The sequence below is a fragment of the Danio rerio genome, chromosome 1 (genome assembly GCF_049306965.1).
Source record: "Danio rerio strain Tuebingen ecotype United States chromosome 1, GRCz12tu, whole genome shotgun sequence".
NCBI classification, from domain to species: domain Eukaryota; kingdom Metazoa; phylum Chordata; class Actinopteri; order Cypriniformes; family Danionidae; genus Danio; species Danio rerio.
The window spans coordinates 34,131,766-34,185,551 of record NC_133176.1 but is presented as its reverse complement, the minus strand read 5'-3'; the positions used below and the strand labels follow the sequence as shown (position 1 = coordinate 34,185,551).

The following is a 53,786-nucleotide window of genomic DNA, read 5'->3' as shown; positions in this document are numbered from 1 at the left end:
GCAATTTAGGTTAATAGGTTAACTTGGCAAGTTTAGATAATTAGGCAAGTTTTTTGATTGATCTGTAGTCAGTCAATACCTTACTTTTTATGCTTTTTGCAGACACCAATTCTTTTAGTAGGCTACTTCCACAAATAAATTATTAGGGTAGGCTAAATATATTTTAAATGTTTTAATAGGTATTTAAAAAAATAGAATGGCCCAAGGTTAGTCAAAACAACCTAGTATTTTTTATCATTGTTAGCATAGTCAACATTGTGCTTCCCTTCTTTGTGATCACTTTTGTCTATTTTCTATCAATCTCACGTTTCTCAACGAGCCTTTATGAACCGAAATGATTCTAACAAGAGCCTGTTGAGTGACTCGTCACAGTCTGTAATACATCCAGACACAACGAACAGAGTATGGCAAATGTAATCTAATCAGCGAGCGCCTATTAGACATTAACCCAGACAGTAGAAGAGGAGCAGGACAAGTTCTCCACAAATGAGTGTTTAGAGCAGGTCGTGGACGCGGAATGAAAGGGCAAGAGAGAAACGTTCAGCTTTTCAAACCTTTCAGTGTCATTACTAATTCATGTCGCTTCTTCTCGCTCCTAATGAGAGAGAGAGAGAGTCGGGAAAAGAGAGAATGGCGCAGGAATAATGTGCCGTGAAATTGACTCATTCGCGAGAGGAGGAAAGGCAGAGGAGATCAACTTTTGATTTTAAACTGCCCTCCGAGGAAATGATGGCGAATTTAGCCATCTTGACAAAAAGCGGACTGTTTGTTTAGCTGCTTTATCGTGACTGGAGAAACGGGGGGCTTAGTTAACAAACATGCAGCAGCCCCAACGCATTTGGATATTTTTTGAATATTTAAGAATGCTTGCATGACACTATCAAAATATCAAACCAGATTTATAAAAAATATAAACAGAAAACGCCTCAGAAAAGTAGCTACAGTAGGGTAAATAATAAAAAGGGTTTTGTTAAACATTAAAACATTAAATATAAAGTGTAATGTGCCCTAAATTGAAATATTTTAAATTAATATATTTTTTTTTCTGAGGAAAAAATACATATAACTAAATAAAATAAATACACAAGACACACTAAAAACATGACAAAAATGTTTACTGTATTAAAAAAAATGAATAAGTTAAAATCCATTTTCAATTTCATTTTTAATTTATCTCTGTTTTATTTACCAGTTCATTAATTACTCCGGATACAATATGTGAACATAATGCAGCAAAAGAGTAAAATTGGACAATGTGAATTTGGGATTTTTTTTTTATATGCTATTTGTATAATTTCAGTTAAGAACAACAATATTACAAATTAATAACAATAAAACATATTGTAGGCACAACTTTTTTTTTTATACTACTTATTAAAAATGAGCTGAAACGATACAATTCTTGAGATTTTATTGAGACAACTTAATTTTTATGTTCGTACCATGTAAATTTGTTAAAAGTGTTAACATATATTATTAATTTGTTATTTATTATACCAGTAATTTTATTTATTATACTGAAAATTTGTTATTGTTGTTCATGTTGTTAGTGTCACTGTTACTTTATTTCTGTCGGTCTACTGCTGCCCTCCAGTTGTTTGGAGAAAATTACTATGATGATGAATCTTAAATTAAGGACACCATGCATGAAAAAGTTAATATAGTTATCTATTTAAGGATCACATATAGTGTTTCCAAAAAGTATTAATTGTCATTTGTTGTCTTTTTTACTTATCCACAATCATCAAAATATCACCTGTAGTAAGTCCGTCTTTCTCTGGGAATGCTGCAACCTTTAGAATTAAAAAAAGGCATTTATGTGAATTTTTGTAAACATTTTTTCTTAAATATTACTCTACTGTAAACTTACAAAAAAAAGATATGTTTAATAAAATCTCACCTGTTGGAATTTAATCTTGCCTCTGAAGAGGAGCTGCAAACTTTAGAATGAGAAAATCACATTTAGGTAAGTTAATGTAAATATTTGTTCTTAATTATTTCACTACTGTACATTTATGAATGAAAATACTGGTAAAATCTCACATTTAATAAGTCAGTCTGCTCTCTGGAAACAAACATAATATTTTCCAATAATATGTTCTACTGTATATAAATGGGAGATCTATTAAAATATAAATAAAATACCTGCAGTAGATTAGTCAGGGAAGTAGAAAAGTACTCTTTTTTATACACATATTGAGAAATTGCTAATTCAAACCTAAAACAAACTTTACTGAGCTTTATAAATGTGGCCAAACTTAACGTGTATTAGCAAATATCTAATCTGCTCTAGAAACATTTATACTGGAAACAATACATGATTGGTTCATATATGTCATTTTACAAGTTATAACACAAATTTGGGTGACGCGATGGCGCAGTAGTTAGCGTTGTCGCCTCACAGGTTGCTGGTTCGAGCCTCGGCTGGGTCAGTTGCCGTTTCTGTGTGGAGTTTGCATGTTCTCCCTGCGTTCGTGTGGGTTTCCTCCGGGTGCTCCGGTAGACATGTTGTATAGGTGAATTGAGTAAGCTAAGTTGTCCGTAGTATATGAGTTTGAATAAGATATGAATCTGGGTTGGATGAATCTGGTGAAAAATATCCTATTCATTGTTGTTCTTCTAGTGTTTAACTGGAAGTTGGTAAAGTGACTTACTGTAATGGTGCATATTTTTCCACCTGCTGCATTGGAAGTATGGGGCACAACTTAAAGGATACTGGTTCAGCATATGTTTTTAAGTTGAGTTGACAAACACTCTATTACAGAGTTAAGACAGTGAAAACTTACGGGTTAAATTGTTTCAACTTTCAACATCATGTTGAAAAAACTAAAATGCAGAATCATTTTTACAGTGTATATATAGTTATGCCAAGTTCACAAATATTTCATCAAATACAAGAGTTAAATATATTCTTAAAATCAATATTCGTATTGTATGTCCTGTAAATCATAAACAACATAACTTATCAAAAAGTGCCTTTAAATGTTGTTGAGAATAATGTTTTTTTTAAAGGCCGACAACAAAACATAAAAAAAAAAAAAAAAAAAAAAAAAAAAAAATATATATATATATATATATATATATATATATATATATATATATATATATATATACATTTTAACCAGTGGTCTAAATCAGAGGTTTAAGTCAGAGGCATTTGAGGTTTGATCTTAAAGCCCCCTATTCACCTGACTCACAAAAACAATGTACTGCCAAAGTCAAATTGATATTGAGCAGAGTTTGAATGTGTGCCAGTGGCTTTTGGCACAATGTGAAAAATAATAATTGAGAAAATGCTTCTCATCCGAGCCCAGGCACCTCCCCAGCACTAACAGTAGCTTAAGAAATCATTATTATTACAGCTTTCATGTTGTTCATTAAATCATCAACTGTTGAAATGTGTTAAACACACACTTTCTTTCTTACTTTTCTAATTCTGTCATGTTTATATGACAATAATGATAATATGTTTTGAACAGCTCATCCATGCTGAGCATATTTTCTGCAGGAGTAGGAAGTTAGCAGGTTTTGCATGTTTTCCTGTATAGGATGTAATGAAGACAACAACTATTTCACTCAGTCCTCAAAAATGCCGTTGTTTTTTGTAAATACATCCCATCTAGCTGCAAAAATTACATAGTGCCTTTAAATAAAATCAGTCAACACGTTTTTACTTAACTGTTTCTGTTAAGTAACTGAAGTAACTCTGTGTTTTATGCAGAAAACATATACATATTGACATATTGAAGAATGCTGTAAACCAAACAATAAAGTCACACAAATTGGAATAATGTGCAAATAAGGAATATAATCTGAACTTAAAAATAATTTTATAATATGTCTTAAAAGGGAAAGTTCACCTAAAATGAAATCTTTCTCTGAATTATTGTCAGACTTTTCCTTCTTCAGTAGAACATTCAAGAACATTTTTGTTGTTGCTGAAATTGTGGTCCATGAAGATTATTATAATACAAGAACAGTAAACATCATTATGTGCTATAAACTGTTATTATCAATATTCATTATAAATTCATTAGCATATCAGGGAGGGCTAAAATATATTAGAAACTAAAGTAATACATTATTACTTTTTAGACACAGTCTCAGGCAAATGCTATGAGATTTGGTTTGTGAATGAATCACTCTTTTAAATCAATTTTCAAGGGAAATTAATGAATCCATTAAATCAGTCAAATTTGACTCGAACTGTCTAGTTTGTGGCTCTAGCCTGCGCAGATTAGCCAGCCAACAAAGTTTAATCAAACAAAATTGACCTTTAGACATGCTGTACAGTCACTTCTATTGAAAACACACACACCAAAGTATTTTTACTGCACTACTTAACTTCTCTGCGAGCTTTTGGTTGGTCATTTAAAACTTTCTTTTGTAGGCTAGCTTTTATGTGAGGGGGTTTTCACATTTTTATTGTGACAGGATGGTGGAGGACAGACAGGAAAGCTCTGGGAGCAGAGAGGGAAAGGATCAGTATAGGACCTCGAGCTGGAAATTAAACTTAAGTTGAGCACCATGGTGCTTCAGGTCAGCAGACTTAATTTACATTTTTCATATGTATGTGAAACTTTGAGATATTTTATTTATTTATTTATTTATTTATTTATTTATTTTTACTTATTTATTATTATTATTATTATTATTATTATTAAGTACATTATTTGCACATTATCAAGAGGAAACTTCTGCTTGACTTGATTCCAAAAACAAAATTGTATACATTTAACTGTAAATTTTATACTTTAAAATATAATTCTGAACTGAACTGTCAACTAACTGATTCAAATAATCCCTTCAGAACAAGTCTCCATTTAACGATTCACAGATTCAAATTACACATAGAGAGAGTATTTTCCAAGCAGGACATTGTTGCTGTCTGAATGCTATAATATTTGCATGAGATAAAAATAAAATAATTATAAAATAAATTAAAATTATAAGCACTATTATAAACAAACAAACAAACAAATTCAGTCTTATGCAAAAGTTTGACCACCCCTGACAATTATCATAATTGTAAGCCATAGCCTGCTGGCTGAGGCCATGCGGTGGTAGGTAGTGCTGTCGCCTCACACCAAGAAGGTCGCTGGTTTGAGCCTCGGCTGGGTCAGTTGGCATTTCTATGTGGAGTTTGTATGTTCTCCTCTTGACGTGGGTTTTCTCCGGGTGCTCCGGTTTCCCCCACAAGTCCAAAAACATGTGGAATAGGTGACTTGGGTAAGCTAAAATTGTCTGTAGTGTATGAATGTGAATGAGAGTATATGGGTGATTCCCAGCGATGGGTTGTAGCTGGAAGGGCATCCGCTGTGTAAAACATATGCTGGATAAGTTGTCGGTTCATTCCACTGTGGCGACCCCTGATTAATAAAGGGACTAAGCCGAAAAGAAAATGAATGAATGAATAAATGAATGAAGGATTGAATGAATGAGCCTGCTGGCTGTTCAAATCAGCAAATTCATTCATTCATTAATTTTCTTGTCGGCTTAGTCCCTTTATTTATCCAGGGTCGCCACAGCGGAATGAACCGCCAACTTATCCAGCAAGTTTTTTTACGCAGCGGATGCCCTTCCAGCCGCAACCCATCTCTGGGAAACATCCACACACACACATTCACACACTTATAGACTATGGACAATTTAGCCTACCCAATCCACCTGTACCGCATGTCTTTGGACTGTGGGGGACACCAGAGCACCCGGAGGAAGCCCACGCGAAGGCAGGGAGAACATGCAAACTCCACACAGAAACGCCAACTGAGCCGAGGTTCGAACCAGCAACCCAACAACCTTCTTGCTGTGAGGCGACAGCACTACCTACTGCGCCACTGCCTCGCCCCATCAGCAGATTAATTTGAATATATTTTATACCCTGAGGAAAAAGCAACATTTCAGTTCTGACATAACATTTTTATAATCAACAGAGGCAATGCAATTAAAGTCATAACAAAAACAGACAGGTGCAAAAATTTGGCCACCCCAACAGAATAATGACATCTATTTTTGTATGGCCACCTTTTGCTGAAATAACAGCCTGCAGACGCTTCTTATAGTCAATGATAAGTCACTGAATTCTTGCTGAAGGCATTTTGGACCATTCTTTCTTGCAAAATTCCTCCAGTTCAATCAGGTTTGATGGATGCCGAGCATGAATGGCCCTTTTCAAATAAATCCGTAGATTTTCAATGATGTTCATGTCTGGGGACTGGGATGGCCATTAGAGAACATTGTATCGTGTCTTTAGCATCAATTCCTTGGTAGATCTGGAACTGTGCTTTGGGTCATTGACCTGCTGAATCATTCAACCCTGCTGTAAATGCAGCCTCTTGACTGATTCCTGAACATTGTTTTTCAGAATCTGCTGATACTGAGTGGCATCCATGCAACCTTCAACTCTGATCAGGTTTCCAATACCTGCAATATGCAAAGTGCCTATGGTTGTGGCTTCTGTCCACAGTATATTTTCCAAAAGGATTTAGGCTTGTCCAGATGAGCCTTTGCATACCTTACACGACTCTTCTTGATGGCGGAATGCAGAAAAGTCTTCTTCTGCATCACCTTCCATTGAGCTGTTCTTTGTAAAGAGCGTGCTGGACTGTGATACGATGTACAATGACATTATTAGCAGCAAGATGTTCCTGGAGCTCTTCGCAGCAGGTGGTCTGTGGTTTGTCTGTGACCATTCTAACCATTCTTTGCCTACCTCATCTTTCCTTACCAAGAACTATTCCTGTGGTCTTTCATTTTCTTAATATAATTCTGACTGTGGAGATAGAGTCTTTAAAAATTTACTCTTTATTTTTGTTGGTTAATTGTACTAGTTTTTAGGTCATTAGGAAGTTATTTTGGGGTTCCCATGTTGTTATTTTCTGGTTCACAATAAGTAGAAACGCAGCTAACAATCAGCTATCTTACATATCCTTTTTCGGGATTATCACTCAAATCAATTTTGTGGTGTAATCATTCATTATTAAGTGACTACAGGCTTTGAAATCCACACTAAAGAGAGGGTGCCCACACTTTCGCATAGCCTATTTTTCAGTTTCAATTTAATTTCACAAATCTCAATACTGCTATGCATTTCTGTCTGAAAAAACATGACATTATCTATCTTTCTCTAGAAACCAAATGGGATTTTGCTGTTGTCTTCTCATAAAGAAAGAGCACATTATTATGCAGAGGGGTGCCCAAACTTTGGCATAGAACTGTAAATAAATAAACAAATAACAAAGTGCAATCTGCACATTGATCATATTAAGTGTGTTTTTGAATGCATTGAGGGTACAACTACTTGTTTGTCTCAGAAGTACATTCCAAAAAATAGCTTTTTGACCCCTACACCCTTCATCCCTTTGAACCTGTCACTCTCTTCAAAGGGATTAGGGCATACAGATGAGCCTTTGCAAATGGAGCGCAGCAAGAGTATACATTTAATGATTCACTGATTAAGCCCAAGTGAGTCTTTAGTAAGCGATTAAATGACTGATCCTTTTAAGCATCAACAGTCAGTGTATGATCAAGAGCCACAGGTTTTAATTTAGCTTTGACAGATTTTTAATTTTGTTGATGTTTTTTTTTTTTTTTGTGACTCATAGTGTTGATAGCCATAGTGTGGACCACCAAAGACCAAGGTTTCAGTGAAAAGAAATCTTCAATGGCCTGAAAGTGAGCAGTGTGAAAGAAAAATGTACTGTGGGTGTGTGAAATTATCACTCCATGGTGAAAAGTACTGCAACTAGAAGGTGCATCGTGTGAAAATACCATAATAATCAGTTCTTGGTCAAGATGAAAACACAATTTTGTAATTTATCACATTCTGCTATGAGGATTTGTGTATAATGAGAATGTATTGTTTCAGTTGTTTGTTTTGTCTGGGTTTTGCCATTGCCTTGTCACTAGACGTGTCTGTGAGTGTGTGCGAGTTCTCACTCAAGCTGCTTGACAGGGGCATTGGGTGCTCGAGAGGACTTATGTCCCGTCGCTGGACTTCTGACAGCTGGATTGGCTTGTTTTCCCTCCCTCTCCCTGGGGGCTTCACTGTCAGCTCTATACTCAGGCAGATTGTGAAGAGAGAGATTAATGGACAATGAGGATTGCAGAAAGGGAGAGACATCGAGAGAGCGAGAAGAGAAAAAAGGACGAGAGGAGGCCAACTGCCATCTGCTCGTTTCCTTTTAATGGACAAAGCAAACAGCAGGAGACAGTGCCGCCGACAAATCTGGATTTTCTTTCTTACAAGAACACACACTCTAATTTGTTGAGCTTGACAAAGACAGAAACATAGCTACTTTTTTCCTCCATTCAGGTCTTTTACCCTCCATTATTCAGTTCTTTTTTCATGTAAACAAGTGCATGGTATTTGGTCATTATCTGTCAGGCTTTCAGACACAATGTTAGTCAGGTTCTATTTTGACAGTGGACTGTTTATTCAATACATGTGTATTTAAAGAAAATGCTAAAACTTAAAGAAGTAAAAATAACAAAGTAGTTCTGCTAAATTTGACGTGAATATGAATATGGCAAGGTGTCTTAAGTTAAGATCAATGCTGCATGTCTCTTTTTGACTAACACAATCGCATATTAATCATCTGTTGGCACATTTTTTTTCAAAGTCTTGCTGTTTATCATATTGTTAATGCTATAAACACAGTGGTGTATCATTAAAAACAAATATGAGATATATCTCATTTTTTTAACAAATAACAAAATGAGATATGAGTGAAGAGAATAAAACAGGGAGAAGAAGGCTAATGAACTCATGACTGATCTGGTATGAATCCATTTTTAACCCTTACAAAAAAAATATATGCAGTAAAATGAAGTAAAACTGCAGTACAACAGCAATACAACCACATATAGAAATATGAATACAGTAAAAATAAGTACAATTGCAAAATTGCAATACAATGAAGTAAACACAGTTCAATTACAGTACAATAACATTCAACAGCAGTATAAGTTGCAGTAACCTGTAATAAAAACAAGTAAACTCAGTCTTTACTGTACTTGTGCTGCTGTAGTCTGATATGCCAATGGTGTGGTAAAGGGTTTTTTCTTCAACATCTTCCAAGAATATTTTGTACTTTTTTCAGGGATGTTTTTTGGATTCAACTATTTTTCTAATTAGAATTTTAAGAGTTTGTTTGCAAAAAACAAATAATACAAAATAACTGCAATGGACTTAATAGTAGCAGCAGGAGCCTACAGTATATACTGTAGAAAGATAACTGTGGCAAAATTCAATGTAACTGTAAAAGTGCACTTTTAGCTTTATTCTGTATTGCAGTATTGTAGATGTATTTCTGTAGTTATTCTTCTGAAAATGCAATTCAATATATTGTGGTAGTACTGAAACCTCATTTGGAAACCATTGTCCACCGAGCAGGAAAAGTAATAATTGTACTGCAGTGCACTGTAGTAGTACTTCAGTTGTATTGCAATAGCAGTACTGCATTATAGTAGTTGTAGTACTTCAGTACCGTTGCAGTAGTTGTACTTCATTTTAGTAGTAGTATCACCTACTATTGCAGCAGTTTTACTGCAGTTGTACTGTAGCAGTACTTTAGATGTATTGCAGTATAGATGTTCTGCAGTTGGTTGTATTGTTGTACTTCAGTTGTAGTAATACTGAAATATACTTAAATAATGCATTTTTAAAACTGCAATTTTCAGAAGTTAACTAAACCGCATATGCCTTTAAAAAACAAAATGCAGTATTTTTTTTTAATAGAAAAAAAACTGCTGTAATTTTTGTAAGGCAAGTTGTTCCACTAATGTTGGAGATTGATTGCTCTGAGATCATGGTCAAGAAGAAATTTACTTTTACTAGAAGGTTCTTGCATTATAAACCTGCTTAATTTAGAATAGTTATAAAAACAAATTGGGCTGTACTTTATTTTTCAACCAGTTTCCTATTGTATCAGTATGGATGAAAATAATTGTTGTCTTTTTACTGGGAAAACTGCATGTCTTTCCAAAATTATAATCTAGCCTAGACAGAAAGAGTGTCCTATGTTAATCTGTACCGTTGTTTAAAATCAAGAGTTCAGATGCAAAAACCTCTTAAGTGCCATCTGAAATTTTATTTTAAAATTATTAATTTTCTCAGGCTTTTGGTAATCTCACTTGTATGGCAAAGTAGGTTATTGGTTCTTCCTTTGAAGTGAGCAAACAGAACATAAACATAGTAGACAAAAAAAAAAAAATGCAAATTTTAAGAAAAAAAAATTCAGATGATGCTTAGAATTTTTTGCATCTGAACCCAAATAGCACACAAAAACTTTATCATTGTTATGGTGGACACGTATTTTGCTTTGCTAAAGCATAAGGACCCACATCATTTATAGTGGTATTTTTAATTATATATATATATATATATATATATATATATATATATATATATATATATATATATATATATATATATATATATATATATATATATATTTTAAAAGTGTTAACTATTTCTCACACTTTCAGACTGCAGCACCACAGGAGCCTCCATCATTCGGCGGTAGCTGCATGGGCCACAGAAACCGATGTCTTCCTTCATCTCTATTAGTCATGTGTCCCATTTCATGATTATCTTATGAAAAGCAGCAACTCCCCATAAGCATCGCCGCCGCCAGCCTGCGCAACACGTCTAAAACACCCAACAGATGGTCATTACACAAACAGGCTAATTTATCTCAAAGCCAGCAGTGGGGAACAAACAAAAGTATTTTACTTAATGTAGCAGCTTGACGTTGACTTGCAGCTGAGCTTTCAAACCGGCTCAAATGAAAGATGTCTTGTTTCCATTAATTCTCCAGCAGAGAAAACTCTTGTTTGTGAAATTGAAGTCAGATGATAGCACTGATCATTTATCAAAAGCCAAATGGCCTGTTTCATCGCCGGAAACTAGTTAAAGCTATACTGCCTTTTATTTCTTGCATTATTATTATAAGTTTTTGCAATACAAGTAAATAAAAAATATCACCATGCTGTCCACATGCTTGAAAACTTAATCTTTATTAAACCTGTATTTGATTAATCGTATAGCCCAATAATAATAATAATAATAATAATAATAATAATAATAATAATAATAATAATAATAATAATAAGCTTAAGCTGTTTACTAACAATACTTCCAGCTGTCAATCCAAACCAGTTGTATGTGCTGCCACCGCGTGGTTATAAAACCAAAGTGCAGATTAAAGCCTTTGATGCGAGATGAAAAATAGCATAGTATAAAATATCTACAATCATTAAATAAAAAAGCAATAATAAGATAAAATAAAACTAATTAAACATTAGAAATATTATTAAAAGGTTATTTAGGAAGGGAAGAAAGGTATTTTAATCTATGATTATTCATGTTCTATAAATTCTAGACACAACCTTAGTCAGTACAAAGTATTTCACAGACTGCACATTCTATTCTAAAACAAAGCTTAGTAAATTCTATCCGTCAATTTCCCCCACATGTGACAAGTGTAAAGCTGCTCAGGGTACCTTAGCACATCTTTTTTGGTCTTGTGTTTAAGTTCAGATTTTAATTTTTTTTTTTTTTTTTTGTAAGAAACATTTCAGTTCTTCGCGGTTTACGATTTTGTTTTACTCTTTGACTCAATGATAGCTATTTTTGGCTGGTCAGTTTTTTTGGTGACTCTCCACCAAAATGTACGGTTACCTGTTCAGTATGGCATGATCATATAGCAAAAAAAAAAAAAAAAGAAAAAAAAATTGTTTCTGGAAGAAAAATGTTAGACTTCTTTATTTCTATTTGGCTTCTTGGACTCACCTCCACTTTACATTTGGAAATAATTAGATATTCTGAACTCTGCAAAATTTGATAAGATGTGGGATCTTGTCTTTTTTTCTCCCTAAAACACCATAAAAACTTAGAATGTTGTTTAATTTTTGAAGATTTGTAAGGTTTTGACATTGCAGTGTATTTTTGTAGGTCATACAGTTGAAGTCAGAATTATTCACCCCCCTGAATTATAAGCCCCCTGTTTAATTTCCCCCCCATTTTCTGTTTAATGGAGAGAGGTTTTTTTAAGACATTTCTAAACATAGTTTTAATAACTCATTTCTAATAACTGATTTATGTTTGTCTTTTTCATCATGACAGTAAATAATATCAAGACACTTCTAAGCACTTCTAAAGTGACATTAAAAAGCTTAACTAAAGTAGGTTAATTAGGTTAACTAGGCAGGTTAGGGTAATTAGGCAAGTTATTGTTTAATGATGGTTTGTTCTGCAGACTATTGAAAAAAATATGTATCTTAAAGGGGCTAATAATTTTAACCTTAAAATGGTGTTTTAAACATAAAAAAACATATTTTTTTCTAGCCAAGACAAAACAAATCAGACTTTCTCCTGAAGAAAAAATATTATCAGGCAAACTGTAAAAATTATCTTGCTCTGTTAAACATCATTTGAGAAATATTTTAAAAAGTTAAAAACAATTGGAAAGTTTAATGTTCTGACTTTAACTGTATGTCTTGCATGTCGCCATTTTCCCTTGTTTCTAATTGTTTCCCTTGTTATGCTTTATTTCAAATTTTGCAAAAATTATTGTTGTCATGATGGGTTTGTCTGTCTGTTCTTTGTTTTATATGTCTGCAAAAACTACAAAAAACTACTATACACACACACACACACACACACACACACACACACATACACACACACACACACACACACATATATATATATATATATGTATATATATATACACACACACACACACACACACAGACACACACACACACACACACACACATATATATACACACACACACACACACACACACACACACACACACACACACACACACACACACACACACACACACACACACACATATATATATATATATATATATATATATATATATATATATATATATATATATATATATATATATATATATATATATATATATATATAGTTTATATGTTTTGAGGCACTAAACGTGTAAAAGAAGCTGTCAAAAGAATTATGGCAGAATTATTGTCAGAATTATTAGATACCTAATCACTTAAGACATAACAATAATGTCAAATTCAAACTAAGTAATACAAAAACAATCTAATTTTGACCTATTTTTGTCAAGATAATGATTTAATATACATTATTAATCATATAAGTTAGATGATTGTTCAATTTGCATTTATAGACTAATATAAATTATAAACACATTAAACTTTATTATAATCATCAATAATAATAATAATAATAATAATAATAATAATAATAATAATAATAATAATAATAATAATAATAATAATTTCATTTCATTGCTGCTGTTTTTTTTTTTATAGTGGAAATTGATTTCTATTGAAAAACACCCCAACAACATTATTTTAAATCTACAGTAAGATTCATTTTTACTATATATTATTTGCTCATGAATCAATCTTTGCAATAATGCTAATTTGAGTTCAGGTTGTATACTTTATTACTATATGATTATAAGTAATGCATTATTACTTTTGCCTAAATATTGTTCAGTGTCATTTTGTTACAGGGATTTTGATTTTAGAATTTATAAAAAAAATAAACAACTCAACCTAGGATCTTTATAGAAGTTTGCTAAATTAATAGAATATGTTTTAATGCAAAGGACGCAAAGGAATCACTGCTTGCTTAAAAATAATTTAATTCTTCATTTTAAGCTGGTAGCTGACAATAATAGTGTTGTTTTAAAATGTCTAAAAAATAATTCAAACAGATTTAAGAAATCAGTTTTTACTTTTCTGTTTCATTGATTGTATTTAATAAGCAATAAAATTATTGTGGGCCAGTTTGCAATAGCAATACTTCACTATTTTGAGCAAGGTAGGGCCTCAAAAGGATTCTCTTATAGGGTCCCCAAATGTACAGGGCCGGTGTTCTGACGATCTGTGCTACCTCATCAGAATGTGCAATATGTCATATTTCATCTAAAAAAAACAGGGTTAGCACGTCAGCTTCAAATGTCTATCAGAATGAACTTAAAGAAGGGTGAAAAACAGGGATAACACATTTTGTCAGCTTCAAAAGTCAATCGGAATGAACTATACCACTCTAATAAACAAATAAAATATAAAACTAATGAAAAAAAATAAGACAGTTTATTCTAATAGACATTTGAAGCTGCTACACCTTTTTCTACATTGTTCAATAAAGTTAATTTCGAAAGATATTTGAAGCTGATAATATGTGCTACCCCTGTTTTACATCCTTATTTAATGTGGTAGATAGATCCTTCTGATAGACATTTGAAGCTATTTTGGTATATAAGACATGACAGATTAAGCTACCGGTAACATATTCTAAGCAGGTAGCACAGATCGTCAACACCCGGCCTGCTTGAGGCTTATACACGTATATGCAAGCTGTAACCCCTTTGCATTCACTGTAACGGCCTCTAGTGGCTAATTGCTGTAAAAGAAAACGCTAATTTCGTAGAAGTGACGCGGGTGAAGTTTGTCTCTTGCGAGGCACCATCCTCGATACCCTTTCCTCTTTCCCTCTCTCGTTGCAAGATTTCCTTATAACTCGTAATGTTTTTACATTTTAAATTCAGTGCCTTTAAGTCGCTTTTTCCATAGTTTTCTTAGTTACGTTATATTCCGCGTGTAAGTGGCATGATGTTCACGTCCACCGGTTCGTGGGGATTATGTAAGTACAGTTCAAAACCCATCATGTCAAGAAGATCAGATCAGATCAGATCCGTCTGTCTGTCAGTCATTCAGTTTTAAGCTCAGTCATCATGAACCTTCGTCCGATTATTATTGCACTTCACAAATGATCCTGGCTATCACGTCAGTTTGATTTGGCTTATGAATTTAGACAGGAAGTGTTAGGAGAGAAATCAGCTTCTTCTGGGAAATTGCGACGCCACAATCATGTATCTCATTATAACCTATTTAATTTTAAGAGATTGACAAAAAGACAGAACTCTGCTTAAAACCACTGTGATGACCACATTTCAAATAAACACCATTAAAAAAACTGGTACTGCATATTGCTTATTTATGTAACTTTTGAAACACCATTTACTTTTCCTTATGCTGTTTAAATCCGTTATGTTACTATATATATATATATATATATATATATATATATATATATATATATATATATATATAATTTTAAGTGATGCTCTGGGACTCTTTGAAAGTTAACCGTTCATTTACAAGTTCCTTCTTTAGTAAAACATTGCTGTTTGAAAGTTAATAAACGTATTGAAGTCACATAGATTTTTATATTATGCTATGTTGTTTCAAAAATAAAATTGTTATGGTTTTATAGTTTTACCAGTTTATAACTAAATTTGTAGGTTTCAAAGTTACATTCACTGCAACAGATCTGGGGATCTCATAGGGCCATGTGAGAATTTTAGGAGTCCTTGGGAGTTTTTGGAGAAAACTGTTGAAAACAATCTATGTTTTATTTAACAAAATGAAAATGTGATTGAAATAATTAATTAAATCTTTTATTTAAGATAAATAATTAAACATGTTTACGGTGGCTGAGAGTTTGACATGCTGCAGTTTAAGAAAACGCATGCAATTTAGGGCTGCACGATTAATTGAACTAAGATCACAATCTTGATTCGACCCTACACATGATCTTATTTCAGCTTTTCTATGATTCCATCAATTATATTTTCAAGGTCAGAAGAGAAGCAAGGCAGTCGCACAAGTCTTCACAGCAACTTTGACACCTTCAAATGGCGTTAAAAGTGTAACATACTGTATTTATAAGGTATAATTCACCCAAAAATGTCATTTCTGTTTTCATGAATATGACGTATTCGTGGCCGCAAAATCACATGTGAGCTGACCGCGAGCTGTTTGTTTACTACCGAGAACGCGCACGTGCATGCATGACGGCTACTTTAGTGAACACAACCTGCATAGGCTGTGAATAACAGGTAATGAAGTTGTAAATAACGTTCAGTTGCACAGAGTGATCGTTTGAGAGCCGTGCGGGAGGCTTGATTTGCATGTATGTATTTTTTTCTCACAGTGATAGCCCCAAAAAAGTGAAACCTGTGCGCACATCATTTAAATGAGCATATGGCATTTTACAGTTATGATTATGACTAACATTTAATGTTTTTTCTTACATAGCGAACACATAGTGTTGTGCAGGAATATGATAATGACAAAATTCAAATTTTACCAGTGAAAACAAATGGTCTAATAATGTTGTCAGTAACAGATGACAAGCACATCTTAAACATAATAAATCAACTTAATAATTATGAATAGTTATATTCTGATGTTATCATTTTACTGTGAATTAACAAACAGGACATATTGAAAGTCGGTTCAAGCCCACCATAATAACTTTACAAAATTAATTTTAAGCAACAGTAGACCTACATATAGGCCTAAATGCTGATTTATACTTCTGCGTCAAATGCCGGCGTATGCTACGGCACTGACGCATAGCCCTTCGCCGTGGCCGTCGGTGTCACTGACGTGCACCTGTCAAAAAATGTAACTACACGTCGTAACAACGCGTAGCGCAAGCTCTGTGATTGGCCACCTTGGTAGCGCTGATGAGTCTGGGTGGGACCGAGAGCCGCGCGAATGGTGCGAGCGATTGTTTACAAGTGTGGAGTCCCGTGAAGGAGCTCCGGATGGAAAGTTTTGTTTTGTGTTTACCTCATAGTTAAAGTTGTTGCACATCTGCCAGTTCCTGCCTCAAAATGAGCGAGTTTGAGCCACTTGTCCATCCCGGAAGTGTTCAGGAAAAGCAAAAAAACAGCGAAGAAACTCGACACAGAGGAACATTTACACCTCACTGCCAACTAGCGTTTCGGAAGTGTTAATGCATTGCAGACCAACAGAGACAGCGCGCAGAAGTGTAAATGCACAGCCACGTGCGTTGCATGCGCCCTGGGTTACGCCGGTCACTTGACGCAGAAGTATAAATCAGGCTTAATATTATTGTTGTTGTTTTACCATATGTTTGAGAATTAACAACAATAATAGTCTTATCATATTAACCTTTATTTTACATTTACAGAATCGTGAAAAATCATGATCTTAATTTTAAGCAAAAAAAATCATGATTCACATTTTTGCTAGAATTGTGCAGCCCTAATGCAATTGCAAAAATGCCACCAAATTGAGAAAACATCTTCATCTATTTGACAGCAAACGTGCTGCAAATTGTCACAACACAAACACATTTTTAAAAAAGGAGCTGCATTTTTACACAATGCAAACAATTTTCAAAAAAACACGCTGCATTTTCACACAACGCAAACAATTTACAAAAAAGTATGGCATTTTTAAACAACGCAAAAAATGTACAAAAAAAGAAACACTGCATTTTCACACAACGCAAACAATTTACAAAAACCCACTGCATTTTCACACAACACAAACAATCTACGAAAACACGCTGCTTTTTCACACAACACAAACAATTTACTAAAATGCACTGCATTTTCACACAACACAAACAATTAACAAAAACGCACTGCATTTTAACACAACACAAACAATTAACGAAAACACGCTGCATTTTCACACAGCGCAAACAATTTACAAAAACATGCTGCATTTACACATAATGCATACAATTTACGAAAACATGCTGCATTTTCACTCAACGCAAACAATTTACAAAAACACGGTGCATTTTCACACAACGCAAACAATTAACAAAAACACGATGCATTTTCACACAACGCAAACAATTTACAAAACTGCACTGCATTTTTTCACAAAACAAACAATTTATGAAAACACGCTGCATTTTCACATAATGCAAACAATTTACAAAAAAGCACTGCATTTCACACAACGCAAACAATTTACGAAAACGCACTGCATTTTCACACATACCCAAACAATTTATGAAAACACGCTGCATTTTCAAACAACACAAACAATTTACGAAAACACGCTGCATTTTCACACAACGCAAACAATTTACGAAAACACGCTGCATTTTCACACAACACAAACAATTTACGAAAACGCACTGCATTTTCACACAGCACAAACAATTTATTAAAAATGCGGCATTTTCACACGGCGCAAACAATTTACAAAAATGTGCTGCATTTACACACAATGCAAACAATTTACGAAAACATGCTGCATTTTCACACAATGCAAGCAATTTACAAAAACAAGCTGTATTTTCACACAATGCAAACAATTTACAAATACATGCTGCATTTTTACACAACGCGAACAATTTACAAAATAGCACTGCATTTTTACACAACGCAAACAATTTTACGAAAACACGCTGCATTTTCACACAACGCAAACAATTTACGAAAATTACAATTTACGATTTTTTTTACACATTTTTGGGTCCACTCGAAATATTTCTGTTATGTTTTGATGTTTTTGCAAATATTGTGAAAAAATGCAGGCGTTTTTGTAAATAATTTATTACAAGGTATTTGTAGTGTAATATACAACACCAACTCAGACAATATATCACTTCAATATCATATATCGCTAAAAATATTAATACAAGTCACTTTTTGCAACCTTTCAAGGTTAAAAGTTGTTGGAAGGAATTCAGTATTGCAATATAAAAGCATAAATAATTGTTGAAAAATAAAAACGTGTCACAAAATATGGAAAACTGCAAATTTACGGATATTATTTTACAATGTATATAATAATCTAGTTATATATAATGATCTAATACTCAAAATCATTAAATATAAGATAGGATAATTTGATAATTAAAATAAATGAATCAATTGATTAAATACATTTTTAAAAAATCATACATTTAGTGCAAATGGTAATTTACAGAATACTTAGTTTGATCGAGATTTATTAATTTTCCTTCGACTAAGTGCTTTTTTTTGTCAGGGGTCATCACAGCAGTATGATCCGCCAACTATTCCGACATATGTTTTATGTTGTGGATGCCCTTTCAGCCACAACCCATTACTGGGAAACACCCATACATTCTCACATTTACGCACGCACGTAAAAACTACAGCCAGATTAGTTCATCCAATTCACTAATACTGCATGTCTGCGGTTTGGACTGTTGGGGAAGCCGGAGCACCTCAAGGAAACCCACACAACACAAGGGGGAACATGCAAACTCCACACACAGCTGGGACTCAAACCAGTGACCTTCTTGCTGTGAAGTGACAGTGCTAATCAATGCTAACCAACAGATTTTGCTTTGCTCTCATTTATAATCTACAGGTTTCACTGTATAAATTGGGTCTTTTTACATTATTCTAAAGATTCCCTGCATTTAATATGATCATAGCTGATTGCATGAGGATGATCATATAGCCATTCAAAAGACTGAAAACCCCTAACATTAACTAGTGTGTCTGAAAGATTCACCTAAATATCCAATATGTCCTCCAGTTAGAATATGTACTTTAATTTTTTATGTCAACAAAAGATCTAATGATGCAATTTTATTTCTGTGTTGTACAGATAAAGCACCCCTGTCGAAGAGCTTACTTCTGCTTCCTACAGTCCTCACTGTGCTGCTGACTGTGCTTCTGCCTCAGTACCAGGATCTGTTCATATACAACCTCCAGGCCATCAGGCAGGGCAAGCAGGTGAGATATATAGTCAAAAACAAAACTTATTCATACACCTTCAACATTTCCCACATTATCAGAGTTAATTTATTAAAATTGGTAATGGTAGTAGAGTAGAAAATGATTTTTTTTGCGTATAATATATGTCAAATAGCACCAATTCTAGTATTAATTAGTGGCTTATTACCTGCCTATAGTTTAAGTACACATGAAATCAAAACTAACCATATTGATTTTGTTAGCTCACACTGCTAGTTTTGTGGTGAACAATTCATCTGCATGTCATTAAGAAAAAAAATGTTTGTCCTTGTTTGTAATCTTTGTTTAAAATCTTAAAAATCACTTCCTGTATTACATCTGTCTGAGGTATTGGGTGTAGTTAACACATTTAACCACATCCCTCCAACTGTCTGTTTTGACAGCGTTGTGATAACAAACAGAAATGGCGAGGATGCGTCTGTTAGGTTCTCATAACTGTCTTCAAACCCTTTTCCTGATCTTTCTGAATGAAATGCCTATTTACTACATCCAATCAGCTTGCAATAGGAAAAGCATGCCACACCTACTGTTTTCTCATTTAATATTCAGTTTCTCTAGGAACTGCGTGACAATATGGAAAATAATGTTTGCTTCATGCAGATAAGATGAAGATATTAGCTGTTAATTAGTATTAGTATTAAGTACATATTCTGCATGATCTTATTCTACATTTCTGATCCGAAATCCAACTGCTGTCTAATAAATATTAAGAAGCAGCAAATTAGAAGTCTATTGAGTTAAAAGTCATAGTTATAAGTTTGTTAAAGGGGTGGTCCACTATGATATCATATTTTAAACTTTGATGTTTGATTTTAAAAGTTGATGTGTAATGTAGCTGTGTGAACATAAACAACATCTCTGAATGTAAAAAGTTCTAAGTTCAATGCAAAGGGAGACCTTGGGTTTTACAGAGTTAGCTTAGCAAAGCCTACAATGAACGAATTTTGGGGACTACAAAAAATACTTCAGCCCCCTGTGAGATCACAAACGTTCATTACTGCGCATCCAAACTGAGCAGGTAAGGGCCGTGGCCAGAGGCGCTGTAACGTTATAGCAGAGATGAAGCTAAAAATGCATCTAAACACGGCTGTAATCACAGAGCTTCGTCTGTTTCTGTATTTGGGCTTCCAAAGGACGCGACACAAAGATAGAAGTGCTTACAGTTCAATATTATGTTCCAGAGAATTATAAAATACATAGCAAGCATGATTTGACAAAACAGCTCCAGAATCTCTCCCAGTTCAGTGCTGGATTCGGCTAAAATCTCAAACCAGAAGCTGTGAACTACAACCAGTAAGTGCTTTTATTTGTTAAAATTGATCATGACATGTACAGTGTCTAGCGTTAACGGTATGCTGTAGCAACAATGTAAACAATGCGAAATGCTGCTTTGCGAGCAAATGATTTAGCTAGAAATTCATATTTATCAGTCAAACTGCTGTAAACACACACACACACACACACACACACACACACACACACACACACACACACACACACACACACACACACACACACACACACACACACACACACACACACACACACACACACACACACACTACCACGCGCGCGACCGCATTGATTGTCTTCAGGCAGCTTTTCTATGCGTTTCACATCTCAGATAATGAAGTTGCAAAATATATGTGGATGATTCATATTACTTACACCTGCATATTCCGGATACACGTGAAAGACGTTGTGTAATGCATAGAGTTAAAAAAAATACAGGTTAGCTTACCTGACTCGTGGTAGCAGCGGAATAATAAATCAAGGCTCACACAGGTAGCATCCCACATCTTGTGCTTTATTCCTCTGTCACGATATTACAGAAAATAACTTAATTCGAGCATCAGAGAAAAAGAAAAAGAAAGTCCTGCGCACTTGCGCTTTTTACAGAAAGTTCACACATTCACACACACACACACACACACACATAGACGCAGACAACATTCACACCACACACATACATAGACGCACACGCAAACGCTCTTAAAGGAGCCGCACCCCATTTTCACTCGTTACAGACACTTGTCACACTTGGCAGGCAGGAGGTTGACTGATTGTTTACACAGCAGAAAAGAGCGTGCTTTTACGGGCGTGACGTGGAGCCGATCCGCGAATAGCAGCACATTATGACGATGACCAATCAGAGTCACTTAAGCCGAGTAGCTGTGTATAATCAAAGTGAGATATATGAAAAAATAACGCGATTTCCTTCAAGTGAAACATGAGCACACATTGCTTCACATTGCTTTGCAACATTCTGGACCACCCCTTTAATAGTGAGAATTGTACCTTTAAATAAAGTGTGACCATTTACTTTGTTTTGCTGTACTTACTTACATAAATGAACTTTAGTGTCCTGCATCCACTAGTAAAGATATATTTATGTTATATAATTTACTTGAACAATTGGTGATTTCCAAAAATCTAAATAATTTTATTAAACCATTAAAATGTACATAATTTATCCATAACCTACTGAAGATAAGAATAGTAGTTTCTGTTTACAGCCTTTACAGTGCCTTTACAGATTGCATGCAAGGTTTCTATATTTATAACCACCACAGAGGATACTGGGGGTTGCAAGTCACTGGGATTGTTATATTGGGGTTTGCAGGCTGAAAAGTTTGGGAACCCCTGCGCTATATTAAATGTGCAATTTTAAACTATTTATATTGTTCCTTAATGTTTGCCTTGTTATTATTATTATTCTTAGCAAGTTTCTTAATCAGTATTTAAAAATAAATTCTTAAAAATAAGTTCTTAAAGTATAAAATTTTAGTCAATAATGGGTCAGAATAAGTAAATAAAATGGAAGAATTGTCCTAGTCCTAATTAATTGTTCAGAAATATATGATAATAATTTTTGACCAAAGCAAAAGTTCATTACGTTTAACTTTTTTGTCTATCAGTCTCTTTTGAATTTCAAACCAGTGATGTGAATATTTGCCATTTATAAACTTATTTAGGTTTCTTCCTTCCTTGAATGTCATAGATTAGAGAAAGTCAGTGCATGAAGTGATATTTTGAGCACTGCGTTGCAGAACATTACATTATTTACCAATGACTGTGTGAAGACATTAAATATGGGGACTTGCATGGATGCCTGATAATAAATGATTTCATCAGCAAATTTATAGAATAACAAATGTTGAATAACTGCGTAGTATACCCTGCTATAATTTAAAATATCATTTAAAATGTTTGCAGTCATTAATCAAATGTAATCCTGCATGAGCATCAAGTTGTAATGAAATGCGAATTGTTGTAAACTTGTCTCAGATTTGGTGTCAATAATAATGTAGCATAATACCACATTATATGATTGCAATGTAACATATAACATTGGATTTTAAAAGCATTTAGCAACTTTGCATTAGTATAATTAGTAAACGGGAATAACAGATAAATAATTCGTAATGCATTTGATTTTTTTCTGATTGTATAATCGTCTTCCAGCTATTGTGCCAACTTCCAGAAATAATGGAAATATTGCTTGCTCTTAAAATTAGTTTTTGTTTAAATTAGGGCTTTATTAAATAATAATTGTAATGCTTTATGTGTATAAATATTTATGACTGATAGCACATTTCAAAATATTCATAAACATTAATAAAAAGTCATTGTGTGTGTTTGTGTTTCCATGGTTTTTGTAGTTCTGGAGGCTGGTGAGTGGACGACTTTTCTGTCTGGACCTGAAAGACACTTTCTGCAGCAGTCTGCTTATTTACAATTTCCGCATATTTGAGAGAAGGTTTGGCAGCCACAAATTTGCTGTAAGTATTAGGTGTCAATGGTGGCTTTTTGTGTGCGTCTGCCTGTTTTTTTTTTTTTTTTTTAAATATGAAAAGTTTGGAAAGTGCCATGTTCTATTTAGAAAGTTTCAAAATGGTTTGTGTATTTTGTAAAACATGAAAATACACATGAAAATAATAAAAAAGTGTTCATTGTTAGTCATTGTTTCCTCACTAATCCTAAAGCTTTGTATTTTTTATAATAGATCATTTTATTATCCACAGGGTCTTAAAACTTCTTTAAATGTTTTTAATTAAAAAAATAATAATAATCTATTGCAATATTGTGTTGTAAGTCTTAAATCATTTTAAACAGGTCACAATTTCCCTATGTCCATTTAAAACTATACCAATTGGACCGAAATGCATTCAATGACCAACAATCCCTCTAAAAAAAACAAATGTTACATTTTCAACTCCATTTACCAACATGATGTAATTCTCTTCCTTACATTAATATTTAATAAACTATCTCAATGTATTTTGGACAGACTGTTGTGCATAAATTTAGTGTATTATACTTTTTAAAATGTGTCAGTTTTTTAAAAGTAGCATTATGTTAAAAAAGGTGCATGTTTACAACTAGAGTTGCACATTGTTTAAAATGAGCTAAGAAATAACTAAATACATTTTTTTGATAAGGCAAGTAAAATCTTTTTATTGGCCCAACTGTGTCATTTGAAAAGTCCTGTACGAGCCTGAAATTTTATTCATAATGGTCTTAAAACTATGAAATTGTTTTGAGTGTTAAATAAAATGCCTAATTTCCACTGAGTGCTACGGTTGAGTACAGTATGAATTGGTTTCCTCATCAGGCTTGCAAGAAAGTTGTGTTTGATGTTGATCTTGGGTAAAGTCGAAGGTCATACACATATCACAGATCACATCTTTTGTGCAGATCATCATTTCAAATGTAGAATAGAGAGGAAGCTAGAAAGCTCAAAAACATGCAAATTTTACCATGTTGAAAATGTGTTGTTTTCACAAATAGATTATTTATTGTTTACACTTGAAAAAGTCAACTAAATAATTAATGCATAAACTATGTACAAACAACATGTATTTAACATTTATTCTACGCATAAACAAATAGCATTTAGCAGTGAGTCTATCTCTTTTTTTGTATGTGTGTACCATGCGTATTGCGTATCATACTGTATTGAACTAAGCTGTAAAACTCAGTGGAAACAAGCCATTACAGTAACATTTGTAGTATTTTTTCTTAATTCATGTGTAAATACATAACTAATTGGACATTATTGTAAAGTATGACTAAAAAAGTATATACACATGCAGACACACATATATCATTTAAATGCACACAAAAACAATAGCTTCATAATACTACGCACACACATACCAGATCAAGATAAGGTGCGTAAAGGTCAAATGACACCGGCATTTTATCTAGTAATCAGTTCACATCAGTTTTTGGACACGTAATCAAAGCATACTGCTCTTTTCATCAGCCTTCCATTTAGAATGTATTTTATTTAAAATGTATAAACATTAAAATTAGATTTTTTATTCTTTTTTTTAAAGTGTGTTCTTTGGAATGAAACCAAAAGCTATCTCACATGTCACCGAACGTTTCATTTCACGTGCTTATTTACTGTAGATTCATTCACATGCTGAGGAGTTTAAACCATTTTAATTAGTTTTATTAAAGCTGTTCCCCTAAAGCATTGTCCTGTTTTTGATCATGATGTTTAGTCTTTCCTCTTTGGAGCTTGGGTTCTTTCTGCTTTTGTGGACTTGCTGCTGACAGAAGCTCTTCGCTTCACGTTTGAACTTAAGGTGGATGTTCTTCCAGCTGGACTGTGAGTATAACATGTTTTTGTATCGTTCGTAGCTCTTTGCAAGTTATTAGGTGTTATGAGCAGTATTACCGTGTGAATGCACTGTGTGATGCAATCAGACTGGTTTGGTGCTGATTCCTGAAACACTATCTGTATGTGAAAGCATAGTTCTTGAGTTTCCTGTTGAACAAACATCAACTTCCCTGTTTAAAATTGTAATTTAGATTTGCATAATGTAACTTCTAGTGAAAGTCAAGTATCCTGAATATTCTTACAATATGTTATTGTTTTCTTTGTGCTACTAGCTGTGTGAGGATTCTTTATGTGAGATTGGCATGTAGTGTTTTTATTTTTTATAAAAAGATCTGTAATAGCTGCTGTGCGTCAATCAGTGAAATTCTTACACAGGTCTGAAGAAATCTCCTAAGTATTTCAAGTGTTACTATCGCTCATCTTGACATTTGACACCCTTGTTGATTCATTCACGTTCACTGTTTCACAAGCATCATATTCTTTTGTATTCATTTTTTAATGTATAAATGACATTATATATATTTGCTGATTTTTAAGGGATAGTTCATATAAAAATTCTTAGGTGGGATAATGATATAACTACTTATCTAACATTTCATAGTTTCAGAAACAAATAAACAAATAAAACTTGCTACTGATGCCTGTTTCTCAAACTGTCACTCGTACATTGTTTGAGACAAGTTGGTTTTAACTGCTGTTAATGACGTCATACTGGTGGTGGAGGAGTCATTTCTACTAATAAAATGCTATAGGAACTTAATATAACTCAAATAACAAGCTTTGCATATGTACTTTCAGTTCATTTCTGTTTCAGTTCTTTGGTTTTTTATTTAATTATGTGCAATAAAAATGGTCTGTGCATTGAATAAAAGATAAATACTAGCATACTAATATTGCATTCTAGCATACTGCATACTAGCTTGCTCATTTTAATCATATTTGCCGTCTAGTTAAGCCCATACATCATACTAGGAAGAAACTTTGCACCCACTCACACTAGGCTATCTGAACCATGTCTGTGCGTGTTTCCAGGTTCATTTGACAAGTGTGAGGACTCCGAATTGGGCTCAGGCATAGTTTAGTTGGCGGTACCTGGCCCGGTTGGAAGAGGTGTGCCAGAGCGCAGTTCGGTTGGTCTTTGGCATGGAATGCTTGTAGTGTGAGTGCGAAGCGCGACTGAGCCCAAAACCAAATACGCCACGTCACTTTTATGGGGCTGTTTCATATAGATTTATTAATCATTCTTATTTTTCAATGAACATGAACTGTCATGGTTTATTAAAGACGCAAATCTTACGCTGCATTTGCGCTTTGGCATGGTTCAAGGCAACTGTACCTAATGTCAGCACGCCCTGTGCCTTTAAACAGGATGAGAGCTAAAGTTATAAAAAAACACAACATACAATGGAAATTGTGTTTTATTTAGACTAAAACAAAAGTTATTAATTTTTTTGAAAAACATTTAAAGGTTGAAATTATTAGCCCCTTTAAGCTATATATTTTTTCGATAGTCTACAGAACAAACCCACGTTATACAATTACTTGCCTAATTACCCTAACCTGCCTAGTTAACCTAATTAACCCAGTAAAGCCTTTAAATGTCACTTTAAGCTGTATAGAAGCGGCTTGAAAAATATCTAGTAAAATATTATTTACTTTCATCAGGGTAAAGATTAAAAAAAAGGTTATAAGAAATGAGTTATTAAAACTATTATATTTAGAAATGTGTTAAAAAATCGTCTCTCGGTTAAATAGAAATTGACAGGGGGGCTAATAATTCTGACTTCAACTGTATATCCTTGAAACACATAAAGCAATGTTTTGTAGAATGTTCATAAATGTTGGTGATGTGTATGGATAAAAAAGCACTGAAACTGGCAAATTATTTTGTAGAATCTTTTTTATGTTCTATACAGTAAAGAAAAGCATACAACTTGTAATTTCTGAGTAAAAAAAAGTTATTTTGAGAGAATTATTTTTGAGAACATTTCATTTAACATGTTTGTTTAACAGTTACACTTTCATTGAAAAAAGTCAACATTTAGTTCATGTGTCATGTATATTTGATCTCTTTCCTCTTTTTGTGCTCAACAGTTGTTAGATGAAGTGTGTGTTGTTTAAATCGAGGAAGGCCAAATTGTCTGGGACTTTTTATTTTTCTTTGACTATTTGTGATTTTTCATTAGCCTTTTCCATGACTTATAACTGACAGTTTTGTTCTCAGATGTTCTGTTTCATCACCTTAAGGCTTGTTTTCTGAAGTTGGCTAAGTTAAACAAAGTTTTATCTAAATTTGAAGCTCTTTAATCCACTTTTGACCACTTCCAGCCTAAAACATTATCTTTTTAGGATGTGTTGTAAGAAAGCACAGCAAAACAAAATGTTCATACATTGTGGTGAACCAAAACATGAATTACGATCACAATCGTAATTGCCTTCCAAATCCTTTCAAATTACTTGCTTTCATTATGCTTGTAAGTCAAAAACATTGGTTTTGTTTGTTCGTTGAGTAGTGAGTAGTGAGTAGCACCGAGTGCTTCTGTCCAACTGATGTAAAGTGTGCATAAAATGAGGCTTATGTTGCGCTTGGTTGATAACAAATCTGCTGATCCTCTCCAACATTGTTCATTATTATCCTATTGTTGCGGCGTGTTCCGAGCACATCACCTGTGCCTGAACTTTCAGCAGAGTTCTTCACACTGGAGAAGTGGGTGCCAACCTGCCACTTCATCATCCTCATTACCTTTTGCTTATAGCCTTTACATGCAAAGAAGTAAACGAAGGGATCCAAGCAGGAATTTAGGTTCATAAGGCACACCGTGATATGTAGAGAGATCTGAAACGACTGCAGTTCCTTGCAGTCCGTTTCGTAGAGAAGCTTCCGAATCATGTATTGCAGGATGTCTATGTGATATGGGCTGAAACAAACCACAAACACAAATACCACACCTGCAATCACTCCTCTGGCTTTTTTGGTCTTTCCGGAACGTTCTGTCAGTTGGTTTGACTTTGCCGCTTGATGTAGTTTGTGAGTCAGGATTGAATAACAAGCGATGATTGTCATCACTGGGATGCCAAAACCTAAAACTACTGCCACGATCAGCATGTAGGGCAGCCCTTTGAAAACACCCTCAAAATTGGGGTATTCCATACAGGTGATGCTGCTGTCAGGCTCGGTTTTAGTGAGGCCGATTGTTAGCAGGGGCAGCGTCTGGGCCAGCACCAGCAGCCATATTGCCAGACACACAAAGCGTACATTTTTTGCCTTTCTCAGTTTTGCCAGTCTAGCAGGAAACACTAGCGCCACAAAACGGTCCACCGCCAGACATGTCATGAAGTTCACACCAGCGTAGCAGTTCAAATAGAAGAGCAGTGCTATGGCTTTACACAGTACTTCTCCCATCGGCCAGTGGAAACCCAATCCATAGTAAACAGCTCGTAGAGGAAGCGACAGGCAGAATAGGATATCAGACACAGCCAGGTTGGCGGAATAAAGCGTGATTGAATTAATTTTGGTGGTGCTGGAGATCACCACATGGAGAGCCAGAGCATTTCCTAAGAGTCCCACTGGACATATGATGGAGTAGACCAGTGGTATGAGAACCCGGGCCACTGGACGATGATCATACAAGTTGCAGTTGGAAGAGAAGTTCAGGTCTAAATCAGGACTCATCATAGTTATAAACAGGAGACCTCACTGCAAAGACAGAGGCAGCAATGTTTGGGGTCAGTATGATTTAAAATAGTATATTATGTATTATTATTCTTTTTAAGTTTACCAAGTCTGCATTTATGCATTTTATAAGAAATGTAATGAGTAAATAAAACATTTACAATTAATATTTCAGCAGAAATGCAGTTTTTTTTATTGTAAAGATGCCATTCCTCTATTCAGATTCATGATCCTTATTAATAATAATAATAAATACTGACTTTATGCACTGTTTGACAGGGTTTAGAATTTTGCTTAACATTTTAAACCTCAATGCTTTTAAGGAATTTTTGAATGTTATTTTGACATGAAAAATCTTATTTTTATCTACAAAATCATAAGCACTCGAAATTATTTGAAAATATTTTTAAAAAACTTTATTAACATGGCTTTTCTATTAACAGAAATCATACAGCACCAACACATTTTGGCAAAACTTGCCTTCACCAGGGTAAAAAAGTTCAGGTGCTTCTGGAGTTCATTTAAACACTGTGATCACATGACTCAATTGTATATCTAAACAATATGGTAAATGATATATCGAAAGCAAAGTTCAGTAACATTGTCATTGTTAATTCAGTAATGGAAGGAGGGAGAAAGAGGGAGAGAGAATCACATTAATTACACCTGAAGCACTTTTCGATTTTTGATTTTATTTTTATAATTATGCAATTTGTCTGTTTTAATTAATTTGATATTTTGATGGTTGTGTTGTGTCTTTCTGAGCCCATGGTATTATAATCTGCACTTGATAGTTTGGTTATTTAGTAAATGTAGGCTGCTGTAGGTCTTTTTTTCTATTCATTTTTTTACTTAAAGCATTTCTCAGCAAGTTTCTGTTGTTTTGTCTGCATTTGTCTGCATCTGATTTGTGTAGTGTGTAAATGAAAAATAAATGACAGTTTTTAAACACTTTGGGATTATTGTTGACATTTGATAAAAATAACAACCCTGTATATTTGAAATATATAATAAACTATTTAAAAATAATAATGATACCAAATGCATCCAGTAACATTATTCTATAAGACCCAACTAAGGCTTTATGTGGCTATGTTAGTTCTTATTAAGATTTAAGTTTCAGCATTTATTAAAACAGTAATAAAAGCAAAAATTATATTCACATTGTTTAAAAATTTAAAAAGAGATGTAAGAAAGGAATAATTAATGCATTACTTATTGTTAAATCTTTTTGTAAAAAATTACCAGATAGACAGAAGGCTGCTTTAAACAAATAAAGCTGTTTACTGAACCACTTTTATTGTAATATTTAGTTCTACAGTATTTAGTTATGTTTACCATTGTTTTAACACACATTTAACACACATATGTAACATTTAACATACATTTACCAGAATATATATATATATATATATATATATATATATATATATATATATATATATATATAWTTTTTTTTTTTTTTTTTTTTTTTTTTTCTGTATTTTCACACATTAATTGTATTATTTGATAAAATTATACTCACCAGATGGCATAAAGCAGATTTTCAGTTAGACATCAATGCTATTCTTTCTCGCTATTTTTTAAGTCTCATCTCACTTTTAAAATGTGACTGTGTAACGTGAGAAAGTGATCTCTTCCTGCCTCTTTTTCCATTTCTGCTGCTCTTTTCGTCACTTTCCTTTTGCTTCTTTCAGTGTTGTGGGGAGGATGTTTAACTCTTTATGGAGAACTGAAATTATCTTGTGGCTTTCACTGAGACATCTAGACTTTTTATTTATTTTTATTTTTTTTTTACCAAAGAATTCATACAAGGAATATACGAGTTGTAATGCAAAAATAAGATTTTCTAGTCTTAACTTAAAAGATAGTTTACCAATTTTAAGTTTTTGCACGTTGAAGAAAACTATTGTGAAATCTGTTAACCATTGTTGCTTCATTTTACTAAAATTTGACATTCATGGTCTTGGCTCATCTGCTCAAAACTGCAAAACACAGAGAGCTCGATTTGTCAACAGACAAGATTAAAAGAAATAATGTTTAAGGTAGAAGTAAACCTTACTAAATCATATCAAATTGTCATTTCTATATTTTGTCCCAAAACTTAAAAATCCTGGTAAAATACAGTGCATCCGGAAAGCATTTATAGAGCTTTACCTTTTCCACAATTCTCATGTTACAGCCTTATTCCAAAATGGATTAAACTCATTGATTTCCTCAATTCTACACATAATACCCCATAACAACAATGTGGAAAAGTTTTTTTAAATAGTTGCAAATTTATTAAAAATAAAACCTGAAAAATCACATGTACGTAAGGATTCATAGCTTTTGCCTTGAAGCTCTAAATTGAGCTCGGGTACATTCTTTTACACTGATTTGAAAAGGAATATCCCAGGGTTGACTGAATGTCAAAACACAAACCAAGCCTGAAGACAAAGGAATTGTCTGTAGACCTCCAAGACAGGAGGCACAGGGCTGGGGAAGGTTTTAGAAACATTTCTCCTGCTTTGAAAGTTCCAATGACCACAGTGGCCTCCATCATCCATAATAGGAAGATGTTTGGAACCACCAGGACTTCTCTTAGAACTGGTTGGCCATCTAAGCTAAGTGATCGGTGGAGAAGGGCCTTAGTTAGGGAGGTGATCAATAACCTGATGGTCACTCTGTCTGAGCTCCAGCGTATTGTGGAGAGAGGAGAACCTTAAAGAAGGGCAACAAACTGTGCAGCAATCCACCAATCAGGCCTACATGGTTGAGTGGCCAGACTGAAGTCACTCTCTGCATGGAATTTGCCAAAAGGCATCTGAAGGACCTTCAAACTACAAGAAACAAAATTCTCTGGTCTGATGAGACTAAAATTGAACTCTTTGGAGTGAATGCCAGGTGTTACGTTTGGAGAAAAGCAGGCACCGCTCATCACCAGGCTAATACCATCCCTACAGTGAAGCATGGTGGTGGCAGCATCATGCTGTGGTGATGTTTTTCAGCAGCAAGAACCTGAAGACTAGCCAGGATAGAGGGAAAGATCAGTACAGCAATGTATAGAGACTTCCTGAATGAAAACCTGCTTCAGAGTGCTCTTGACCTCAGTCTGGTATGACAGTTCATTTTGCTGCAGGGCAATGACCCAAAGCACATCGCCAAAATATCAATGGAGTGGCTTCACAACAACTCGGTGAATGTTCTTGAGCAGCACCAGCCAGAGCCCAGACCTAAATCCTATTGAACATTTTTTGAGAGATCTGAAATTGGCTGTACACAGTCGATTCCAATCCAACCTGATAAAGCTTGAGAGGTACTGCAAAGAGGAATGGGCAAAAGACCATAAGACAGGTGTGTCAAGCTTGTGACATCATATTCAAAAAGACTTGAGGCTGTAAATTCTGCCAAAGGTGAATCAACAAGGTATTGAACAAAGGCTGTGAATGCATGTGTGCATGTAATTTTTCAGGTTTTTATTTCTAATAAATTTGCAACAATTTTAAAAAACATTTTGCACATTGTCAAGGGGGAATTGTGTGTAGAATTTTGAGGTAATAAAATAATTTAATCCATTTTGGAATAAGGCTTTAACATAAAAAAAAATGTGGAAAAATTGAAGCGCTATGAATACTTTCCGAATGCACTGTACAATAAATCTATTAAGTTTAAAAAATGTTAAATTACACAAGAAGTATATCTCTAAGATATTGACACAATCCAAACTACAATACCAGCCAAAAGTTTAAAAAGATTACGATTTGTAGGTGAATTGTTTTTATTTAAAAAATATTGTTTAAATTTAAAATAAATCATAAAATAATGTAATTGTGTTCTGTGAGTCAATGATTAAATTAAGTGTTACACTATATGATCTATCTGAAGTCATTCTAATATGTTCATTTGCTGCTATTTTATGATCAATTGTTTATGATTTTTAATTTTTAATAATTTCAAATTAACAATAGCTATTAATAACAATGCTAAGTGTCATCTTTTTGGTTAAATAGGTTTAACTCTGGTCAGCAGAAGACAATTAATTTAAAAACGTTTTTAAACAAAAATTGTAACTGTTGCAAACTGTTTGACAGGTAGTAAATTTTTTTTTCTTTATTATAGATTATAGATGCTATGCCATTGATGCTAAAGAATTGAAATGGTACCATTGAATGGTGTGTTTTCTCCTGGAAAAAAAGTACAAGTTTCCTATTGTCTTACCTTTTTTTCTGCGCTTTCTTAGGCTGGGTCCAGTCTTTGCTCTGTTTGTGCCTTTCTACCGCTCCATCCCACGAGTTCATGTGACTCAGCTGCTCGGCCACTTCTCAATCACAAACAAGTCTTTGACATACATCGTGGGTGCACAGGTGAGTTTAGAAATCAACAGTTTCTTTAACCCTGTAAGATTTCATATTTTACAAGTATATCTCAAAAATGTAATCTGCGTGAGAACTAGTTTGTGTCATTTTAGTGACATCTGTAACACCTCTGTTGATAAGCAAGTTTAGATTAAAAAGGTTTCGTAAGACTAATAAGATGTTTTTTTTTTTTCTTCAAACAAATTTGTTGCAAGAGCAGATAAAATGATTGTGGTGTAACAGACTGATGGCACATGAGAAATTAGATAAGAAGTGGTTCTTTGTGGTTTTTTTGCTGTGATGGTGCTTGTGAGCTGTTTAAGATATTAGCGATAGCAGAAGTTGCTGCATTTTTACTGCAAAAACATAAATAGGTTGGGAACATTTGACCTTTCAATGAAATTGTCAGTTTTTCAGTATTTACAAAAATATTTATAAACATTTCTATATAAAACTAACAAATGTAATTTATTTATCCAATAATGCATTATGGTTTTATTTGTTTTATTCTTGCATCAATTAACCTTTCTTTGTGTTGGGCACTTGCAGTTAAGTTTGATGGTAATTTAGCTGCGCTGGTTTAAGATGTTTCAGTTGTGTTTTGTAGATGTGAAAGTGCTTTAAATAGTTCTGAATTTCTTTTGTTTTCTGCTGTCATGTCATCAGCTCTTGACCTCAAGTGCCTACATGTGGGTTGTTGCTTGTAGTGGACTGGTAAGTATAACATTTCTCTGCTGCCTTGTTTTCTGACTCAACCTTAATTGATTACATATCAATTATAAGTAATTACATTTACTGTAGTGTAGGGTTGTCAATGTTGAAACAGTGGTAAAGAAGCAGTCAGCGAGTGGAGTTGTTAAATGAATGAGCAACTTTGGCTTTGTTTTATATATCCAAGCTAACAGCATACCTTTACCTTTTTTACAACAAAAAATAATAATAATTAACTTAAAAAGCCTGTGGAATCGTGATTGACAGTTTCTCAAAGCAGACGTCGGAGCTTCGAGAGGAGATTGCAGCGTTATTATTCGATTTCTGTGTTATTTTACCATCATAAAATGAGTTGGTTAGCAGTAAACTATACTTTCTGACATACAGGATCTGATGGATCACTTTTTATTCGGGAAAGTCTGAGCTTTATTGGGCTTTATTAGTTTGCTGATACATGCCTGGCCATGAAGAAGAAAATACAGGTGATTGCTATCTAGCAGTAATTCTCTTTATGGCTCTGAAATAATAACTAGGAAGACAAAACTAGTGTTAGCCGACACCTACATTGATCTCCTGTAAGGTAAGGTAATGTATAAATCCTTATTATATATATAAATAGGATATAAATATAAATGATTTATCATTTATTTATCATTTATATTTATATCCTGTATATCCTTATTATATGTATAAATAGGATATAAATATAAATGATTAAAATATTACACAACATATTAATTTCTAGCCTACATGAAGATTTAAAAATCACTGCCTTACTTTCTTCATCTCAGGAGGCTATTTCAGTTCATTCAATTTGCTTTTATAATGTTATTATTATTAGCAGTATTATTTATTATATCCATATTTATATTTGTTTTATTAAAAACAAGCTTAGATTTGTCCACCTGTCAAATTTTAGACCATATGGGGCATGGCAGGTCTATTTGGAAATAATAAGTATTTTGACCACACTTTGTATTTATTGTTCATTTATTCGTTTGCTAGAAATTAGAACTGAATTTAGAAATAGTTTTGAAACAAATCTTAGTGCTTAACAAACGAAATGTATTATTTATAGACTAATTGATGTCTGTGACGTAAGGTTTCCCTATCCACGAGAGCTAAAGCGAAAGTGAATTTACTTTACGTCAATATATATAAGATATTATATCTTTTTCATATGTACTGTAAAGATATTTGCGTATTGCTCTGCATCTTGTGTGTAGTGTGTAAGCCAGGCACACTTTGCGCCAGACAATAGAACGACTTTGTTCTGGTCTAAAGAACAAAAGCAACGCGCCAAAACACGCCTGCTTTTTTAGACCAGAACGCCTATGGGCGCACATTTGAGCGCAAATGCATTTGCTATTTAAACAGTGTGGCGCAACACCTCAAAATGACCCTTGAGCCGAGCTAAAAGTAGCAAAAGACTATTGCGCCGAGCCTTGTGCCACATTGCGCCGGTTGTATAATAGGGCCCTTAGTAATATATTCTGTTTATTACTGCTAATTTGTCAAGTTACATTTCGTCACATTGATTGTGTATGATTTAAATACAATATTACTCCCATCTATGGTAACACCTCTATTTTCACCAATCACTCTCTTCCAGATCGCAGGCATGTTGTATTACAGTAATAAGTTGGCGGTCCAGAAGTTCTTGCGTGTGCCTGGATGGGCAGCTAGATGTGGTTCAGTGATTCTGGAGCCAATCTTCTCCGATTCTGAGCCCACGGCAGAGGCCCCGCTGGGGATGGGGGCTACTTTGGATATCCAGAGACAGCAGAGGATGGATATGCTGGATCAGCAACTGCTCCTTTCTCAGCTGGCACACTTCAGAAGAAATACACAGCAACAGCAGGCTCAGGTACTTCTATTGTTCTTTTATTGAATTTGCTGAATTTTCAGGGTGTGCTGAGGCCTCATCGGGTCTTCCTCTTCACCAGTAGCCAGAGCAGTTTGACCTGTTGAATAACTTGGTCCTAAACAGACTAGGGTTGTAACAATATACCGGTATGACGGTTTACCACGATTTGAACGTGCACGATTATCATACCATGAACAATTGCATATCAACGGTTTTAACCCCTAAAGACCGAGACAGCCGCCCGCGGCTAAAAATAAGTATTGCTCTTAAATGTTTAATAACTTTTGATCCGCTGATCCGATTCATACAATTCAAAGATTGGCATAAAGAAGAGAATCTCAGCTTTCCAGTGCCGTATCACATAACATTCGCGGACTTTCAGAGGCTCCGGAATCAGTGCGGTTACGTCATCAACATTTGACAACGCTGATTTGACAAAGAAACGCTCGTCACTGTGTCTCCGGACAAATCAGACATGATACATTGATGCATTGTCCCTCCTCCATGCCCAGATTGGTTCAAACTCGCTATATCACAACCAATAAGCATAGGTTTCGCTTTTGTTTGTGGACCAAGCTTTTTGAACAACACGGAATGAGAGAAAGGCATTCATTTATGCGCGGCTAAATAAAACGCAAAAAAAAAAGTTTTGCATGAAATAATTCTCATACTAAGTACTTTTGCATGCACAGCAGCACAGAAACATGACAAAACAGTGACACAGCAAAGACGAACTGCTGCTCTTGCTGTTTTCAAAAGACGCAAATGAAGATGCAGCTGTTTGTCTGCATTGCATACAACCACATCCAAATCCATGCTGGCACATAGAACCTAAGGATGTTCCATATTGAATCTAGTTTCGTTATGTAACTATTTATAGTATAGTAAATATTTATATCTATTTTTTACTGAGGATTTGCACCATGTTTATTTGGACTTTATTTGGACTTTGACACATTATTTATTATTTTCTTATTTTTATTTGTTCATTGTAAGTGGTGTTGTTTATAGTAACTAAAAATATATTATTTGGAAAAAGTCAAATTCGCTTCACTGTTCTATTATTTTGTAACATTTGTAACATACCGTATACCGCGAAACCGTCAAACCGTGGTATTGTTTTAGACGATTATCATACCGTGAAAAATTCATACCGTTACAACCCTAAAACAGACTAAGATTGGGTACCGAAACCTGTTGACAGGTGACATTAGGTGTTTGTTCTTGTTGCTTAGGGAACGGACGCATGCAATGCACGCAGTACAGCGCATTCGATGAGTGAGAGCGACTCTCTTCAGATCAACGCATGATCAAGTTAATCAAATTTGCCTAAACTGAGTGTTCTAAGTTGTATTTTACAAGCAAGGATTCTGACACAGCAATGTGAAGCAGATGCTTTACAAAAGTTGTGTGTAAGGGGGAAACATGTCAAACTTAATGACACGTTTGAGGGCGCAGGGTATCAACTTAAAGGCAGAGGAATGCAATTTCTCTGAAAGCTTGCGACATCATCTGGCACTTTCAATGTGTACAAACATGGACACCAATGCTCCTATTTTAATATGATTAGGACAATACTCTGAATAAAAGTCTAGACTGCCATGTAAACAGTGATTTTTGATTACCTTAAAGGACCACATACATTTGCGTCGCCAAATGTTGAGGATTTTTCTTTCCATTCAACATGCTGTATCAAATTTCATTAAAAGAGCACTCTTCCACCAGTCCTTACTTAATGCTCGCATCAAATACCTGTTTGTCATGGGGGCATGAATGAAATGTTCCTGAATGAAAGTAAAACTGCAGTTAAAGTCGAAAAACTAACAGTGAAACACCTGAAATTACATTAAACTGGAGGAATCGTGGATAGCGTGGTGACACAATGACGTTAATCGATCTATGTACCATAACATGTAAGACAGGATCATGAAAGGAACATTTAAAAATCAACTCATGTAAACACCTTGATCATATTATTGTCTTATTCAGATTAAGGAAAATCATTAGATTACTGATAACCATGTAAGCATAATCACAAGCTGCAACCCTAGGAAAAAAAAGGAGTTCAGTATTTTGATGACAACCTTTCCACAGGGTAGTAGTAAGCTAATGTAATTTCATAATGCAAATCCTTAATTCATGCCAACCAACAAATGATCAAAAGAAATATATTCATGTAATTAAAATATATAAAATATGAATTAATGTTTACTTTAAACTTTAATTATATTGTTATATTAAAATATACATTTTTAAAAAGATTTTGTCAAATAAAAGGTTTATCTAGAGTCATCCACCATAATTTTGTGGCTCAAAAGTATCGCTTCAGGCACCGTTTTGGCACTGGAACCATTTTAAAAGTATCGATTTAGGATCCGTATTGAAAAAACCCCAAACGCTACCCAACCCTAAACAGACCAGCTGGGGTTGAGGAGTGGTCATAAACAAAGGTAGAGAGGATTAGCTATACCACTCAGGTTTCGAGTTTTAATTTTTTTTATCAGTTACCATTTAAATTGACTATTAGTTGAAAAATCTAAATTTTTGTGTTCTTTTGACATTAGAGATCATTGTGCTACAAAAACTTTTGCAATTTAAAAATGCTTTCTGACATCAGTCTACCTAAAAGGCATTTTGTGGAATTTGCCACAATACCCTGCCTTTCTATGAAAGTCAATTCTTGCTTCCGTAGTATTCTCTGAAATCAAGTTTCTGCAAAAATACAATATTTGCTTTAGTTTCCTTCTGATCCTAACATTAGGAAAGCATAGGTTAACTTTTTCCCACAAGTTCCACAATGTGTCAGTTCAAATCTAGTCCTGAACAAGGCACAATTTGGTTCTACATTGAGTTCTGGAAGGTGGGGAGGGCGAGAGACACAACTTCCACTACTGATGCACCCAGGGGCTGTGGGGTTCTAGACAGAAATGCATGCAGTTGTGTTGATATGAACATTGACAATCATAAGGCAAACTTAACTCAAATGAGCAAGTGTCAGCCCAGGAGGTTTAGAGCAACTGCCCTCATCTCAGCAAGCTTAGCTTTCTTCAACACACCTGCCTGTAAGTTTCTAGTATACCTAGAAAATGCTTGATTAGCTGGTTTAAGTGTGTCTAATTGGAGTTGTAACTAAACTCTGCAGGACACCAACCCTCCAGGACTAAGTGTGGGCACCCCTGTTTTAAACATTTAAAATGAATCATATATATTTGGCTCAAAACACACTTTCAGACACAAGAATGTGTGATCTTGTACAAATTATGTATTATTTAGGATTGTTCACTAAAGACAACAAAGTCTCAACTTGAAAATTCCGTTATTTTTTAAATGAGAGAAGCAGTAATGTCTTTGAAGCTGTGTGACAGGTGACTGGTGTGACAGATGACCGAAGTTGTGTCAGTTCAAGCGTCACATCAACTCATCATCTCTTACTGATGTGTATCATGTCTTGATCAGTGTTTCAACTGTGGAAACAGCTTGTGAACAATGTCACAGCGTGTTTCAATATATCATATTCAACTTGATGATACAAGCTTAAATGGAGTCGCCATTTAATGTAGATCTTTTAATATTAGTGTAATAATGTTTGTAAATTTTACATTAATGTTGGTGAAAAAACTTTTACAAATAATTGTTTTATTTATTTTTTATTATTGTTTTAGACTGATAAACTAAGCAATGTGACAAGACCTTGTCTTGTTGTGAGAATCATCATCTCTTGTTTAGTTGTATTTGTTATCAGTATTGTGTAATAACTACACCACTATCTCATCGATACTAAGTATCTACACTAGCATGTCAACCACTGTACATCTTAAAGTCACCTGAAAGTAGTATTTTAACTCATTGTCAAACAAGTCAGTACTTTAAATTTCACCATACAAAGTATTTTCTGGCAAGGGCTTGTTCACATGTTTCATAGTGAAGATTAGAAACTGCTGTTTGTGGGGAAATCATTGATGGACACACTGTATGTTTCAAAAGATACATTTGCTTTATCAGAAATGTTGAAATCTTTCTGCGATGAGTTAACTAGCTTGGTTTCCATGTTTCTGTCACTCATATATAGCAAGATAGAACGTGATATTACTTATTTTTCTTTTTTTTTTTTTACATAGTTTTTCCCTTGTTTATTTTGAATTTGGGGAAATTAATGGTTTCCAGCGAACCAACAGACAGCCACAGTTTTTTTTTTTATCACAGAAGCCTGATAAGAACAAATTATGTTGTCCTTCATCAAAATGAAATGGAAAATATATTCTTTAAAAATTGTATAGGTACTTACCAAAAAACATACACGGTACTTTTGAAATGTACATTTAGCTGTGAGCTAGACAGAGTTTGCTAGTGATGTAAATGTCCTGTTGGAGAATAGTGAAAATGATTGTTTTTGAATGGACCTTGGCAGGTCACTTCTGTTACAAAATCTCTATTATGGAAATACAAAGTAAGATGTGCTGTCTTTATTCACACAATGGTAATTTGCAAAAAGTTTAGAAACTGGTCATAAAAAATTACTGTACCAAAAGGTAGATTATGCTAACTTTAATTTAAAATTAAGATTAATAACCCCTTGTTTAACAGTAGGTTGGTGCCTGTGTTTATCTCAACAAACTTCTTGCTTCAATATAATTTGAAGATGACAAGGAGGTCAAGGAGATTTTTTTTTTTAAAGCTTATTTCTATAGTAAAAAGGTTAAAAATACCTAATAATTAAAAAAATGAGGAGTGAAAAAAATAAGGATATGTTGCATTTTATAATTTAACTGATTTAACTGGCCAAACGTAAAAGGTGGTAACCCCTATTGATAACCATAAATGAAACAAAATAATTCTACATTTATTTGAGCTCCGCTTAATACTCAACAGATCCTTTACATGTAAAAGTAATCTACAGTTATCATTAATGGACATGTTTGATACATTTAGTTTTGTCATGGACAACAACTTGTTGACTTGTGATATTATATTGTGGCTATGAGATCATTTTTCTTGTGGGTATGACTTCTTGCGTTGAGTAAATGGTTGTTATTCTTAAGTTTGAAATTTGATGTTGTAACAAGTCAAATCATACAGGTCTTCCATGCTTCTTGATAGTACCAGGGTTTCAGAAGCATGAACTCAAGGCCTAGAAAATACTTCGAAACAGAAAGATGCTTAAAAATGCTTGAATTAACTTTTGAAATAAAATTTCTTTTGTATGGTGCTATTTTAAAACTTGTGCTGAGAGCCTTATTGAACATTATATTGCAAAAGGTCGTAGGACATTTGCTTTTACATGCTAAGCTTTTCTGGGAAGGATTTCCACAAGGTTTAGGAGTGTGTTCAAGGGATTTTTTTTTTTTTTTACTATTTTTAAAAGCACATTTGTGAAGTCAGTCACTGATGTTTTGAGGTGAAAGCATGGCTTGATGTACTCAAATCTATGCTCTGATTCCTACCAAAGCTGTTCTATTGTGTTGAGGTCTGGACTTTGTCCAGGCCAGTCAAGTTCCTCCACACCAAACTTTCATCCATGTCTTTATGGATATATGTTGGTGCACTGGTGCGCAGGCATGTTGGAACAGAAAGGGGCCATCTTCAAATTGCTCTCACAAAGTTGGGAGCATGAAATTGTCCAGAATATCTTGGTATGCTAAAGCATTAAAAGTCCTTTTTATCTTTTTCACCTGAAAAACAAGTGCGCACTGTAATCCGCCCTCCATAAAACTTCACTCTGTACAATCCAGTCGTGTGTATCATTTTCCTGCCAATTATCAGATCGTCCACAATATTGCCAGAGGAGCATGAAGCATGCAGCCTCTGAAACAACACACCACTATAGCATATTTATGTATAGATTTACGCATTATGCTTAAAGCACTTTTGCTACAGTTGACATGACAAATACACATTTAGCTTATGAAGAAAACAGAGACTTGAAGAACTTATCTATAATTAAAGTCATGTATTTATTTGTTGTCATATTTTATTTGTCTCCTTCCTTTGCCTTTGTTTATAATGGACTATTTACTAAATGTCTATTAGACATCAGTTTTACACAAAAAAAAAATGTTTGTAAAGATTTTTACTATTTACAACTTTCATTCAGCAGATTTTTATAGATGTTTATCAAACTTTTGAACAGCAGATATTTTCCAATAGTTAAATATTTAGCAATAAATATTTCATAATAGCAAAAAACGTATATGCATATACTGTAAGTACATCTATGAATATATTTACTAATGGCAAAGATGATTTGAAGTTCCCATTAAAACCTGTGTTGAACCTGTGTAGACCGGTTGTTTTCTGAGAATAACATACCTTGGAATATCATGATTGATCCATCAGAATCAATTTAATCTGTGATAACAACCGGCTAGATGTACATCACCCTTACTTAATGGGAATGGTATTAAGCTTAATTATATTGGTCATAATGTCATCCAGATAGCATTCAAATGATTAAATTCTGTGTAATATTAAGGAAATGTAAGAACGTTTTTGCATTTAACTTACTTTAGAAAATAGGAATGGTTCATTTTAATCCAATTGTGACTTTAATATTGATGTTGAATTGCCTTCACTGATTGCTGTCCACAACAGACTGGGCTCCTGAACTGGAACAGATTCTTCCCCACTCTGAGGCACAGAGGACAAAACCGGCCCCATGAGGGGCCACAGCAGCCCTCCTATACTCAACCAACAGAGAACCCAGCAGTGACAGAGGAACAGGTGAGATCATGTGACATGCATTTCAAGTGTAGATTTATTTGGCCATTTTATTTTTTAAAAGCTTTTTCGTCAGTACGATTTCTTTGGCCTCGTGGGCAATTTTGAGGGGTAATTATAAGTACTATGAGTTTTGTAATCAGATTACTTTTTCCAAGTAACTAGTAAAGTAGCTCATTACTGTTTCATTTCCTAGAAAATGTCAATAATTGTTTTCAAAGTAATGGCTAGTAATGGCTGTTACTTTGATTTCTCATTTATTGGCTGACAGTTCTCCTATCCCTTTTATTGACAGAAATGGGAAAATAGAATATTTTGAGAGAGCAGATATGTTGATTCATGATATTCAGTATAGTTCTAGTATAAATTTGAAAACTTGTACATTTGAAAAAGTAACGTACTGTAACATCTACTTTGCATCAAATATAACCAAGCGACAGATTTAGTTCTTTTTTAAAGTAGTAATGCAAAATTGTAGAGTATTACTTTTAAAAAGTGACTTTTTCATCACTGCTTATTGGTATATTAAAAATGAATTCTGCTAAATACTAAAAATGAATTCATTTTATGCTGCTATCACCAGGTTGCAAGATTAATGGAGATGGGTTTCTCAAGGATGGATGCCCAAGAAGCACTCAGAGCATCTAATAATGACATTAACATCGCAACAAACTTCTTGCTTCAGCACTAAGACAAAATAAATTGAAGATGACATGGAAGTCAAGGAGAATGACTTTTTTAACTTATTTCTATAAAATCACTAAGTTGAAAATACTTAAGAACTCTACTTTTGTGTCATCACTACACCAACTGGAATGCACTGGGACACAACTTACAGGAGCTGATGATATCACGTTCTGTCTGGCTGCCTCTTGACCAGGAAGTGTAGCACTCCTGCTGCAGTGTTTTCAGTACTATTAGTAGTTGACTTGTACCCAATGGATAGAGTCAACCTGGTGGACAACATACTTTGTGTCTCAGGGCTTGTGCCATTTGTCAATGTCCTTGAACTTACTTCTAATTAAGCATACTATAATCTCTGCATAAATTATTAAACCACATGTTGTTTTGCTTTATATAAGCTAAGTAGATTAAGTCTTAGTTTGCCCAAATTAATTGACTTGCCCTCCTTGTTGTTCTAAAACTGTGGTGTTTTTGGTCTTCCATGGAACACAAATAAGATGTTTAGCAGAATGCCTTGCCTGCTGGTTTCATATAGAGTTAAAAAGAATAAGCTTTTTTGTGTGTTTATAAAAGTACCATCTCAAAGTAAAAATATGAAAAGTATAAATTTAAAAGATACACACAAATATACATGCAATAAAACTAGTCCAAACAAAAAACAAGATACATTTAAGTTAAATCACATAAAAGCTATATATATATATATATATATATATATATATATATATATATATATATATATATATATATATATATATGGTAACGAAGGTATACTGAGACCAGCTATTAAGCTCCAAAAAAGCACTATATTTTAGTAACTTTAGATGAGGAGAAGAATGATATTTAATTCAATTCGTCTTTATTTCAGTAGTGCTTTTAGAATGTTTGTTGTGCCAAAGCAGCTTAACATAGATGAAGGAAAGAGAATAAACAGACATAACATTTCTGATCGTGGAACATTTCAGAAAATCAGGCCAGCAGGAGAGCAGTGATGGATTGCTGCTGTAGTTCTAGTTAAATTAAAACTGATTCAGTTCAGTATAGTAAAAGGCTGATCCACGAAAGAGTAGCTCTATCGAAGCACAGCTCTAACAGTATATAAGCCAGAGTTTGCCAAAAATCAGTCCCTCTGTCATCCATGTTTCAAATATTCCAATTTAGTATACCCAAAGTATACTTTTTATTTATTTGGTTTTGCTATTGTGTGTGTAGCAGAAGGTAAATGAAGACATTTTGGTCTGTTTTTCACAAAAAAAACAAAAAACTCATATGACTTTAGAATACCAGAAATTTAGCACACTCTCAAAAAAATGATGTTTGTTATTTGTTTAAACTACTTATTTAAAACAAGCTGAGACAACACTATTCTTGAAGGTTTTTTGGGACAACTTAATTGTATTGTGTTCAATCCACTTATTTTTGTAAACATTTAAAAGTTAATTAATTTCCTCCATGTTGTCTCTATACAAATCAATTTTGTGGAATCCATCATTTTTTACAACACTTTTTTTTTTTTTTTTGTATTTTTTTTTTTTTTGACATGTTAACATTTTGTTTGTGTGAAAAACATTTGTTTTTGTGAAAAGTGCAGCCAAAACATTCTTTAAATGATCTCATTCTCACCATTGTTGTGTTTATTGAAGAAGTGATGTGGTTTTGGATTGCATGAGGGTAAATGATAGATTTATAATTAAATAATTTTTATGCAAATTATTTATTTTCTGTTAACTCTTAAAGGGCTATTAGTATGGCAATGTATTTAATGTACACCTGGACTACTGTAAGTGTCATCTTAGAGATATATCTCTCTCACTGGCCATTTAGTCAGAATCAAGACTTCTCAAAGTTTAGGAAACCACCACAAAGTATGTATCAGATGACATGATATGTAATGTTCTCTTAAAGCCTCAGATGTTTTTAATCATAAATATTATTTAAGCAGAAACAAAATGTGTCATTGTGGTTATGGTGATGAAAAGTGTCATGACTTATAGTGGCGTGTTAAAAAGAAACAAGTGGAACTTCCATGCTGTAGTAGTCTGGTTAAAAGTGTGTGTCAATATGATGCTTTTCTGCACAGTGAATATGAATAATATTCAGAGCATCTGTCAATGTGTTTATCTGAGAGTAGGATGAAGCTTTTTAACAGCATGATTCCAAAAATATGAGGTAAATATTGTTTGAAATGATTAATTAAAGGGATGCCAACACTGATACCCATTACCAGCGTCCAAATTATGTCTTTAAAGAACCATATAAAAAATACTTATTTATGACATTTGGATGTTTGATGAAAACAGGACTGTTTATGTGAATGTTCGTGTTTATGCTACACTACAAAAAAAACTTGCTACTTTAAATCGAGTTGATTCAACTGAAATGTTCTAGTCATCTCAACTTACATTAGTCAAACTGAATAAATAATTAAGTTAAACGTATTAAAATAATTTAAGGTAACATAAACATGGTTGTCATGACATGATCATGACATGACATGATCATGATCATTGACATGTTTTTGTACAGTGTAAAGTGTTTGATAAAAAAGTTTTTGCTCCACTTTATATATTAATGGTTTAGCTTTGCCAGTGGTTCAACTAAATCACTGTTTAACACTTCATTGTTTAAAACTCACTGTGGTCAAATAGTAGGTCTATGAAATGATTACACTTGCTGTTATACTTTAAGATGATATTTTAACTAGATTTTAAAAGTTATAAGCACATTAGACTACTACAATGTCCCCTGAACATCCTTAAGGCTACCTCTATATTTTGTGTGCTAAAGTCAAACCTTGTGTCACAAAATATAACTTTATATAGAAGCTTCACCATTTTGTTTAATAGAAATATATTGATTATGTCATAATGTACATCTTAATATTAATTTTTAAGTGTTTAAATGGATTAATGTTGATCCTGGATCAGCATTGCTGTTTAAAAATTACGAGTTTAATAAACCAACACAAGTTAACAGGACAAAATCTTTTTTTTTTTTTTTTAAACCAATTATTCTGGAATGACCACACAAATAAACCATGGATTTAACTTTTTACATTTGTTATAACATCTGACAGCTATAGTACTCTATATCTTAGTATTTTTTGTCATGGGGACACAAATTTTCCTATGGTTAGGCCTCGGGCCATATAAATAAAATAAAATTAGTACGTATTGCATTGGACATACACTTGCAATCCATAGTGAATGTATTTTTAAAAAAACCTGAACACCCTATTATTTTATACTTTGGCAGGTAGGCTGTATACATATGTTGATTCTTCAAGGTAGGCCTACTAAACGTGTGTGAATTATGTATATAATATAAGAATGCAGACTGGGACAGAATTTAAGACTGGGAAACCCCACACCCACCCAGGCCATCCTTTGTTAAATGAACTATTACTGATTTGTCTAATAAAACAGTATGAAGAGTTTCACTCTTTAATGTATGTTAGTCAGTTCCTATTGTTTCTATATTTCTATATATGTAATTTCTATATTTTGGTCTTTGCTGTGGATAGTAGTGAAAAAGCAATGTAGATCCTTAGATAGGGGGCCTGGGGCTGAGCAAAAAAAGTAACTCTTTTCTATCTCCCCATTTTTTTCTGTCTTTCTCTTCCATAAGTCACATACACTTAGTAAAATAAGAAAATTAACTCAAATCAAAATGGCTAATTTGGGAAAAAAATGGGAAAATTGTCTCAATTATTCTTCATGGACCAGCAACCTTTTTGTTGTGAGTCTACAGTGCTCACTTGCTGGCAACATCCTTGCTCTTTTTTCATTGTAATTATAATGGTTGCCTGCAGCACTCATTGAATGTGCCGAAGCTCTTTACTTTCTCCTTTCACTCCTTACATCTACTGTACTGTATATTCCTCTTTTAAAACTTTTTTCTAGCTCCCCCTACTGGTCACTTCACTACATTCCTTCTTTTCATCTTTCTCAAGACCATCAACACACAACTAATATTATACTTGTGGCTAATTAAATCCTAGTAAATCTAGTCCCATTTAGACACCATCCAAATCAGAATTCATGACAGTGCCATGCCAGTTAATTTTTGATAGGTGTGAGACTACATGAGCTCCAACATCTCTGCTGGATACACTTCTTCAAACTGCACTCTGCTGCTATTTTCTCTAACTCACGAGGTGTAAAAGTTTGCAAGACAGCATGCTTTGCAACACAATAAGCTCATCCTGGCTTTCTGCAATTGTGTGATGGAATTATGATGGAAATTGGTACTGGCATGGCTATGAGTATGACTCATTCATTTATTTTGTTGTCGGCTTAGTCCCTTTATTAATCCGGGGTCGCCACAGCAGACTAAACCGCCAACTTATCCAGCAAGTTTTTACGCAGCGGATGCCCTTCCAGCCGCAACCCATCTCTGGGAAACATCCACACAAACATTCACACACACACTCATACACTACGGACAATTTAGCCTACCCAATTCACCTGTACCGCATGTCTTTGGACTGTGGGGGAAACCGGGGCAGCCAGAGGAAACCCACGCAAAGGTAGCGAGAACATGCAAACTCCACACAGAAACGGCAACTGAGCCGAGGTTCGAACCAGCGACCTTCTTGATGTGAGGCGACAGCACTACCTTCTGCACCACTGCCTCACCTGTGAGTATCATATTTGAGAAAAAAATGTAAAGTGGTATTCTCATCTGAGCCACTAGAGGTTGCAAGAGTCAAGCTGAAAACTTGCAAAGGAGTCTTTAGGATAGTTAGCGTTAGGACAGTTTCAGGTCAAAGTGATCTATGATGGCCAAGGTGAGTTGCTTCCCGTAACTGTGGTAAAAGGGAAGTGGTTTTTATCGTGTGGCAGGATTTGGCTGCAAAATCTTGCATTGAATTGTAAGATTAAACATGTCAGTCAAATAACATGTAACATGTAACAAATAACATGCTGAAGTTATTCTCTAAGGTGTTCGAAGAGCAGTTGGGCACGCTCTGTAGGCTTAAGGCAATGAGTTAAAGTATGAGTTCTATTCTTAAGTTATGAGTTAAATCTACAATTTCACCACGTTACGGTTTTTATTCTTGTCTATGGAAAGCACTTTGAATTGCCACTGTGTATGAAATGTGCTATTTAAATAAATCTCATCGACTGCCTTTTCTAATGAAATAAAGCTTAAGTTGATTCAGAATTAGGTTGGAGAAGGCTGGTATAATCAAGCCTGTGAAACACAGTGAATGGACTAAGCCGACAAAAAATGAATGAATGAATGTATTAATAACTATTATTTTACAAATTTATAAAAGGTTGGTTTGTTGGTTGTACACTGAATCATCACAACTATAGCTTATTTGTTGTGTTTATGAGCGGTGCTGGAGTGCACACTAATAGAGAGAAAATCTTCGGCTCACTTGTTTGGTGAATTCTCCTGTTGGCCTGACAGCGGTTGCATCCATGGATGTCCTGGTGGCTGCACAAGGTAATTTGACCACATCAATATCAGAACATATTGAGACTATTAAACTAGGGCAGTTAGGAGGTGAAGAGCAGGAACAGGTGAAAGCCCCGCCACAGCGAATTCAAAATGTGTTCTCTGCCGGTGAGGGAGATCTGGGTTGTACTAAACTTTTGTCCCATGAAATCCTCTTAGTTGATGATACTCTAGTCTGACACCGCTACAGATGAATTCTGCCATCTGATTATGAGTTGGTCAAGACTCATATTAGCCAGCTATTTGATTCTCAAGTGATCCGGGAAAGCTGCAGTCCTTATACCTCCCCAGGAGTATTGTTAAGGAAAAAGGTCAGCTTAATTCTAAGACTCAAAAGGATGCCTTTCCACTACCTCGAATTGAAGAGACATTGGACTCATTGACAAGGGTGTGGTGGTTTACTACTCTAGATCTTGTCAGCGGTTACAATCAAGTCCCTGTTGCTGAGTCTGATCGTCCCAAAACTGCCTTTTGTACACCTTTTGGCTTATTTGAGTGGACCCGTATGCCCTTTGGTCTGTGCAATGCACCAAGCACATTCAAACGCTTGATGGAGTGGCTTTTGAGCAACAAGTGATATCAGTCAGTTTTGCTGTACCTGGATGATATAATTTTCTTTTCTTCTTCTCTGCAGCAGCATTTACAGTGGCTGGATTCACCTACAAGCCGCAGGACTCAAGGTTAACTTTATTAGAGGTGAGGTAATTAGGACATGTAATATCATCTCAGTGGGTTGCTACGGACCCAAGCAAGTAGTTGCGTGGCCCTGTCAAAAGACTGTGCCAGAGCTGCGAACCTTCCTGTGGTTTGTTAGTTATTGTAGGCTTTTTATTGAAAGGTTTCTAAGCAAGAGTAAAATGGCAATCTTATGAGAGAACCCCAGACTTCCCTCTCCCCAGACACTTCCTCCAGTTCCTCCGGAGGGATCCCGAGGTGTTCCCAGGCCAGCCGAGAGACATAGAGTGTTCTGGGTCTTCCCCGAGGCCTCCTCCCGGTGGGACATGCCTGGAACATCTCGCTATGTAGGCGTCCAGGATGCATCCGAAACAAATGCCTGAGCCACCTCAGCTGACTTCTCTTGATGTGGAGGAGCAGCGGCTCTACTCCGAGCTCCTTCTAGGTGTCAAAGCTCCTCACCCTATCCATAAGAGTGTGCCCTGCTACCCTTAGACGGAAACTCATTTTGGCTGCTTGTATCCAAAATCTTGTCCTTTCGGTCATGACCCAAAGCTCAAAAACCCCTTGTGAGTATAAAAACATCAAGGACCGTGATGTCGCCCGGTATGGCGTAGCCGGGGCCCTACCCTGGAGCCAGGCCTGGGGTTGAGGCTCACATGCAAGCGCCTGGTGGCCGAGTTTTTTCCCACGCAACTCGGCCGGTCTTCGTCCAAAGGAGTGACGTGGGACCATCCTCCCGTAGGCCCACCAACTACAGAGGAAGCTGAAAGGGGCTGGTGCATTGTGGAATGGGTGGTGGTCGAAGTTTAGGACCATGACAACCTGATCATCAGGTGACTCAAGTTTTTGGCTCTAAAATGGGTGATGACCGAAAAGTTCCATGAGTATTTGTTAGGGCACCATTGCATTGTGCGCACCAATAACAACCCACTCCTCCAAGTTTGGAGCCATGGAGAAGAGGTGGGCAGCTGAGCTTGCAGTTTTTGGTTTAAAGATTCAGTATTGGCCAGGTCAGTCAAATCAAAATGCCGATGATCTTTCATCAACTTTTTTTATTACAAGGAGCAGATTGTACCATCAGTGGAGCTCTTCGGTTTTGGCATTGTGGAAGTAATCCAGGGCCCCAAGAGCGTTGAATGTTACCCAGGATAGTGTTGATGTTACTTCGACAGTGGGACCATCTTGTTGATTAAGAGGGCCTTCTATTCTATACAATACATAAATCAAACCATTTTAAAGCCATAATATACTTTCATTTTACAAAGGCCTCTCTCTCTCTATAAATAAATATATATAAATATATATATATATATATATATATATATATATATATATATATATATATATATATATATATATATATATATATATATAAATTCATATGAAACTCATATGTTTCAGGTCTCTCTGGAGCATTTGGGCTGAATGTTTGACTGCGTCTATCTAAATGAGAGTGTTATAAAATACATTTTCTACCGAGTTATTAACAGAGAATTTCTTTGGTGTTATATTATGTATGGTGCGCTCCCTGTGCTGGCAAGAGTCGAGACCACTCAATGTACAATGCCAACAGTGGGTCGGTGATTAAATGAATACAATGAATGAAACTGTTACCGACTCGGTCCCAGTCATTCCCCTCGCTGGCCAGCAGAGGCCACCATCTCCGGACTTCTAAGCATTACATCATCCACTTACACTGATCTTGCACACCTGAACTGAATCCAGTTAATGACCCACGTACCCTTTATAAGCCGCACTCAAACACTCAGTCAGTGCGAAGTCTTGTTCAGCCCCGGACAGCATTACTGAGCGTTATATCCTGCCTGATCTCCTGTGAATTACTCCAGCCCGTTTCTGACTCTGCTTTGCCTTCTGCCTGCCCACGACCCAAGCCTGATACACGGACTCTGATACTCGCTGCCTGCCCTTGACCCAAGCCTGATACATGGACTCTGAATCACGCCGCCTGCCTCTGACCCATGCCTGATAAATAAAAATACTGCATAATGGATCCATCCGTGTCAGTCTCCACGTTACAGAAACACAGGCCTGTGTGTATAGACATATAATGTAATGCTGTACTGTAACGTGTCATTTGTTTCAGTTGTCTTAATTTTAATGATTTCGTGATGATGGTGTGCTTTATCTGCCTGATTCCCGCTGAAGTAGTCGGGGTGTGTGACATTTGATCCGGGGGAACAATGTGTTCCTGGAGTGTATAGTAAAGCAAGTTGGTCCAATATCTTACAGCATCACTTTCAGTATTTTTCATGCCTTTCATGGCAACTGCTCATTGGCAGACAGTGCCATGGATAGACCAAACCAAGGGTCTCATGGATCAACACTGCGTATACTCAAAAATTTTGCGAACGCCAGTGTTGTAAAATGTGCAAGTCTTTTAAGGGGCGGGGCTGCAGTTTGTGTTTGTGTGTGTGAAGCAGAGGGAGAGGGAGAGAGAGAGAGGAACGGTTTTTCGTAATGAGACAGTTGTTCACTGATGTTCCCTTTTTATGGTCTGATTTAGTTGTACCACACGGATAGTAATAAATAATTGGACCAAGTTACATGTGTCCTCATTCATCCACTGGCTGCAACAAAAGGAGGAGGGAGTTAACCCCGAAACTAATATTATTCTGACCTGGAGTAATAAGTGAATCTCCCCTGCTATTTCTAATATAGCAAAGGGACAGAGCAGGAAAGGTTACCGCCAGATTTCACACTCACTTTTGGATTTACTTATGTAACAGAGTTACAATTGCACTTTGTTAAAATTATAATATTTTCACATTATGTTGTGAATTTTATAATTTTGAGAGTCATTTTCATTTATTTTCCATGGCAATAATAATCCTGCACATCACCCCTTTCTGTACCTCTTGTGTTGCAGTAGTTTGTCTTATCCCCTTCCCCCCTCACAATGCTTCTGTGTATTGATGGGGGTATGTTGTGCAGAGCTTTGCTCCTGAGTGTATTTCATATTTCTATCATTCTAAAGCAAGTGTTTGTCATTTTATGAAAACTATATTACATTATTATGTTATTATTTTTTTGTTTATTTGTTTGGTTTTATTGTTAACTTAGGTTTGTGGCAGTTTTCTAGAGATTAACATAAGTGCTAACCGCATGGCCAATCATCATTTTGTCTTCATGTTACTTCGTTTCTCACTGCGAAAACTCTGTTATTTTGTGTATATAGGGGTCGGATGTGCACTACAGACAGAAGACAACATGTTTGTGTTTAATTGTCTTTCGGCAGGTACGTTTTACAGTCTTTTTGTTTTGTTTGCATTTTGTTTGACTCGGTGCACATTTTTAGTTGTCCACCAGGTGGCTCTATTGTGCATAATTATTACACAAACATTTTTGTATGTTGTTAAGTTTGGTTTCAAACTAAAGGGAACAAGGGGGGAACAAATGTTGTATTTACCCTTTAACTACAGGTAACAAGAGAGGAACAAAGCTTCACTTTAATTTACAACCCTCAAATGTGGTATTTACCCTGTAAGTACAGGGAACAAGGAGGTAACAAGAGAGGAACAAAGCTTCACTTTAATTTACAACCCTCAAATGTGGTATTTACCCTGTAAGTACAGGGAACAAGGAGGGAACAAATACTGTATTTACCTTTTAACTACAGGGAACAAAGAGGGAAGAAGCTGAACTTTAACATACTAGTGTATACTTGAACACTAAGAACAGAGTAAACTACAGCAGCAGTTTTTATTGATTGAAGACCAAATTACTAGATTTTTCTATAAAGCATCAGCTATACATTTACTGAAATGCAACAGTTAGCCCCCCTGTGCAACAGCAGTAAAGATGCGAGCCTGTTTTAATCTGCATTGAACCCTGACGGTAGGACTATGTCATGCAAAGTTATTTGTTGATAGTGAGTTATGGAGACATTGATGGCTTTGGTGAGATCGACGAGTAAACATAAGGTAAGTAGTGTATGGAAATATATTTTATATTGAATTGCAGATTTAAAATACATACAGTATACAATAAGGGTTCATAATTTCACAGGTTGTAAACCTTTTATTCATTAAACACCCCATATAAAACCCAAGCACTGAATAAGAGTACTAATGTACTCACGCAGGTGCATATACAGTACATTTGCAGATAGCAATAGGTTGTCACCATCCTTGCATAATTCTTTATATGTATACAATACTTGAAGAAATGTACATCGTAAACTTAATATACTTTGCGTGATGGATATCTTATTGTTACTCCCCTTTTACGCAAACATTATGGTTTGTTCTTTTGCAATTTAAAGAAAAGTACAACCTTATTTCACTGTACTTACGCGGTACCTTTCATGCTGAATATCTGGTTGTTATCCCCTTATTACCCGAGCATTACAGTTTGTTCCCTTATACTTACGTAAACGTTATTTATACTTACACTATAGGTACAGAAAAGTACACC

At 34.8% G+C, this 53,786-nt stretch overlaps 2 protein-coding genes and 1 long non-coding RNA gene across 3 annotated transcripts; 2 read left to right on the top strand and 1 right to left on the bottom strand.

Annotated features, from left to right (window-relative positions):
* Window positions 1-4,416: 4,416 nt before the first annotated feature.
* Window positions 4,417-8,768, top strand: LOC141385787 (uncharacterized). Its single transcript, XR_012406771.1, has 2 exons — window positions 4,417-4,539; window positions 6,365-8,768. It is a non-coding gene; the product is annotated as an uncharacterized lncRNA (long non-coding RNA).
* Window positions 8,769-14,485: 5,717 nt separating this feature from the next.
* Window positions 14,486-45,660, top strand: ubac2 (UBA domain containing 2). The gene is given in 9 exon segments (NM_001080561.2): window positions 14,486-14,666; window positions 19,442-19,569; window positions 23,253-23,372; window positions 25,104-25,210; window positions 33,118-33,241; window positions 33,899-33,946; window positions 35,556-35,810; window positions 42,399-42,527; window positions 43,108-45,660. Coding segments are annotated over 9 exon segments (1,053 nt in total). The 5' UTR covers window positions 14,486-14,632; the 3' UTR covers window positions 43,216-45,660.
* On the bottom strand, window positions 27,798-30,507 carry gpr183b (G protein-coupled receptor 183b). The gene is given in 2 exon segments (NM_001130812.1): window positions 27,798-28,919; window positions 30,421-30,507. A coding segment is annotated over 1 exon segment (1,101 nt). The 5' UTR covers window positions 28,899-28,919; window positions 30,421-30,507.
* Window positions 45,661-53,786: the final 8,126 nt, after the last annotated feature.